The sequence below is a fragment of the Gymnoscopelus braueri genome (genome assembly GCF_963280865.1).
Source record: "Gymnoscopelus braueri genome assembly, chromosome: 21".
NCBI lineage: Eukaryota > Metazoa > Chordata > Actinopteri > Myctophiformes > Myctophidae > Gymnoscopelus > Gymnoscopelus braueri.
In genome coordinates, this window is record NC_137623.1 from 9,983,550 (window position 1) to 10,037,586 (window position 54,037).

Below are 54,037 nucleotides of genomic sequence, written 5' to 3' on the forward strand. Positions count from 1 at the left end.
TGTCGCAGATTAAACTTTTTCATAGATAGCGTCATTTACTATTATGAGTGTTGAGTAAATTAATGTTCTTTGTTTATTTCAGACAATTAACCACTTAAACTCTCAAAACTTGACCTTTGGCTCTGTACTTTGTTTGTGCTTTTTTCCCTCTACGCCAAACCTCTGCCGAAAATAGGGATGCTAATGGTTCAATGCATAAAAGAAAATCCTATTACTCAAAGATTTGGCAGCCCCCCTGTAACTCTGAGGACCCCCTAGGGACCCCTGGGCCCCCGTTGAAGACCCCTGACTTAGACCATATGTGGAGTGGAATAATGCTGTGACTATTGGATTCATATGGAGTGCTCCTTTGATACAGTATATGGAAGTGGTTGTTGTTGTAGGGTATCTTATGCCTACATGGGATTTAATGTTTTATTTTATAATTTTGTATAGGAAATTTTGCACCTCAGTCAAAATTGACTGTCCTACGTGTGCTGTGGGCAGGGTACCCAAACGTATCTAATCCGTACTCATAAGATAACAAAAAGACAAACAAACCAGACTGAGTTTGGGCACAAAACAAACAATGACAGGTGTCAAATAAGAAGTAGGTCAGATAGCAGAGAAAGTGACAGGAGAACGGGCACAGCACTGGATTGGGAGCCAGGTGACTGGTGTACTGGGAGGGGAGGAGGCTAGGAGCTATTTGGATAGATGGACCAATCACATCATGGTAGAAGAAGCAGCCAGTCATGGGAAACCAATGAGAGAACAGAGACAGAAAGACAAGAAGAGGGGAGACAAAACATACACACAAGTGCATGCAAAGACATGACACGAAAAACGTATAATAGAATATTTATTGATAAGATGAAAACCTTATGTCAGGGTCATATCATTGAATGCATTCAATACTCATTTGTTGTTGTTTTTTAAAGTGGCTCTATAGTCTAGTCTAGTGTATGTGAGAGAGTGAGACAAAACATGGGAAGAGAAAATCAATCTGTCAAGGAGTTCAACAGTTAATCAAACTAATCAATTTATACAATAATAATAGCAATAATAACTGATAATCAAAATGTTCAAAATTGTTCAATAATAGCAAAAATATATTGTGATCTTGTAGACTGGCTATCTTTGCTATTTTAAAAGAACAATATTGGATATAGTACTGACAAAGACTAAAACTGAGGGCATTTTCTCTATGATTTAAGTTAGTTTTAGTTAGTTATGTAAACACACAATACAGTTTTAGTTCATGTTTTGTAAAGCCTCGTTTAGATTTTTATTTCAGTTAGCTAAAATGTTGTTGTTGTTTTTTCAATATTTTTTTTTGTCATTTCGTTAGATTTTGTCAACTATAATAACCCTGAGCTGTATAGATGTTGTATGAACACAACATGTACATGTACTGACACCATGTACAATTATAGCCTTCAACACACACACACACACACACACACACACACACACACACACACACACACACACACACACACACACACACACACACACACACACACACACACACACACACACACACACACACAGAGAGAGAGAGAGAGTTCTTTGCTTGCGAAGATCAAATGCCAAATTTGGGTTTTCTTTGAGTATTTTCTGTAGGAAATACTTACCATTAATGTAGTTTAGTGCTGGAGCTCAGGGAATCCACTGACCAGCTGGTGAGAGCAGCGGGCACCCAGATAAGAACGGGAAGAAAGTGGAAAGCCCAGGAGGAGGTCGACTTGGCAATCGGCAGGCTGAAGCACCGCGAGGTAGTCGGCAGAGTCCAGGAGGGTCGAGCAGGCCTTGGGAGGGGTGAAACCCCCTTGTTCTGGTCAAAGGCTTCCAAAAAAGAACGAAGAGCCATGGTGGTGGAAGAAGTGGCAAGAACTGAGCAGGAACGCCTTAACATCAAAGCGGTGTCCCAGGGCCAGCAAGGTCGTTGGACATCATGGGAAGGTCTCGCAATCAGATCCATGTCATGGTCTGACGTGTGGAAGATCCCCCAAGCTAGGCTCAGCTTCCTGATCAGAGCAACGTATGACACCTTGCCTTGCCCCCGAAACCTCCATCAATGGTTTGGTGCCGAAGAGACCTGTCCCCTTTGCAACGCCGTCAATGCGAGCCTCCAGCACATCCTGTCCGGCTGCAGGATAGCGCTGTCCCAAGGCCGTTACAGATGGCGACACGACCTGGTGCTGAAAAAGCTGGCAGAGGTGACAGAGGCATGCAGACAGGAGGCAAACAGCAGACCTTCCGCCCCAGGCAGACATCCCATCCAGTTTGCCAGGGCTGGACAGAGAGTCAAACCCTCCCGTCAGAAAGATACGGCAAGACTCCTCTCACCGGGCAACGAGTGGACCATGAGGGTCGACCTGGGGAAACAGCTCCAGTTCCCCAGGGAGATTGTGGAAACATCGCTCCGACCAGATCTAGTCATGTGGTCGGAGGCTTGCAAGACAGTCCTTCTGGTTGAACTCACAGTCCCATGGGAAGGGGGCTTGGAGGCTGCTAACGAGCGGAAGCGAGCCAAGTATGCAGATCTGGCGGCGGAGTGCCGGGAGGCTGGCTGGAAAGCTGTTACGTGCCCTGTGGAAGTGGGGTGCAGGGGCTACGTAGGTTCCTCAACTGTTCGCCTACTCCGCGACATGGGATGCACAGGAGCAAGGCATCGGAAAGCCATGAAAGAGCTGGCTGAGGAGGCGGAGAAAGGCAGCTTCTGGCTGTGGCTAAGAAAGAAGCACAAGAGTTGGGGGCCGAATAACACCTAAGGCATCAGCCGGGGGCGGCAGGGAGAGATCCCTGCCGTCGCTCCGCCACCAGTGGACGTTCTGGGGTTAAAGGAGCGAAACGTTGATCACTGGTGGTCCCCAGCTGATGACCCGTTTAGGCCCATAGAGGTGTTCAGTGAGGTGTCACAGCACATCTGCTCAAAAGGCACTGTTGGAGGTGCGTCAGGCAGTAATGCCCAGCAGAAATACCATCACCTGTATCATGATATAGTGGTTGCAAAGGTATTAATTGATTGCCCGAGTCCCGTGGTCAGAGTTATGGTCCGGTTCTGATGAATATGAAGTAGTTCCGGTAGATTAGTAGATTTGGTGGGGGCCGCTCATTAAAAATAAATGAATAAAAAAAAACTAGTGTCATTTGTATGTTGACCTATTTCTACCATATAGAGCAGGTTTCGTTCAATTTCGACCCCTCTGTCACATGGTACTATTTTTTGTGTCATATATTTTGTCGCGGCGCAGTTATTCTGGACAAACATTAGTACCATGTGACAGAGGGGTCGAAATTGATCGAAACCTGCTCTATATGGTAGAAATAGGTCAACAATACAAATGACGCTAGTTTTTTAAATTAATTTATTTTTAATGAGCGGCCCCCACCAAATCTACTAATCTACCGGAACTACTTCATATTCATCAGAACCGGACCATAACTCTGACCACGGGACTCGGGCAATCAATTAATACCTTTGCAACCACTACATTAATGGTAAGTATTTCCTACAGAAAATACTCAAAAAATCTGAACTAACCCTTTAAGGCCTGACCACCGACTGTCACCAGGCTGCCCATGGACTTTTATTTGCTTTTCCTTGTGGATCTATGCCTCACCTTGACGTGTTTTTCTCTAACTGTCTGATTTCTTTTCCCTTTCTTTTTCTTTTCTTCTGTCTGCAAGTAACAAAAACAATGGAGCTTGCACAAAACACACACTTTTCTTTAAACCTGTAGACTGTGATGTGCCAATAAAGTTGATTCTGCTTAGGTCAGTGGTGAGAATAAACGCTGGAGTGGCATCAACACATTTAGATTGAGAATGTGCATGTACAGAAAACATTTGTGGTTCATGTCTATTGAAGGAATATCAATCTATATTTAAGTGATTGTTTCTTTCATCTGAACATCTCAAGGCACACTTTAAACTCAGTGAAGCACCACACCAGAAAAACAACTCTAGAACATGTTTTTTTTTATAACAACAGCTGATTACATTCAATATATTCACACTCGCTCTTTTCAGAGCCAGGACATGCAGCCTTGTCCACTCTTATCATGTACCACATGTTGGATCTCTCAGATGGTCCTTGACTTTATTTAGTATGCAGGTTGCACAGTAACTTTCCAATGGATACCATTGACGTGTCCACTGTTTGTTCAGAACGTGGTTGAGTATAAAAGGCAGCTGCACAATATCTACAGTGACTTGGTGTCAGAATGGGTTGTGGGGCTTTGCTTGTTTTACTGTTCCTTCTGTCTGAGGCTGGGGCTCAGGGAGAGGGCGGATGGGTCAAGGAGAGGGAGAGCAAGGTTGAACTAGGTACCTCCTCGCCATCTGATATATGGGCAGAATTGAAGGGTCTTAGAGACATGGTTCATAGCCTGGGAGCCACCGTGGTAGAACAGAGAGAGAGGCTGAGGAACACGGAGGCCAGGGTGGCAGTCAGTGAGGGAGAAGTCAAAGAGCAGAGGAACTTAGTGACCGATCTTCGGTTAGACCTGGGCATCACCAAAAAAGAGATGGAAGGACTGGCAAAAGAAAATGCAGGTCGGGATGATCATATAGACTATATTTGCTAGTTGTGCAAAACAGGATTTAAAAATGGAAGCTTGACGAAATTACAAATGTACAGGTTGAAATATGTCTCAAAAGTTTAACATTCTCTGTGATTCTTTCCTTTCTTTTTTCAGAAATGGCCGCCAAATTGAGTGCTAGTGAAAACCAGACGGAAGGCCTTAAAACCAGACTGGGTGCTAGTGAGAACGAGCTGCAGGACTTGAAGAAAGACAGTGAAGGTAATTTGAACAGAGGGCTGTTCAGTGAATGCAGTGTAGAAAATATGTTAATTAATTCAGTTGAGTTCAGACTAGAGTTCAGACATGATACTGTTTTGATAATTTAATTTATGTTTGATCCATTAATCCAAGGGTTACCCACAAAGATTGATGGCACTTTTAAAAGAAACTGAGTATTTATGCTGTGCTTATTTCAGCCCACCTTGCTAGGCTGTCCAGCGAAACATTTGTAATCATTGTCCATAGTTAAAAAGATGAATGAAAGCACCAACTGAGTTTTCTTAGTAGATTGGACTATTACAGTGATCTTTATACTCCTATAAGTTCTCAAAGTAGGGCCCAGGGAACCCAGGGGCCCTTGAAAGGAGGCTGTGGGCTGTGGTCCCCAGCAACATTTTGTTATTATCACAAATAGTTTAACCACTTCAACCCTATCTTAAACTTCTGATATTAAAAAATAGCAGATCTAAGCATCACGTTGTGAGCGTTGTGTAGATCATTGGTTCTCAACCTTTTCAGGTCGCGACCCCCCCAAAATAATCATATTTGAACTGGGGACCCCACACCCTGATAAGCACTACTTGGAATTGTAGGAGTTGAGGCATTACAATTTGTTTGACTCGGTTCCACAGATAAATATTGTGAAAATCGCAGATCTACAAGCTCACAACTCCTCGCAAGATTAGCTATTTTCACATATATTTCACATATATTTGACAATTCGGCCAATGTTTGACCAGTTCTCAAAGTATAGTTTGTTGATTACTTTTGATGCAGTAATGGTCTTTTTTCATTTCATTTAATTTTTATGTTGGTATTAAAGGTCCTTAAATTGTCACTTTAATGTCATATAGGGAGTTAGGAACCCCCCCCCCCCCCAAAAGAAAAAAAATCATGTTGATTACACCAGTAAGAACCACTGGAGTGGATATGCTATTTGGAGCAAATGTGGTATGTATATATATATTTATACAAGGGCTCCCTGACATGAAATATTTTCAAATGGGGGTCTGTGGCCAAATACATATGAATTTGGGAGTCCTTGACATAAGAATGTTTGAGAATTAATGCTAATGCTGTGCTTATTTCAGCCCACGTTGCTAAGCTGTCGACCGTAGAAAGTGAAGTGGAGGAACTGAAAAGACAGAATGGAGGTATTATATCTTCATGTTTATAATAACTACTGTAAACTGAACATTAATGCTGTAAAAAAATATATTCCCCACATGTGCATAGAAAACAAAACAATTCTTATACTAGTATTCTCAGTGAATTTGTAATTAGTATCCATAGTAAAAAATGTCTAAAGTGCAGTTATGTGTAAATTCAACATGGTACTGTCATGCACATAAAATGTTACATTTATCTGGTCAGAAGAAAAGTAGTGGTTTGTCTTCTTAAGCTATTACAATATCACTGATGACCGTCTGACCAATCAGGTGAATGAAAACACCAACGAACAAATTTGGTAAAATGTTTACATTTTGCAACACAAGTTTTCTCTTCTGGAGGTCCCTGACACAAAATCTTTCCAGATGGGGGTCCGGGCCAAATACATATGAATTTGGAAGTCCTTGACATGAGAATGAGAATTAATGCTCTATAATGTCAACTGAGAGATAAATACTCAGCTAGACTTAACCACTTTAACCAGGTCCCCTAGCACCAGGTGCTCTTTTCCCTCAACACCAAATCTCTTCACTGAAAATAGCTAATCTACAAGCTCACAATGTCAATGTGGCACGTTGTGACGAGTAATGAGCTTGTAGATCTATTTTCGCTATTACGCTAGGGTTCATGAGGTTAAAAAAAACAAGAAATAAAGTTCAGACCCCACTTTTAGCAAAACTACACCAACATAAAGGGTTAAAAACCTCAAACTTGAATGCAGCTTTGAATGCTCTCTAGCCCCCTCCTGTATCTCAGAATGCCTGTCCGCTGTCCCACTATTACTGAACGTAATAATATTATCAACAATTTGACGATGCTCCTGTGTTGACAGACAAACCAAAGGTGGCCTTCTCTGTTGGTTTGACTGATTCTGGAACAGTTGGACCATTTAGTTCTGAAACCACTCTAGTCTACAGTAAGGTCTTCACTAACATCGGCAACGCATACCATCCACTTACAGGTACGTGGTGATTAAGTCATGTCAATGACCTTTAAAGTATCTATCAGGCTATCAAACATTATATATATATATTTAGTTTAGTTTAGTTTATTTTGATCCACATCAACAATTACACCAAACATACCACACTATAATCCAATGGTTCATGTTGATTGATCAGAAAGGCATAGGCTGAAGCTCAAAGCTTATTTGTGCCTATCCTTCCTTCATGTTGTTTTAACTTAGATACATAATTTATAAAGTTCATATTGTATGAACACTCAAAGTATTTCGTAATTACATTCAAGATGTTACATTGATCGTAGTAATCGAACACTCGAAAATATACAATATATACACCCATGTCTTCGTTCTTATACACATATATACACCTGAATGCGTGCATATACTGATTCAAATATCCAACATATATTAATATATATATATTAATTAATTATATATATATATATATATATATATATATATATATCTACTGAAATGTAGGGAACACTTTGATCCCTTAATTATTTTGAGTTTTCATGAACTGTGTACATACTGCTAACAAAAACTGCTCAAAAGAATTAAGGGATCAAAGTGTTCCCTTAATTATTTTGAGCAGTGTATATATTTTTTTAATCTTGTTTTTTTTCCCTTTCATAGGCATCTTCACAGCACTAATGAAAGGCGTATATCTCTTCAGAGTTACCGCATCTCATTTGTTCTCATCATCGAATTTAATGATTGCCATGTATAAAAATGACCAGCAACTCTTTTTGAGCCGTGGATACAATAATCATGGTGCATATGAATCCATATCTAATGGAATCATCATAGAGCTGGAGGTAGGGGACATAGTTTACATGCGTTTACCTGGTGGGTACAAGCTGTATGACAACTCAGCTAACTTCAACATATTCAGTGGTTTTCTGGTCTATCCTATGTAACACTGCAATGGTAGCATATACTGTTGTTACTTTAAAGCAGTATTTCCCAAAATGGGTTGTGGGCCCATTTAACCTTTCCAAAAAAGAAATAAAGAATCTTTTAAAGGTTTTCAAAAATAAACCTTTTACACATTTTAAACGAAATATGAAAACATTCTAACAAAAAATTCAAACAATAAAAATAAAGTGCAATAGCAGATCTACAAGCTTGTAGATCTGCTGTTTTTGCTTTTTTTTAATAGGGCTTAAGTGGTTAATTCATACTATATTTTTTGTAACAAACAGCTCTTTTGTGTCTCGAGCTGAAAAAGTTTGGGAACCCTTGTTGAAAAGAGATGTCGGTCCCCATAATGCTCTTATCATCCTGCCAATAAAAACATATTCAACAGCTGTCGTTTGCCTATTATATGTTTTACTGATTATGTGTAGGTACATAGAAGGCCAATTATGATGTGGTTTTGTCCATATACATGCACTATATGAGAAAAAAAAACATCCATGTGTTATGTGTATCATAGAATATTCAATATGTGGATTATTGAAGAAGCATTTTGGTAATGTTGACTGCATGTCTATTGTTTGGGTAATTTTCCAAACAATAGACCCAGATGGGTCATCATGGGTAATTATAGATATCTTCAATGAGGAGATAGTGTGCAAATCTAGTGTACATGTATTTAGGCCAGGTGCTGGAAGCCAGGAATCAAGCAAAAGATTAAAAAAACATCTTCACACTGTATTATGCTCAAGCAACTGTATTAATGGGCGCAACATTTAAACCACATGTATGTCTTCATCAGGCAAATGATTATAGATATTGATAAGATATTCATACCTAGGAGAGAGCCACCATCACATTGTTGGTGTCTGTTTGAAACACAGTAGGCCTATTGCTTATCCCAGCCAAGTGGCTGTTACAATGAGCTAACCTGGCCTTAAGGTGGACTGACCTTTGGGTGAACCAGCAATTCTCATTTAGTGACAATTCCAGTCGCTCCTCATAAATAGATAGGCTAACATACATTAGCTGCTGTGCCTGTTGGCTCTCCCAAGTTCAATAAAGCAAAATTAACAAAATGTCTCTACTTTTTGGCAGTATCAAAACATTTGACAACACCATGACACCTCTGAACATGCATTGAACCACTGAATTGTATGAAGCGTTATACCCCTACTCCCCTAGTAAGTAGGCATAAAAGAAACTCAGAGGCGAAAATTGCCGATCTACTATCTGATCATTTAGCTTGTAGATACAAGGGACTCAGCTGTAGCAGAAGTTAACTGATTACAGTTTACTCACTGCAGTAACAATCAAATGAAAACACCCGACACATCTTTTCACTGTTCTTTCTCAGTAACAGAGTATTTCTATGCAGAATTGATACTTTTACTTAAGTAAAATATTTGAGTACTTTTTCCACCACTGGTCAGCTGCACTATTATTTTGAAGTCCACCAACCGGTGAAGTCACATGCTTATGTAAATAGAGAGAGACTGACTGAACAGTGATGGTGTGACTGTGTGCTGGACAGTGAGTGGACTCTCCTCAGGGCGGGGGTGCATTGGTGCACCAACCTGACTTTTTAAACATGTGTGCAAGTTCAACCAACGTTGTACGAATGATCCGTTGTCTTTGTTTAAAAAAACTACGATAAGATTTAGCCCAAACAAAGTAATAGAACAGCACCTGCTGCTGCTGTAGCTCTGGTCCATAGCGTTAGAAGCGTTCTCCTGACCTTAACGCAATGGTAGCCTACTTTCAAGCCGTTGCCCGCTAACCCGCGGTAGCCTCTCTCGTCTTTAGAAAAAAATAAAGGCACACTTTCGCTACTCACCAAAAGAAAAGACGGTTTTAAGATGTTGAAAGCCTACTTTCCTTAGTGGGAAGACTCGGAGCCCCCCACCTCACGTCTAAAATACACTTTTTGACCAGAAAAGAAAATATTTCACCGGAAGGAAAAAATGTTTTAGTTACTCTACTGCGTCCCCTACCGCAGTGGTTCTCAAACCTGTTCACGTCAAGGACCCCCAAATTGACAAGTATTAGCCCGCAGGGCGCAGGTCCTGCACGGACCGGCGGACCCCCATCAAGGACCCCCATAAGAAAAGATTTTTTATGGCTCTATGATTTTCAACCATTTTAATTTCAAGGACCCCCAGTTTGACATTCATTAGCTACGGACCCCCATTTAATGGCATTTCTATCAGGTACCCAAATTGAATTTATATTGTAAAATCAATGTTCATTTAACTCTGAGAGTGTACAAATTAACGGGTCCATTTGGTTCCATTTGTACACTCTCTGAGTTATAGTCCCATGTTAACTATCTATCATTTAACTGGGGACCCCCTGGAACTCCCTCAAGGACCCCTGGGGGTCCCCGGACCCCACTTTGAGAACCAAGGCCCTACAGATCTTGTCAACATTCCATTAACCAGACCTGTAGGGGGCGCAGTTTGCCGCTGCCGTGCACAAAGTGGAACACAGTCAGATCAGGGGTGCGGCTCCCCTCCCCATCCCTCCCCATTCTGACATGACGCAGCTGATGCTCCGGTTTCTGTTCTTGTAACGTTATCTGCTCTCCTCCTCTCTGACAGGGATCCGGACTGACTCTCCGGCTGACTCTCTCCTCCATACATCCCATCATCCTTTACGTCCAGCCATCATCATGCCCAGCGCAGAGGAGATGGCGGAGTCGACCACCATCAAAGTGATGTGCCGTTTCAGGCCCCTCAACAGCATGGAGCTGGCCAGGAAAGACAAGAACATCCCGAAGTTCAAAGGGGACGATTGTGTGCAGATAGGGGTAGGTTTATTGCGACGCCTATTTATAATTTACACAGTGTGCGCAGTGGTGTAAAGTAACTAAGTACATTTACTCAAGTTCTGTACTTAGGTACAATTTTGAGTTTTTTTTTTTTTTACTTTATTTGAGTATTTCCAAATTTCAGTACTTTTACCTTTTCTACTCCACTACATCTCAGATGCAAATATTGTATAATTGTAGTGTTTTACTCCAGTACAATTATTTGAAAACTTAGTTACTAGATACTTTGTAGATTTTGATTACAAAACATACATTAACCACTTCAGCCCTATATACATTTTGGCCATTTGAAATTAAATAGAGCTTGTAAATTTCAAGGATTGTTATACATTTGAAACTTGAACGTGAAATGGGACATTCTGCATAATGAGTAGGCCTACTTTTTGCTTGTGGTACTTTAAGTACATTTTGATACCAATACTTTTGTACTTTTACTCATTTACTTGTAACAGAGTATTTCTACATTGCAGTATTGATACTTTTACTTAAGTAAAAAATGTGAGTACTTTTTTCCGCCACTGCAGTGTGGCAACTTGAGCTTAAAGTAGGACACTTTCAATTCAAAATAGTTGTTTTGTGAGAAGGATCTAGAGTTCTATTATATGTTTAGTTAAATTAGTTTCCGTCTAGCTGTGTGTAGCCTAATTTATCTCTTATCTCGAGGTTGCACTTGCCTAATTTGCAGGCCTAATAATTTGCAACAGTAAGTAACGTTTGTGTGGCTGGAATAATGTAGTTTGGTAATATGGTACCTTTTGTACTTTTAAATACAAATGTTGCATATTGTCATCAAATCAATACGAGTACAGTATAAAGGTTAGGACGTTAATAAGTAGGCCTACATCTAATGTGGGCTATTGCTTTAGCAAAAATGCTGCAATAGCTCACCCACCCACCCACCACCACCACATGCATTTATCCATGAATCATATGCTATTTGCCATATTAAGCCTTTCTCTGCTTGTAGATTAAAATTGCCAACATACTAGGGAGGATGTACTGCTCCTCAGTGGCAGCAACTAGAGGATGTTTTTGCTCTCTTGGGAATATTTGTGAGCCTCAACCTACCTCTCAGTACAAAAGTAAAGTTTTCCTCCTCCATCCTTCCCTCAAATGAAACGAAACCATCATGTGTAGTCAATGACAGACAATTTATTGTACCGTCTATAACAGTGTTGGTCTGTATGTATGTACAGTATACATGTAGGAAACTGGGCGATATGTTGTTGACTGTTTTGGATTGTCGATGTATCTTGCCCTCCAGAAAGGCCCCACCGAGATGAGATTGATGAAGGACTTAATTTAGTTGCGTAGCATTTTGTATCTTTGCCGACATGTTCTTTATTATGTAGAGAGGCAATCAAGTGGAGTGAGCAGACCATAGCACACCTTGCAGAATAATAGCAGCCTTGTCACATCATGCCTGCACAGCATTTCAACCACTTCGTGGCCATGATATTTGGCCTGGTTTTACGAGTGATTTCCCCCTTGTTTAATTGAATCTATAACAGGCTATACATATGAAATGTAGATAGACGGCAGTAGGCTAACTGCTTCAAATCAAAACAGCCTGATTTCCACGAGGACGGCAATGGAAGGGCTGATTCTAACCGGTTTATAGGAGGGGGAAAAAGCTGCAGTGAAAATTTAAAGGAGCCTGTAGTTTTGATGTTTTTGTTTTGTATCAGCTGTTTTTTTTTAAATGGGACTGTTGTTCTGACTCAGTGATACAGAAGACACAATGTGATGACTCAGTACGTGAGTAAGATGTAGCTTAAATAGAACAGAATGAGTGAGGTAACTGGGTTCATCACTCAGCACTTTGAGTATAAGGAAATAACTTTTCACCTTAACTGATTACCGTTGTCATTTCTCTCTGGCTTATTTCTGGCATCAAGCCATTGCAGTGACTCTGAAGAATGGCTATGCAATATCATCCATTATTATGGGAGTCTTTTGAAATGTTGTATACAATGCCAAATTGCCCATTGCCTTTAGCGTGACAAACCATGTCGCCTGGTTGCACCAAGTATGTCGTTTTCCCTCAACCATATGGTAGGAGCTTTATGAATTCCGTCTCCCCCTGTTGACAAAGTTATAGTTACCTAATCTATATGGCAAGCAGGCACTATTTCATTGGCTTTTATTCTGAAGTACAATTTAGGCATTTAGCAGACTGTTTATCCACAGCGACCTACAAAGTGCACTGTCACAGTAAAGGCCTGGAACTGTTGCAACCATCAACAGGGTAAATGGTTGAGCAAAACCTAGTTTTGATCTACATGAGATACCCTGAACTGAGTCAGTTCCGTGGATTAATTGCAGATTCTGAAGATTTGTCATTATGTTTAGACTTCTTGATGTTTCATTCATTTATTTAACTTACTTTATTGTATTTTTTTGTGATTTTAGTGTATTGACATCTAATTTTAAATGACTGTTGTTATATTTTGACTGTTTTATTTGATACAGTAATTTATTTTGTGTTTTCTCTGTCTGCATGGCTTGTATTGTACCTGCACCACTGAAAATGAGGGTTTGCCCTCATTGTGTTTTACAAGGTTTTAAATAAACTAGAGGTTCGGGTTGCTACTAGGCCCTCACATCTAGATCTAGATCACATCTGTATCTGTCAGTCCTTGTTCCTTTTATGCCCATATATAGAGATCCCTGATGTCATCAGTATATTCCCATAGGCATGCCTATATACAACACACTCCATATGTGGGCGTAGCGGCATTGGGAACTCCTTATATGGTTTTGGCTGAGTCATGGTGACGTGAGTGTGACGTCAGAGGTCCGCCCGCCGGCCGGTTCTCCCTTGAGACAATTTTAATATAGCATAAATGATGATGATAATGATGATGATGATGAAATAACATAACATACTACCTACCGGTATACGTAGCTATCTACACAACATAAATAGCATCTCTCTACTAGTCTAAATAGTCAGCACAGGAAGCACTTCAAATCAAAAAGTGCAGACACAAAGATATTAGTGGTTGCTTAATCTCTCAAGAACAGATTCTGCTCTGCGTTGGAATCTGTCGTGAAGGTTCGTCATAACGTGTACGCACTGTGTGGGCGTGGGCGTGCCTTCAGATCAGGAAGCAGGCCGCGCTTTACCCAATCAAATGTAGTGGGCGGGATTTACGTGTCCGCTGATCCTTCCCTACTCGAAACAAGCCGAAACTAATTTAACAATAGCGTCAGCGGAGCAGACAAAACCACGGAAAGATATTCACATTTTAACTTGCTCTTTCATCATAGAAACAAGTGGGCTTATAACCAAAACGATCCATGTTCTCTGGGAGAAGTGGTGTTAGTGTTCCGTGTAGAAATATTGTTAGTGGGAATGAAAACATAGTCGCACCACCCGGAAGTGGAGCGTGAAGGCAGACCAAAACCCTGGTTTCCTTTGCGCGCGGGTGCTACGTCGCCATTGTCCCAGAGCCAGTGAGAGATAGTACAAACAGCAGAGGGCGCTGTTTTTCATTCTCACTGGCTCTGGGTTCCCAGATTGGTGGTTGCTAGAAGATGAGGTGGATTGTTTAGAGGTCAGTGTTCAGACTGCCAGAAGAAGTAGAGGAGATATTAAGAGGAGACACTGCTGGACTAAAACAAACTGAATTGAGTCCAAGTCTGCTTAGGAGAAACCTTTTAACACTGCTGCCCATGTTTAATAGCTGGTCTGGTCTTGTGCTGTATCCCTTTGTGCTACGAAAACAAACTTGATACAACCAAATCCCATGCCAGTTATGCACTGCTGCGTCGTTGGCACCTCTAGGAATCTCTGAGAGGCTTGTGAAGGCATAGGAAACATGGCAGTTGAGTGATATCTAGCCAGGTGGACTGGACTGACAGTCTGTCATTTCACACTGATGTGAACAGTCAGGTGAAATGGCACTGAATGAAAGTCTGATTGCAGCATGTTTCACAAGTCACACTGTAGTCTCATCTTCTGGCTCTGAATTGTCTGGCTGCCTTTTGGGCTCTAGGGTTAAATAACAGACTGCATTATGTTCTTCAAGAGGTTGATGTAACATTCTATTAATCTCCAAATATAGCCTGCTAAATGGTGGATCATGATGATGCATCTGATTAAGACAGTAGTGGTTGATATTGGGTCTTGATAAATAAGGCTTTTCTTTAGTTCTCCAAACACCGTTTTTGCTATGCCGTTATTGGCCTAGTGAGCCACATGACAGAGCACTGCCACATGACCAGGAAAATGCCCCCTGAATGGCCTGTAGTGCAACAATATTTAACGAGAAGTTAGATGACAGTTAATTTGTTGCTTGCAACATAATGTAGAAAATAAATAATTTAATAACAATGAAAAATGACGACAAATTATCATAATAATACATACACCCTCTGAATCATCTGAGGCAATTGTATACAGTAGATACAGACAGATCAGAGTTCTCGGGCCAGACTTCTAGCAGTTTCCGTATATTACAATCTCATTGTCGAAGAGTGAGACAGCACACCACCTTCCAATAGAAGCCTTAGAATCCAGTAATGGACAAACCCAATTATCCCTGCACAGTGATTTGAGCTGAGTAGGCAATAGGTGGCCTGGCAATGGGCAAGACGGTGCTTATTCTGTATTTACTAGATAATGTCACATCTTTGCACCATGTTGTGAATAGTCCACGTGACAGCTTATGTAGTTCATGTAAGCTAGCAGATAGCATGTATTGGCATAGCATGTATTATTGCCAACTCCACACTGTGACTAGGTTTTGATATAGGCCTAAAGAGAATCGTAACCATTCCTTTCCCCTCTCTTTCACAGGATAAACCGTTCTACTTTGACCGTGTCTTCCAGTCCAATACTACTCAGGAGCAGTTCTACAATGCTGTTGCACAGAAGATTGTCAAAGGTAGGCTGTATATCAAGGGTGTCAAACTGGGCCTGGGTGAACAAAAACAATGCAACGCCAACCGGAACCAACCACCGGAACAAAATTCTTTTTTTCCTTTTTTCTAAACCGGATCACATGGACCAGTTTAGAACAAATACAAGGCTTTCCTCCGCTGTGGAAAGGCTGATGACGCGAGGTTAGGGTGTCACAAACAGCCTGTGAAGGGGTCCAGTCCAACCCTTTAGTTGATTTTGGGAAGAAGAAAAAAAAAGCTTACAACCATTTATTTATCAATGTATTCCTTACACAGCAGATACATAACATGTAATTATTCATGGAAATAATTACATGGAAAGAAGAAATATTCTCACAGCTGAAAAGTGAGTTTCAAAATAATTTCCAAGAAGGAATTCTCACACTTTCACCATTTGCCATCAAGCAGGCATTCTCCATATTGACAATGACTTATAGCTGAAATGCGTTGGATCCGTGAGTGCTGGTGGTCTGTTTGTTCTGTTACACCCGATAAGAGCTGTGCACAAGAATTGTGCTGGGAGCTGTGCTTTCTCTCTTTTATCTTAATACAAAAAAATTGTATAGCCTATATTTATAATTTGTTTAGTTGGGTCTACATTTGTGTCTGCTAATATTTTGATTTCAAATTGTTTATTCGTGGAAAGGGTGGAGCGACCGGATATAAGTTAATAATTATAAAAGTAATGCTTGCGAGGCAATATTCTTCATAAGAAACTAAATTAATCAAGTTTTATATTTTGTAGTTAAAGCACAAAGACACATGAAAACAGGTGAAAAATAGCAAAAAAAAACAAAGGCATGACTATGCACAACATTTCTCTCTCCACATGTGTCTGACTTGTTTCTTGATAACTCTTATGTGCAGATGTCCTGGGCGGCTATAACGGGACAATATTTGCCTACGGGCAAACCGCCTCAGGCAAAACACACACCATGGAGGTAAGATGAGCTAGAATGTTATGTGTGAGTGACGTCTTGTACTATAGCTTGACATCCGTACTGATGTTTTGGGTTCTATGCTTCATAAAGGGGAATCTCCATGACCCAGACATGATGGGGATTATTCCCAGAATAGTTCAAGACATCTTCAACTACATCTATTCCATGGATGAAAACCTGGAGTTCCATATCAAAGTATGTCAATCATTCCATAACCTTCTTGTAACTTTCTACGTTCACGCTCAACTGTTTTGGACTGTTCATTTTAAATAAAAGTCTTAACTGTGGAGCCACTGCTTTACAGGTTTCGTATTTTGAAATCTATTTGGACAAGATCAAGGACCTATTAGATGGTATGTACAGGATACAGTGACTATTTTACGATTGTCTTTCCTGTGCTTTATATCATTCTCTGAGGTACTAGTATTTATGTTATTTCAAATACAGCATACGCCGTCGCTAACCCACACCCAGGCATCACCTATCGAATAGGACTTTCTCCTGTCAGTTGTCTAACCCGCTCTATTCTTTCACAGCTACAAAAACCAACCTGTCTGTGCATGAGGACAAAAACAGGGTGCCGTATGTCAAGGTGAGACACATGGAAACCGTAGAGAACTTAAAGACTGCTGTGGCACTGGACAACGAATAGTTCAGCACCATTCTGTTGACAGAATGGCCAACGCAGTCACAGTAAAATCTTAGTGACACTATAATATCTGTTCTATTAAAGGCCCAATCCAGTCTTGCGTTTTGTATGTTTATTTGATGTTGTTGAGCTGTGCGTCTCAGAAGAGACTTATTGTCTGCCTGTGAAGCAGTAGAAAATGTGTGATGTTTGAGATTTTATGTTATTGTAATGTTGTACTTCAAATGACTGCAGGACTTATGGATAATCACATAGTCAGTCAGAAAGAATTTGACCACAGACAGTTATGTACGTACTTACCGACAAACTGGCTTAAATATTGACAGACGCAACCACTTTCTACCTGTCGTCCCTACTTTGGGCATGGGCTAAAATGGTCAAAAATTGCAAAACATTTCTTACCTACAAGCTCAGAATGTAAATGCCTATTTTGTCATGTGACAACGTACAAAGTATAAAATAGGACTTAAGTGTTTAAGTGACCTATTTTTTAAAATTGTCCATTAGATGTAAAGTTTGACTGTAAAATAGTGCTGCACAATTTCCCTACGACTTTCAATACATGTTATCTTTCTGGATCAATGCAAAGACAGTCGAGTTAAGAGAACGCTCCCATCTTCAATGCCCCGTGGCCTTGAACGCACAAAGTAACATGGTTCACTTGAACATAGTTGTTCCTTTGTAAAGACAGCCTGCTGGTGTCTTCGTTCGAAACAGCGGTTCTCAGTAAGTGTGTGTTTGTGTGTGGTCCCCAGGGGAGTACTGAGCGTTTTGTGTGCAGCCCTGAGGAGGTCATGGACGCCGTGGATGAAGGCAAGAACAACAGACACGTGGCTTTCACAAGTAAGTTTCTTTCAACACTGAGCTCCTTCAGTCCCCGATGCCTGTCATGGGTTCAACCTGAGTGGACCTCCTGACTGTGACCAGGCTCACACCATGGAGCCCTCTGAGCTTCACAGGCCCGGTGACAAATTACCTTTTTGCCCAGGCTAAAACACCTCTCGGCAAAGGATGACTTACTCAGCAGTAATGTAAAAATAGCCGTGCGCCCATAGAGTTATAATATATCTAGAGGGCGGATTGCCCCGCCCCCAGCTATTCATTTCTATGAAAGTGCTCGGTGGCGTTTTGAAGCACCCGGAAGTCTGCCGGAAGTAGAAATATTGGTTCGATATTGAGTCGATTAGAGCGGCCATAGAGCAGCCCAGTGGCGTACCCACCATAGAGGCAAGGCAGGCGGCCGCCTGCCCAACTAAAATCTCGCCACCCCTAGAAAATAAAGTAAAAGTCTGTCGGACCATTAGCCCGCCTCCTCGTCCATTCACGCGGGCAGGCAGACAATCACTACCGTAACCATTCAGCAGAGCGACCCTCGCCTATAGTGATGCAAATGTATGCCTTTGTCTTCATGGCCATGGGGTGCCAGGAGTGGGGGTCTGGGCCATCACCTGAAGGCTATCACCTGGCATAAAAAGTACAGCAGAAGTACAATGACAACCTCTCGCCTAAATAGTCTGTGTCTCCTAGCGTTTGAGAGAGATTTAACTGAAGGTCTGAACTACGATTCAGTTATAGATATTTTCAAGTGCAGCAAGCCTGTCGTCTCATGTTTTGAGACATCACTACATGCTTGCCTTGAACACTATTTGATTTAGCTGTTATTGTTGCTGTTGTAATCGCAATGTTGAAATGAGTCAATAATTTGTGCAGGACATCATGTTCGCCTTTTCTGTAATGCTGTTTTTTTTTAAATAAAAATACATACATTGATAAATAATACATACATTGATTATACACTTATTGTTTTTATTAACGTTTTTCAGTTTTGTAGTCAGTGTAGTGTTGGTGTTAACTTGTTTCCCCCGAGATTTTCCCCCGAGTACCCCCCCCCCCCCCTTCGGAGGGGGGGGGGGGGGAATCTCGCCTGCCCTAAATGTAATTCTTGGGAACGCCACTGGAGCAGCCATAGAGTTATGAGCATGCGCACAAACGGGAGATGCACGCGCACTGTGCAGTAGCATTTTAAGTGCATTCTCAGATTTGACCACCAGGCTTGGCCGCTTCACGGTTCTACCGTGGTTCTGGGGGCTTGCGTGCGCCTTTATGACTACTGGTTAGCGGGCTGTGTCACTTCCTGTAATGAAATATTCAGAACAACCGCTGGATATTTTGTTTCCTTGGAAGTTTTACAAGGCCTTCATTTTTGTTTGACTCCTGATTAAGAAAACATAATTGCTGCTTATATTGTTTGAAATGTGTTTAAGTAGGGCTGCACAATTTTGTTTTTAAACAATTTGTTTAATTTCAATTGCTGTAATTTCCAAATCGCAAGATACTTCTGTTTCATCAAATGATGAGATATTTGAGGCAGCCGCCGAAATGATGTTCTCGGGTCTTGAGGTTTATTCAAAGTAACTAAACATGCATTATCATCTCCATACCTCCACATTTACAACTGCTGAAAAACCTTAACGTCAGCTTTATTTTAGTGCATACTGCAATCTCATGTGAATTTTATTTGTTGTGCAGTCCCAAGTTTACTACTAGAAAATGTGTCGCTGCCTCTCAGACAACAAATACGTACGTTTCAAAATATTCATTGCTAAATGTCATGAAGTAAAAAAGATAATGGAATTTAATTGATCTTGGTACAGTAGCGATGTGCAATGTTTCCTATGAGCATCCTAATTTGTGTAATTAAATTGACGGTGTGTGTGTGTGTGTGTGTGTGTGTGTGTGTGTGTGTGTGTGTGTGTGTGTGTGTGTGTGTGTGTGTGTGTGTGTGTCTCCATCTTAGACATGAACGAGCAAAGCTCCAGAAGTCACAGCATCTTCCTCATTAACATAAAGCAGGAAAACGCCCAGACGGGACAGAAACTCACTGGCAAGCTGTACCTGGTTGATCTGGCCGGGAGTGAAAAAGTACATCCCTATTCCTCCATCTGTCCTGACTCTTGACTTTGTTGTTGTAACATCAAGCTGTGCAATCACATCATTGTTGTAAAATGATAGGGTTTAAGTCCTGATTTATCACTGTAATAGGTATGTGCTTGGTTTGTTTTCATCTGGGGTGTGTGTGTGTGTGTGTGTGTGTGTGTGTGTGTGTGTGTGTGTGTGTGTGTGTGTGTGTGTGTGTGTGTGTGTGTGTGTGTGTGTGTGTGTGTGTGTGTGTGTGTGTGTGTGTGTGTGTGTGTGTGTGTGTGCGCGTGCGTGCGTGCATGTTTATAGTTGGGTAAAACCGGAGCAGAGGGCACGGTGTTGGACGAAGCCAAGATGATCAACAAGTCCCTGTCATCGTTAGGAAACGTCATCTCAGCCCTGGCTGAAGGCTCGGTGAGTGAGTGTAGGGTGTTTGTCCAACCTGAGCTGTAGGTCGGACCACCTGTTTGTTACGTTGAACATTGACAATGCAGGATATAGGATGTAAGCCCACATACTGTACTGTACGTGCTAGCAACACTGTGATTAACCCAGCGGTTTTCAACATGGAGTCCAGAGACCCCCACGGGCACCTGAACAATGTACAAACAATGTACAATTTAGGCCAGGGGTCTTCAACAGGGGGTCCGGGACCCCTAGGGGGTCCTCAGAGTTACTACAGGGGGTCCGCCAAATCTTTGTGTGATATGATTGTTTTACCTTAACCACTTGAACCCTAGCATCCCTTTTCTGAGGAGAACTCACAACGCTGCGAGGCGTTGTGAGCTTGTAGATCGGCTATTTTTGGCAAAGAGGTATAGGTGTAGAGGGGAAAAAGAACAGTAAACGTACACAAAAAAGTTGAATGCAAAACACCATTTTATACAATATAGAGAGGGTCCCTGCTTCATCTCTCTCTCAGCTAGGGTGTCCTTGGACGTTGAAAACGTTGAAGACCCCTGATTTAGTCATTTACTGTATACTCTTATACAGAGCAACTTAAAACGTGCAAGATTGGAGTAAGTGACTTGGTAGCCACGTACAAATCAGGTCTTGTCTTCTGTCAGCCCTATGTACCATACAGAGACAGCAAGATGACCCGTATCCTTCAAGACTCGCTGGGGGGGAACTGTCGGACCACCATGGTCATCTGCTGCTCACCCTCCGATAACAACGAGGCTGAGACCCGGTCCACGCTAATGTTTGGGCAAAGGTGCTGCACTCACGCTCGCTCACTCGCTCACTCACTCACCCTCTCACTCCCTCCCTCTCTCTCTCTCTCTCTCTCTCTCTCTCCGTCCGTCCCTCTCCCCCCTCCCTACTCATTCTGTTGGAGTGAATTCAACAACTCAACAGAGAACACATTAAAATTACATTAACCTTGTATACAGAGAGAGAGAGCCGCTGCAGGTGTTACATTACAGTTTCTTTTCTCTCTCTCTCTCTCTCTCTCTCTCTCTCTCTCTCTCTCTCTCTCTCTCTCTCTCTCTCTCTATCTGTGTCTCGTTCTCTCTCATCATTCAGTCAGGGTGAATTCCCTAAAGAGAGAATGGTAGAGAACACATCAGAGAACATTATCCTTGTATATCCTTGAAAGAGAGCTGCAGGACAGGTATTATGTTACAGTTTAAACTCTCTCTCTCCCTCTCCCTCTCTCTCTCTCTCTTTTCTCCTACGTCAGGGCGAAGACCATCAAGAACTCGTGTGTTCTGAACGTGGAGCTGACTGCAGAGCAGTGGAAGAAGAAGTGGGAGAAGGAGAGGGAGAAGAACAAGACGTTGAGGGGCACAGTGACCTGGCTGGAGAATGAACTGAACCGCTGGAGGAACGGTGAGTCAGACCGCCCTCCTCGCTCCTCAAACCCCTCACTGCTAGGGTTGTCACGATCAGGACATTTTACTTGACGATTAATTATCGTACAGATAATAAGCGATTAACGATTTAATTGTGTTTTTGGTGTTGCACTTTGGGACATATGAGTGAAAATCACATTTCTGTTTGGCTTTTAGGCGTTGTAAACAAAAAATGCACAGAGCAGATATGACAAATAACTTCAATATACACAGAAATTACGTTGATGAATAATGATATATATTTTTTGGTTTTTGTTCTGACGATTCTGCGAAATACGCGGCCCGAATACCTACGTCGCATCGCCGATCCGACCAATATGTCTGAGTCATAGTGTCATGCCTATATATGGCCGTATCGGGTTTGTTTATGGTTATGTCTGAGTCAGAGCAATCTGGGAACCCAGCGCCAAATGAAAAGGAAAAACAGCGCCCTCTGCTGTTTTTGACTATTTCAGTTCTCTGCTCTGAGAGGAAGAAAACGTAGCACCCGTGCGCAAGGAAACCGGGGTTTTGGTCTGCCTTCAGCGCATCACTTCCGGTGGTGAGACTATGTTTTCATTCCCACTAACAATATTTCTACACGGAACACTAACACCACTTCTCCCAGAGAACATGGATCGTTTTGGTTATAAGCCCACTTGTTTCTATGATGAAAGAGCAAGTTAAAATGTGAATATCTTTCCGTGGTTTTGTCTGCTCCGCGGACGCTATTGTTAAATGAGTGTCGGTTTGTTTCGAGTGGGGAAGGATCGACGGACACGTGAATCCCGCCCACTACATTTGATTGGGTAAAGCGCGGCCTGCTTCCTGATCTGAAGGCACGCCCACTTGTAGGCTACTGCGTACATGTTATGGCGAACCTCCCCGACAGATTCAAACGCAGAGCAGAATCTGTTCTTGAGAGATTAGAGACAGAGTGATGTCGCCGTGGTCCTGCCTATATATGGGCGTATCGGGTTTGTTTGTGGTTATGTCTGAGTCAAAGTGACGTGGCCGCTGTCTACCGGCCGGACCTCCCAGTAGCCAATTTTAATATAGAACTAGATTTGCTGGGAACTGGAGTTGTGGCTGTTTCAAGCCCAGCCAATAGGAACACAGAGGGGCCGGGGCTTAAGCAATTACAGCCTGTCCCTATTGGCCGTCTAAGAGCACCTACCAAGTTTGGGGTGTTTATCATGCTGGGAACTGTAGTTATGGCTGTTTAAACCCCAGCCAATAGGAACACAGAGAGGGCGGAGCATAGGTGTGCCTGTGTGTGCCACATGTGGTCCCTGGTGTGGCTATTCTGATGGCAGACCCCTGACCAGTGTTGGTGCCAAATTTGGTGCGGATCCGAGCAACGGTGCGCCTCACAGGTCTGCATATTACATTACGTTTGTGACGTTCACCGCCCGCCCGCCCACCGTCCGTCGGTTGGCCCACGAGGCAATTTTAATATAGGATAGGATAATTGTGATGTGGCAAATATGTTATAATATTGCATCCATAATATCTCAGTTTAACTTGGCACATTCTCCCTTTTCTCCTTATTTATCTTTGCAACCAATTGTAGATTATGCCTTCTCAGGAATTATTGAAAAGTGCAAACTAACTTTAACCACTTAAGCTCTATATTTTGATGTATTTTTGAAGATGTATTTTCTTCACTAAATGTACTAAGACCAAAAACCTTTTTAAGACTTGCCAAAGCTCAGGCTGCACAGGTAGATGAGCGGCTGGTGTTTCGAGCACATAATCACAGGTAATGTCCCCGGGTTTGATTTCAGCTGGAGACCTGTGTTTCATCTCATCCCTCCTCTCTGCTCGTGGTGTCTTCTAACAGTCCCAAACAATTACCGTGCATTAGAACTCTTGTGCACAGAAGTCCCATCTCTGATTCAAACAGGTTTTTGTGGTGTGTTTCATGGTGCATTACAGCTGCATCACACCAGTTCCAATTGAAACTTTAGTAGGATATGGTTGACTTGATGCTTGAAAGCCAGAGAAAGACCCCTTTGTTTTTAAGGTCCATGTTGGCCACGCAATAAAGAATATTGCCTTTGTTCCCTAGTTCAGACACTTAAAATGGTCACGCTTGAATGCGATTTTTAGAGTTTAGAGCCGGTCATGGGACTGTTCTCCGACATTGCGAAACATACATGGTGTTGTTGTTCCCTCATTAACCGTGAGGTGATGTAATGTTCTACCGCCAGCCAGGGGTTTTTAAAGTGTGAGGCGCAACATCCTAGGGAGGCGTCGTAGCGTTGCAGTGAAGGAACGGAGAGACATTGATGTATTAACAGAACATGGTTGTTTGGGATGATCATCAGGATGCTACTGTAGTTTGGCCCACAGATTTGTGCAGATCCGAGCTAGAAGTGTTTTTCTTCAAATCCTAATATAGGAGTGGACGGAAGGGAGGGACGTTTTTTGGGATGACAGTCACATCGTCCATTCCTTCTATCAGCGTCGAGGGATCATTCAGTCATTCAGTTGCGTTAGAGGGCCCTCTTGTGGAATTTTCAAAAAAAATGTTGGCACTGGCATGGCACTCGGGTGGTGCAGGGGACAATTCCTGCCCGCCACTACAGAGAGTATGGGTTTGAATACTCTGTGTCGCATCCGGCTTCGGACTCTCTCTTTTTCTTTGCCCAGGTGGACGTGGTTTTGAGGTTAGGTTTAGGCATAGTTTTTGTGAAGTTAAAGGTTAGGGTTTAGGCGCCACCGGCCGGGGGCGACACACCAAAGGAAGAGGGAGTCCCCATGCGGCTTGGCTGCAGGGCGCTCCAACAAACTCAACTGGCCGCGTTTGACGGAGGGAAGCTGGTAGGGGAGGGTGATCTGGGGCCAGTTGCACCACCTCACACTAAGTTCAAACTTAGCCTAGTTATAGCTTAAACGTCTTTTAAAAAAGCCATTTAACCCATTTAGCCGGGAAAGTATCTCTGGAATTTTTTGATTTCTTTGGCTATTCAAAAATAGCAGATCTACAAGCTCATAGCGCGGCACCGAGCTATGAGCTTGTAGATCTGCTATTTTTTGTTTATTATGTGAAAATCTTTGCAAATCTTTAAATATTTATATATATTTATTTAAATATATATTCAAAGATTTGCACTCACTTTCACGATTTTTCAAAAAATAGCAGATTGAATGTGTTTAAGCTATAACTAGGCTAAGTTTGAACTTAGTGTGAGGTGGTGCAACTGGCCCCCTGATCTCTTGCCGCTCCACTAGTGACTTATACAGGTTGGTCTGGTGCCTGTTCAGTGGGCTGTCCATCTCCATCTCTAAACTATCACAAACCATGCTCGTTTGCCTGAGCTCTAATCAGGGTAGCGAGAGAATATATGAGAATATTCATATGCCATGTTCCTAGAACCCAAGGAACAGTCAGAATGACTTTTATTCGTCACGTCACAGTCTTACAGGTGTGAAGCAGTGGGTGAAATCCTTTTTTTCATGCACGCTCCATCGTTTTGTGGTATTCTGTGAGTATTCCATCGTGTTACTCATCCAAAACCTACGGCAAGTAGGCCATGTGCTGGATAAAACAATTGGGCCCATGAAAAGATAAAAATAAAAATCACACCCAGTGTGAAGTGAGCGGTGCTATTTATGAGTTATTAATTTCATCATGCATCTCGGTAGCCACTCACAGCACGTCCTGCGAAGTGACGTGCTCACATTTTTTACATTATTATTAATTTCATCATGCGTCTCGCTAGCCAATCACAGCGCGTCTGCGAAGTTTGAAGTTAATTTCATCACGTGTCTCGCTAGCCAATCACGGCACGTCCTGCAGAGCTTAGCCTATGGGCGTGTTTTCCACAGCATGGCGTCACAGCGAAAGACACATTTTCACGACGGAAAGAAAGACTTTCACCACGGATGGGTCCTAAACCCTCTTATAGGAGCGGTTACACTGCTCAAAAAACATCTGCACGCTGGAATTCAAGCTTAATTTCTATTCGCGACATTCTGATCAAAACAGATCAGTAAATACAGGGAGTTTGAATTGCAGTGTGCATATAATATCAGTGGTGGAAAAAGTACTCCATTTTTTTACTTAAGTAAAAGTACCAATACTGCAATATAAAAATACTCTGTTACAAGTAAAAGTCCATAATTAAAAAAATACTTGAGTAAAAGTACAAAAGTATTGGCATAAAAATGTACTTAAAGTACCAAAAGTAAAAGTACTAAATATTTGAAAATAGCCGATCTACAAGCTCTCAACGCGTCGCATCGCGACGCGTTGAGAGCTTGTAGATCTGCTATTTTCAAATAGCCTATGTATAAAATAGGGCTAAAGTGGTTAATGTATGTTTCATTATATCATAATTTATATCTGAAAAGTAACTAGTAACTAAAGTTTTCAAATAATTGTAGTGGAGTAAAAGTACAATATTTGCCTCTGAGATGTAGTGGAGTAGAAGTAAAAGTATTGGAAATTGGAAATACTCAAGTAAAGTACAAATACCTCAAAATTGTACTTAAGTACAGTACTTAAGTAAATGTACTTAGTTACTTTCCACCACTGTATAATATTCAGGTCCTGCCTCAGTGCCTCTCTTTCTGATCTGCTCCTGTGCTCTTTGCTTCCCCCTGCAGGTGAGAAAGTGCCATTGGAGGAACAGTTTGACAAGGAGAAGGCTAAAGAGGAAGCTAAAGAGGAGGTCCAAGCTCTTGACAATGTCATCAACAATGACAAGATGGCGTCCACGCCCGCTCTCGGTGCCATCCCTGGGGTTAGGCTGACCGACGCTGAGAAGGACAAGTGTGAGGCGGAGGTGGCCAAGCTTTACAAAGAGCTGGATGACAAGGTTTTTTTACTCTGAAATTGATTGAAAACCTTTATTTATTCTCGAAAAGAGCATTGAGGTTTACCCTCATTTGCAATGCTGTCGAGATTACATACACAGAAATCAACAATTAAGGCACATACAGATATAAAATACAGAAACAACAAAAAATAAAACCATAACAGAACATTTGTAAGTTAAAAACAATTACATGGTGAGGTAGGGAGATGTAAGAGCAGGTGATTAAATTGTCCATAGGATATTGGGGCATACATTTTTAGCGTGAGCTGTAGAGTGTTCCATGAAATAGGAGCTTCAAAGCAGAAAGCAGATTTTCCCAGTTCAGACTGAACAGGTGGAACCTCAAGTGTAAGTCAGTCGCTTGAGCAGGTCTGGTAAGTGCTTTTTTCCACTCTAATAGCAATGTGAGGTATGGTGGTCACTTCCCATCAATAGCCTTAAAAATAAACTGAGATAGGTAGGGTAGGGGCAGCATTTCTATAAATTCAAGAGAAAGCATGGCAACAATTGCCAAAAAGTCAGGGTTGCGTGATTTTGTAAATGACTTCTACAATCCTACACTGATGGCACACAATTGACGTTCTGGCATTTAGATTGAACCCCAAAGGTCTTGTTTCAGCGCTTTAATTGTGATGCCTACAGTTCCCTCTCATACAAGAGGACAGATGCAGATGAATTGAAGACAGTAACAAAATTAACTTTCAGAGAGAAAGTCTTTTGAAATATAATTTGCCGGTTACATACAGAAGCTCTCTCTCTCTCTCTCTCTCTCTCTCTCTCTCTCTCTCTCTCTCTCTCTCTCTCTCTCTCTCTCTCTCTCTCTCTCTCTCTCTCTCTCTCTCATATATATCCTCCATCTCTTCCTCCAGGATGAAGAGATCAACCAACAGAGCCAGATGGTGGAGAAGCTGACTCAGCAGATGTTGGACCAGGAGGAGGTGAGCAGAGCCCCAGCTCCTCCCGCTAGCTAGCGGACTCCTAATAATCAATCATTTAGCTGTGGGGACCCCCTGGAACCCCCTCGAGGAACCCTAGGGGTCCCCGGACCTCAGTTTGAGAAGGTTAATTGAGGTTAATGACACTGAAAAGTATTACACGTATAATCTGCGATGCGTTGTGAGCTTGTAGATCGGCTATTTTCAGCATGCAACCAAGTGAAATATCAGCCATTACGACGGCATCAAGGCACCGCCAAAATACATTTTAGTCGACTAAATCAACTGTAGATTAATTAGTCGACTAAGATCTTATGATATTTAGTCGACTGAAACTAGACTAAAACCAAAACATTTCAAATGACTAAAATATGACTAAAACGAAATGGAATTTTATTCAAAAGACTACGACTAAAACTAAATAAAGATTTGCTGTCAAAATCAGCACTGGTACAAATGGAACCAAATGGACCGCTCACTACTTACAGACCTGTGAGCAGTGGTGGAAAAAGTACTCAAATTCTTTACTTAATTAAAAGTACCAATACTGCAATGTAGAAGTACTCTGTTAGTAAAAGTCCGGAATTAAAAATTTACTTGAGTAAAAGTACAAAAGTATTGGCATCAAAATGTACTTAAAGTACCAAAAGTAAAAGTACAAAAATGTTTGAAAATAGCAGATCTACAAGCTCACAACGCGTCGCGATGCGACGCGTTGTGAGCTTGTAGATCGGCTATTTTCAAATAGCCTAGGTATAAAATAGGGCTAAAGTGGTTAATGTTTTATAATACAATAATTGATATCTAAAAAGTAACTAATAACTAAAGTTTTCAAATACATGTAGTGGAGTAAAAGTACAATATTTGCCTCTGAGATGTAGTGGAGTAGAAGTAAAAGTATTGGAAATTGGAAATACTCAAGTAAAGTACAAATACCTCAAAATTGTACTTAAGTACAGTACTTAAGTAAATGTACTTAGTTACTTTCCACCACTGTCTGTGAGTGTCCATTTGGACCCTTGGTGGTCCCCAGACCACACGCTGAGAAAGGGATCATGTGGGGTAAAAACAATAATAAAAGAAAAGTCTTCCTCATCTTGGACCGCCCTCCCTCCCTGTCCGTCCGTCCTCCTCTGTCCCGTGCAGCTCCTGGCCTCGTCGCGCCGCGACCACGACAACCTGCAGACGGAGCTGAACCGGCTCCTGGGGGAGAACGAGGCGTCCAAGGAGGAGGTGAAGGAGGTGCTGCAGGCCCTGGAGGAGCTGGCCGTCAACTACGACCAGAAGAGCCAGGAGGTGGAGGACAAGACCAAGGAGTTTGAGGCTCTCAGCCAGGAGCTCAACGAGAAGTCGGTGAGCGGATTTAATAACACTAGTGCAGTACCCAGTAGTATCTTTATTAACAATTTTCATTCATGGCATTACATTACATACGTTACACACATACACTCACATACCTACATACCGTATACCTTTGCACTCACAGCAATCAAACTTAACCCATTAAGACCTGAGGCGATTCTTAATTTTTTTTTCTAAATTCTAACAGTTTTTTGAAAAAAATCTAAAAATAATGTTTTCAAGATTTCTCTAAAATAGCAGATCTACAAGCTCGTAGCGCGGCACTCGGTGCCGCGCTATGAGCGTGTATATCTGCTATTTTTGACAATCTTAAAGTGACACAGATGCGTTCCAGGTCTCAATGAGTAGTTCACCCAAAAAATCACTTATTTTCTATCGATTACACACCCCATGAAACCTTGAATTCATGGATTTTCTTTAGTTTTTGTCGCATTCCTAAGCCAATAATTTGATGACCGGCGGTCTCTCTCTTTATACATTAGCATCTTTCCACCGCTTCATGGGGTGTGTAATCGATAGAAAATAAGTAATTATTTGGGTGAATTACTACTAAAAGAAAACATAAACAAGAAAATACATTATTTTCTTTATTTTCTTTAGAATATACTGTTTACAATTTATTTTCCTTTCAGGTGAAACCAATAGTCCATGTATGGTTCCCAGGGTTTGCTTGGGTGCCTTGTATGGATTGGGGAGGCGGGGCGGGGTAACCGTGTGGTGTGCTGTGGGGGGGGGAGCGCTGTGCTTGTGGTGGTTGGTGATGGGGGGTGGTGAACTTGGCTGTGCCGGTGGGCAGGCATTGACAGCAGTGTTGATTTCGTCAACTAAAACTATGGCGAAAACTACCTTTTTTCACTGACGAAAACGAAATAAAAACGAAATAAAAACTAAGCTATGATGACTAAAACCAAGACTAAATATATTGACAATTTCGTCAACAAATAAAAACTAGACTAAAATGTTAGTGAGGGACGAGTGGAGAAGAGATCCAGACAGTAGAACTAAAAGACAAGTCATGTTATGTTTGGTTGCGCTCAGGAGTTGCGCTCTGACAATCGCAGATCTACAAGCTCACAACGCGTTGCTCTGCGACACGTTGTGAGCTTGTAGATCGGCTATTTTCAGCATGCAACCAAGTGTAAAATCAGCCATTACGACGCCATCAAGGCACCGCCAAAATACATTTTACTCGACTAAATCCAACTGTAGACAATAATAATAACTGTAGTCGACTAAAACTAGACAAAAAATAAAACATTTCAGATTACTGAAATATGACAAAAACTAAATGGAATGTTATTCAAAAGACTGTGTATGTTTATGCTGTTCCTGATATGATCTATATTGGTGATAGAACATTTTAAATAAAGTAAAAAACTAAAACATGTGTAATGAGGTTCAACCATTTCATCCACTAGAGGGCAGGATAGGGCAACATTTTCTGCTGACATACTGGATCACACTTATTTCCTCTGTCATGTAAACTGTGATGACAGGAAGGGGTGTCACAGTGCGAGAGCTTGTGAATTGCATTTCTTCGCTGTCGGGCAGAAACCTTGTATCTGTGTATTTCAATTAATTATGTAAATTAACACCCTGCTTCATTGTACAACGGTGTCACTCAAAAGTAGCGCAAATAGCCGATCTACAAGCTCACAAAATCGCGACGTGTTGTGAGCTTGTACAGCAAGCTTGTAGAGCTTGCTGTTTTTGCTATTTTCAAAAAAGGTTAAAGTGGTTAACTGTGTCAAAATATTATGAAATATGTAATGAAAAGTATTAAAGGACGACTTCACCCATTTTCAATATCAACCTATCTTCATATAATCAGTCCTCAGTAATGCTCATGATAATATGGTCAAAAAAATGTGTCTACTCACTCTGTGTCTCAGAGGAGGGCTGTGGACAGTTCAGAAACCCGACTACCAGTGACATCATCGTTAAAATGAGAACGGCCTTTTTCGACCCCACCAAATGATGTACAAATGGTCTCATGAGTCACGTGACAGTGACCATCGAACAGGGGTTTCCATGGTTTGCTATCAGCAATGTGTGGGCAGGGCATGTATCTTACTAAAGAACGCCATACCGTGTATACCATGAAGACAACATCAATCATAGCCAAACTGGAATCGCATGTTGAGGGGCCTCCATAGAGCGCGCCTCCAAATGCACTTTCACTTCTGCTCATAGGGGCTGCCGAAAAGTTGCCCCGTCTGTCATACAAACTCCGTTTCCCCCAGCAGCTTTCTTGTGTCCTGGTGGCTGCATCTCACAACGGACACTGCGCTAGGTATGCAACCCCGGCCTGGCTGAGATCTGCGCCCAGGGGAGCGCACTTCTCTTTTTTCTTAGTGGGCTCACTCTGTTATTTTTTCCTTCTTGTAGGGGGGACTCGCTGCCTCGTTTTCCCCTGTGGGCTCGTTCTTTCTTTTGCCGTTGGTAGTGATGTATGCCAATTCCCACCTGATGTTGTGTGGGAGTCCAGACTGCTCCAGACCTGTCTGAATAACGGCTATCTTGCACAACGTCTTCAGACTAGGGCTTAAGTCTAAGATGTACAGGTCGTTCACTTTAGCGCCGATCATCAAAAAAGATTGGTTATCATTTTTGACTGCGGAATTGTTGACCATGTACTGTTTCCACCCTCCAAAGAAGACGATACGATCTCCCACCATGCCACAGCACTTTATAGAAACCTGTTTCCCTAACTGTGTCGGCCAGTCAGGGAAACGTGGGCCTCTCCCCCTGAGCTCAACCTTCGTCCAGGAGAAAGTCTCTGGACTGAATCTAAACAGATCATTGTTGTCCTTATGAAATCCGCCATATATGTACAGCTCTCCGTTGTAGGCAAAGGCCGAATGATACTCGTGTCCTTTTGGACGAAGCTTTGGAGAACTCGTGCTTAGCCAGCAGTCGGTCTCCGTGTCAAACACTCTGATCTGGCTGTATTGGTGCTGTCGGCCCCAACATACAAACATCTTTGTCCCGATGATGGTCGCAGAATGAGATAGTAAAGTGTTTAGTTTACATGCAGGCGGAGTGCCTCTGGTGTTAATGAAAGTCCAGACCATCGTGGCGGTGTCCAACTTGTAGATGTCGTTAGTCCATAACATGGACATGCCGTCGTATCCTGAGAAGATATACATGACGTTCCCCAAGACACAGGCTGAGTGACTGCCCCTCGCCTCCGGAACGGTCCCGGAAACCGGAGGCGTAGACCATCTGAGAGTGTCGACATCGAATGCATAAAGTGTGTTGCAGTCCCTGTTCCCTATATGCCCGCCCCAGAGGTAGATGACCTCGCCTATCGGCACAGCTGTGTGGCGAAAGCGCCTGGAGGGGACCCACTTGCGGTCCTCGGTTGTCACTGGGGGCAACTTCGCCCAGCGCAAAGACACCATGTCGAAGTCATAGACCTCGATCTGATCGCGGCCCGAAATGGTTTTCTCTCCGTAACGGCGGCCTCCAAAGCAGTACACCTTGTGTCCCACTGCTGCGGTGGCATGGTCGTCTCTCTCTGGCCCTCCTTTCACCTGCGCCGCCCAGCTAAACATCGTGCACTACTGAACAATACTACTTAAATTGGGGATTACAGTGCCTTTATATATCGTTGGCTACAGTGCTAATGTCATCCCGGTGATGTCACTGTATGGTGACGCCCACCCGCCGGTCAGCCGGTCGTCCGTTAAGCCAATTTTAATTTAGGAAGATACGTATGGGACATTAAGTGGGACAGCTATACTGTGTTGTAATCTGCAAAATCTGTCAATATCCCAATGTTGTCTTGAATTATTGCTACAACAACCCTTGCCACTAAATTGACACTAAACAGTGGATTATTCTAAAACGGAAAAAAACTGAAAACTGCGCAAAAAGAATAAATCATGGGTATAAAAGACCAAAGGTTCGACTGGTTGTCTAAACCTGAGTCAAGACCCGCTGTGATGGTATCCAAGCAGGAATTAAACTGAGATGCCCCTTGGCAGTAGAGGGAGAGGGAGAATCAGTGGGAACAAATATGTGGGACGTGACTATCTGGGTTGTAAAGGCCAGCTACCCGGGTTTGTTCGGAGGACAACGAGTTCTCTTGTAGTTGGAGCCGAACTCGTCGATGTCTCGAAGGTCTAATCTTGCAGATAGAGTCTCAGTGGGATCTGTATTGATGCTTCGTGTCTTAGAGTAGTTGATGTCTCTGCGTATCGCCGATGGATCTGAACTAACCCGGGGATTCCTTTGCCTTTTATGTCGTTGGCTGCGCTGCTGGTGTCATTGCGGTGATGTCGCTGTGCGTCAGTCATATCCATATAAGGAGCCTTGATGTCGGTCATGCCCAAAGATAGGGTCTATGTTCGGTTTTCCCAAGCCCCCAGAACCCAGTGGTTGCATTGAAGCGAAATGGACATGCTGGCCATTCGTAGGTACTGCAGCTTAAACGGACGGGGCCACTGCACAATGTACGAGCGAAAACTGTTTCGACCAATGGGCTCGACTCACGAGCTTGCGCACAAGCTTGCGCACGGGGCCGCGCACCTCGGTGACGTAAAAGGCGTCACTTCTGTGACGCAGAACGTATCACAGTGGCCCCAAATAGGCTACGCCCATCACACTTTCCAACCCGGAAGAAGGGGTGAATTTGCTTCATGCGCTGGGTGAGCAACTCAATGCAAGTGGATGGGAGGGGATTTCGGGTGCCCTCTCTATTATTTTTAACTCTATGGGTTTTCCCCATGTATGGAGCTTCCCGGAGGGGGTCTATGATGTCAGACCTGTGTCAGACCTGGGTATGTCAGTTATCTCCATATATGGAGTTCCAGTGGCGAGTCTATGATGTCAGACTTGGCTATGTCAGTTATCTCCATATATGGGTGTCCAGGCACACTGAACACGGTCTAAATCGCTGTGGTATCCACTTAAGACTAATGCTAGCAAGTATGCTCTGAAACGTTTTTTACAGTTCTTAAAGGGATATTTCACCTTTAAAAAAAAATTGGGTCATTTTATCGTCTACTCAGGCCATTGTGAGCACCCGAGACAGTTTTTAAATTTCTCACTTCAGTATTTAGATATTATATTCATTCCATCAGACACTCCCCTTTCCTACTGTATATAAAACCCATTATAACTTCAAACTCCATTTTAACCATGATAGATTCATCAAGAACACCCGTCCTTGGTTCTGGTGACTCATACCACCCTCCTAATATGTGAGGGCACATTACATTTATTTAATTACATTTTTTTATTGTATTAATTATTTTCCATCTTCTCAAAAAAATATAAAAAATAAATTTGAAAAGTAATTGGAAAAACAGTGACCAGAACCAAGGACGGGTGTTCTTGATGAATCTATCATGGTTAAAATGGAGTTTGAAGTTACAATGGGTTTGTATAGGAAGGGGGTGTGTCTGAAAAAAATTATATCAAATATCTAATTACTGAATCAAGCAACTTAGAAACTGTCTGGGGTGCTCACAAAAGCCTGAATAGACGATGAAATGACCCAATATTTTTTAAAGTGAAATATTCCTTTAATTACCTAACTTAGCTGAACAAAGTTTGTGTTCGGTTGGAGTATGCTGCAGCCATTATTCCTGCCGTAGGTAAACATCTTCATTTCTAAACAAACTCCAATTTTTCCTCCTTACCATCTCCAACCAGAATTCACTGGCCTCCATCGACTCCGAGCTTCAGAAGCTGAAGGAGATTACGAACCATCAGAAGAAGAGGGTCATGGAGATGATGTCATCGCTGCTTAAAGACCTGGCTGAGATCGGCATCGCTGTGGGCAGCAAGGACATCAAGGTTGCAAGTCTAAAGCCTTTCCACACACGAGTATAATCAGGATGTACTAATGTCCAATCTACTTTGAACTCATGTCTCCCACTTGTATGAACAGCTTCCTTTTCTCTTGTAAATGTTTGACAAAGACTTGTTGCTTATTCATTCATTCATTCAACCTTTATTTAAACCTTAGGATTGCATTAAGGGAGAGCCCCTCATTGCAGCAAAATACAGTAGTTAATGACAGCAATTAATCCATTTTCAAAGTCTTGCAATTCATGCCAGGTATGTTGGGCACAAAAAATATGTCTGTTCTATAACAAGTACCTTCTGTTGGCTGCTTTTTCCCAAAGCCCCTTTATAGTACCAGACCTGGCCACAAGGGGGACACAAACCCCATCCCTTTTCAGGGTTCGCACTTTTAGTCCATGAGCCAGACAAGATTTCATTATCGAAAGAGTGGGCAAAACCATACCTTTTAAATTGTTTATAGGGTCAATATAAGTAAATAAATATAGGATAACCTTTCCACAGGAGCAGCTTTTTCATATTTATCACACATTTTGTTATTTTCCCCATACGTACATGACAGGTGAAAAAAAATCAATATTTAAAAAATTGTTATCATAATGAAACTTCCCCAGTTGATTACTTACATGAAGACAATGATTTATCGTATTACAAGTTTTCTGAAATTGTATATTTAAATATGCAAATTAGGCATTAGGAAAATATATGCATAACTTTCCAAAATCAACATTGGAACATTGGACAAAGCCAGAGGCAACATTCTTATTTCATTTTGTTAAGATGTTGGAGTCAAAGGTTTTTAACGAGGGGATATTCAATATCTGGCTCAATTTGGGGGTTCTGGCTCATGGACTAAATGCCAAATTTGCATATTTAAATATACAATTTCAGACAACTTGTAATACGATAAATCATTGTCTTCATGTAAGTAATCAACTGGGGAAGTTTCATTATGATAACATTTTTTTTTAATTTTGAATTTTTTTCACCTGTCATGTACGTATGGGGAAAATAACAAAATGTGTGATAAATATGAAAAAGCTGCTCCTGTGGAAAGGTTATCATATATTTATTTACTTATATTGACCCTATAAACAATTTAATATAGGTATGGTTTTGCCCACTCTTTCGATAATCAATCAATTTTGGGGCTCTGGCTCATGGACTATATGGCCTCAACATCAAATGCACATCGTCTTTGGGTCTCGTCATGCCTTCGTCTCCCCCTCTGTGTCCTCCAGCAACAGGAGAGCAGTGGCCTGATCGACGAGGAGTTCACGGTGGCCCGCCTCTACATCAGCAAGATGAAATCCGAGGTGAAGAACATGGTGAAGCGCAGCAAACAGCTGGAGAGCACGCAGACCGAGAGCGCCCAGAGGCTGGAGGAAAACGACAAGGAGCTGGCTGCTTGCCAATTGCGCATCTCCCAGGTAACCCCCCCCCCCCCCCACCACCACCGCCTGTTGTCATGACAGCTGCTGCTGCTGTCAAGGCGACCACTGTAGTGTCAGATGTGGTTATTGTTAGAGGATTTGTGTGGGCTGTTGAGTCAAAAGGCAGTTTAACCCATTCAGTCCGGGAACGTCTCTCTCTGTCATTTTAGATTTCTTTGGCTATTCAAAAATAGCAGATATACAAGCTCACAGCGCGGCACCGAGTGCCGCGCTGTGAGCTTGTAGATCTGCTATTTTTTTAAAACATCGTGAAAATGTGTGCAAATCTTTGAATATATATTTTTTAAAGCGAACATTTGTCAACCATTGTGTTACAGGGACCTCCAGAAGCAAAGATTTGAGTTACAAATGTTCGCTTTAAAAATGATATATATTCAAAGATTTGCACAAAATGTTCAACGTAAAAAAAAAAATAGCAGATCTACAAGCTCATCGCGCTATGAGCTTGCATATTTGCTATTTTTGAATAGCCCAAAGTAGCTCAAATAGCTCCCGGATTGAATGGGTTAAATAGGGCCACAGGGTGGTACTCCAGAAAGACTATGCGGATTCAAGTCCCTGCTAAAATTCGCTAAGTGTCCACGAGCAACCGAGTCTGGGTGAGACAGAGGCTCTTTGGCCTGACCCCTGCGGTCATCGTGCAAGACTAGCAAAGAAATGTGAATACCCCTCCAGGATCATTACAGTCTTATTTAAAAAAAAGAAAATCTGATAGCAACGATTACTATACAGCAGAGCTTCCCAAACTTTTTAGCTCGAGACCCAAAAGAGACATTTTATGTCTCCCTGGTACCCAAACTGGTGAAAATAGCCGATCTACAAGCTTGTAGATCTACTTCTTAAAAGTCTTTATTTATTTATGGAATGTCTTAGATTTGTTTCCATTTATTTATTGATGAAAGTCTTTTGAAACAAAGAATTCATTGATGGAAATTTTTGATGGTTCCACGACCCACCCACACATGGGTCCCAACCCACTGTTTGGGAAACAGCTCTTTAGTAAACAGAAAATACATTTTCAGGTCAGGATACCAATTTCATCCATTCAGGAGAGAGAACTCACATACAGTAGGATACAGGATAAACAAGGGGAATTGGAAGTGATGAAACACTTGAGCAGACAAAATTGGAACTGGAACACAAGCGGATAAACGATCCTTGTGGGGCTCTCCTGATTGGCAGACATTTAGAACCCACCTGAAAATGTCTTTTTTGTCTGTTAAAGTGAGATGGGGAGACCACTGTTTCTGAACAAACACAACAAACCTTTTTGTTTTAACCAAAAAAGATAACTTATTAAGCATTAAGACACCTGAGGTCGCAGTTTACAGCGTATTTTAGAAATGCTCACATATATTTATGGTCACACAACCATGATGCTGGACAAAAAGGCATATTTTCAAATGATTTGCTCTAATGACACGATTTCAACTGAAAACATTGTCGACTGACCAACACTTTGGATGGAAAATACATACTTTATGTGTGTGACCCAAGGGTGTTAAGATCCTGCCTACTCGGTCTAATCATGGAGTTTTTGTTTATCGAAATCCTACCTCCTGTCATTTTACTCCGATTACTTTTTCATAAGCGATTACTTAAATGTTTTTAATCTCTGTCCCTTGGTTCTCGGCTGTGTTTAGCATGAAGCTAAGATCAAGTCCCTGACGGAGTATCTCCACAATGTGGAGCAGAAGAAGAGGCAGTTGGAGGAGAAAATAGACTCGCTGCACGAGGAGCTGGTCCAGCTCAGTGCCCAGGGTGAGGAGAGCTGTCTGGAACACAACACAGGTCCATGTCCTAAGTCCATGTGTAACAATATGAAACCGAATATGTCAATTTTTACACCCAGAGTTAAACTAAATGGGGCAGCAATGGCCTAAAGGTTCCCGGTTAAGTAAATCAATTACTAAAGCTGATATATTTTCTGTTGGATGATAATGGATCATTTTATTAATCATTGCACCACATACAGTAAAGTGTCCCTGGTGTTAAAATGTTCCTGGTATTTCCCCCTCCAGAGAAGGTCCACACGATGGAGAAAGAGAACGAGCGACAATCTGCTAATGAAGTTAAGGTATATGCACACATCTTAAACACGTCAGCTTTGCACACACTGCATTATGTCTTGTTCCCAAACAATATACATACTGTGTGTGTGTGTGTGTGTGTGTGTGTGTGTGTGTGTGTGTGTGTGTGTGTGTGTGTGTGTGTGTGCGTGTGCGTGCCCACGACAGATAGAGAGAGCGAGAGAGGGAGAGAGAATGAGGGTGAGTGAAGCAAGTCCAGTGTGTGAGTGCAAAAGAAAAGAAAAAAGAACCCAAGGCACACACTGCATTATGTCTTGTTCCCAAACATTTGGCATGGTTATATACATACATTGTGTGTGTGTGTGTGTGTGTGTGTGTGTGTGTGTGTGCGTGTGTGTGTGTGACTGTGTGTGTGTGTGTGTGTGTGTGTGTGCGTGTGCGTGTGCGTGTGCGTGTGCGTGTGCGTGTGTGTGTGTGCATGTGCGTGCGTGCGTGCGTGCGTGCGTGCATGCGTGCGTGCGTGTGTGTGTGTGTGTGTGTGTGTGTGTGCGCTCGCGCGTATTATTGTTATTGTATATTATATTATGTTCTCTCTATATATATATTGTGTGTTTTATAATAAGTCCTATGTTTGGCTGTGGTCAGGAGGCAGTGGAGAGACAGATCCAGTCTCACAGAGAAGGTCATTTGAAACAGATCAGCAGCCTGAGAGATGAACTGGACGAGAAGGAGAAAATGATGACCGACCTGCAAGAGTTAGAAACCACTCATATATGCATATACCTACACATACACGAGCACATTCACTTCACACCTAAAACACCCATACACACAGATACAGAGCCAATGCATAGACACACTGACTGACTCTTTATCTTCTGTGTGTGTGTGTGTGTGTGTGTGTGTGTGTGTGTGTGTGTGTGTGTGTGTGTGTGTGTGTGTGTGTGTGTGTGTGTGTGTGTGTGTGTGTGTGTGTGTGTGTGTGTGTGTGTGTGTGTGTGTGTGTTCAGTGTGAACCAGGAGATCATGTTGGAGCAGGACAGACTGAAGGCGGAGCATGACAAACTCAAGACTGCCGACCAGGAGAAAAGCCGCCAGCTCCACGAGCTCACGTACGTGTTAACGCTAATTCGCTGAATGAGTTGCACCGCTGCCAAGTTTGTACTAGAGCCTGGTCGATCCTTTTGTTTGCTTATAAATTCAATGTTCTCAAATAGAAACTTTAATAAAATCTCAAGTTTTTCAAATTGATTAGACTTTGCACTTTTGAACAAAATATAAGTTAATCTGTCGCGTGGGACTCAAATAGCGGGATCAGTGTCGAACCCAACATTTTGGCATTGGTTGAGGTCTAGTTTATGCACGCACGCCATTAAGAATTAGTGACAGAGCGCACGGTTGTAAGAAAGTAAGAAACATTCCTCATTTCACTATTTGTATGCTGGTTTGGTACAAACTAATATAGAAACTGGAAGTAAGATAAATCTTTATCCCTGTGGGGAAATTCAGGTGTCATATAGCAGCCAACAGCGGTAAGAGTGAAACATTGGATAAGTGCAGGTAAACAATAGTGTCAAGAACCAAACAAAATAAAGTAAAAATTATAAACTACGGTAGAAATTGAAAGTAAGAGAAACCTTTACCCCTGTGGGGAAATGCAGGTGTCATATAGCAGCCAACAGCAGTAAGAGTGAAACACATGATAGGTGAGAATAGTGTCAAGAACCAAACCATGGTAGATAAAGTAAAATATTAATAATAAACAGAAACTGAAAGTAAGAAGTGTTTCTTACTGTGTTTCACTATTTGTATGCTGGATTTAGGCAAACTAATATAGATCATTCCAAATGTTGCAATCTTTGTTGCTTGAATCTGTAGCATAACTACTGTAACTAAATGTTGTTCATTCTGACCGGCTGTCCTTTTCACCTCACGTCTCTTCGCGCCGGTATAGATCCATAGCTGCTGTTACTTTGCATCTGTTTAATTTGATTATTGATTTGATTATTTAGAGCGCACGTTCATGCTACCACAAAGCACTTTTCAGTCCACACTTGGACAATTACGTTCAATAATGATTCCCAAGAGAGACAATGAGAAGTGCATGTATTAAGTGCATGTATTAAAGTTCTCGACTGATTTCTGTCATTTGGATTTCATAGAACACAGCATGTCTTCTATGGAAGCATGTTGCACAGCGAAAATAGCCGATCTACAAGCGGCTATTTTCGGTTATTATTTTAAGATTAGAGCATTTGAAGTGGTCAAACTCGCAATATGTTCAGAAGTGTCTTTCATAAAGTCTTATCTAGGAGATTTCATATAAAAGCAAAGGTTAATGCCTCAATCTGCAATTTCTTCACCTGGTTTGCACTGCAGTATGTAGAACTGCAGGAACAATGTTATTAAAACATCATAATTCTACATATTGCGTTAATAATTGTTTAGAAAACAGCACTAGTATGGCTCCTCTTCTCACTGTTTCACAAATCGCAAAGATTACAAACATTTTATTTTGCTTTCATCCATGTAAGTGGAGTGATTGTCTGTCTTTGTTTTTGTACCCAGGGTGATGCAGGACAGAAGAGAGCAGGCAAGACAGGACCTGAAGGGACTGGAGGAGACAGTAGTGAGTTATTAATGTGTGCATGTGGATTTGTATGCTGTTTATATATACACACACACACACACACACACACACACACACACACACACACACACACACACACACACACACACACACACACACACACACACACACACACACACACACACACACACACACACACACACACACACACACACACAGATTGGTTGGAGGGTGCGGATTATTATTTTCATATTTGCTTGTCTGCACTCTTATCACTATTCCAATATGCATGGTATACACTGTAGTTTGTTAACGGTTTATTTTATCTAGCATTGGCTACAAACTATTCTTAAAAACAACTGGGTGGACAACAATGGATTTAGATATAACTTGTAATCTTTTGGGGGAACATTTGTAAAACATATGTTGATATTATGGTAAAAGATTTGACCTGTTATCATCTGACTACAGCTTCTCCTGGAGTAGTAATTAACTAGGTTAATTTCAAGGTTGACGAACATAGTATGTGTCAACGAGTGCAATGTACAGTATTTTCTCATGTCTTCTGTGACCTGGTTCTCTCTGATGACTCATACAGGTTAGGGAGCTGCAAACCCTCCACAACCTGAGGAGGCTGTTTGTTCAGGATTTGACTCAAAGAGTCAAAAAGGTACAGCGTTTCAGTGTTTAACTGTAAAATCAACACACAAAAGTCTGGAAGCCTCTGTGATATTAGTTGCAATGCTAGCCTTTTTACAATTGACAATGAATTGTTCTTTTATTTTTCTTGTTTACTAGAACACATTAATTGTCAGAATGATTGGAAAAGAGTTGATAGTTTGCTTCATTGATAACCGCTACTCGTAGGGGTGTGCCGATATATTGTCCCGCCATATATCGCGATACGTTTTCGTGACGATATGTATCGTTTTGGAGAAAAGAAAATATCGTTTTGAAAAAAAAAAAAAAAAAAAGGTTTTTTTTTTTTTTTATAATCAGGCATGCAAACAGCCCCGAGGTGAAAAGGGTGACAACATGTTGTTTTTTTCGGGTCAGGTGTCACACTATTGCCTTATTTGGATTCAAAACGGCTATTGTAGCTTTTGCTACAAGTTTGCGTCTGAATAATGCAAAAACAGAATTATTTGTTTGCATTTTTTCTCCCCCATATATTTTCATAATAAAAAAAGTGCGTATCGTATCGTATCGAAATCGTATCGAAGTTGTGAGCCAAATATCGTATCGTATCGTTTGGTGAAAATCGGCACACCCCTAGAAGGGTTATATATTGTACCATTTTATATGGTTCTTTATGAATTCAAATGGTCCCATATGGAACCTGTTTAGATTCTATATAAAAATGTGTATAGCACCTCTCATGACATGAAATGCAGCTCAAAGTCCTTTACAGTGCTTTACAGCAAGAATAAAGCACAAGTCCTTTACAGAAAAGTACGAATAATTTAACAATAAAGCAAAAAAGAAAAGCAAAAGCATAAAACAACATGGAACTATTGGTGATGCTAAAGCTCGCTCTCTCACACACACACACACACACACGCACGCGCACTTGCGCGCGCGAGCGCCCCAGCCATGCAGCTTTAATCCTGCAGCCGCACCCCAATTAAAATTTCCCTGTGTTTAAATTTTAATGAGCCCGGGGAAGACAAAAAAGAGTGTCTGTGATAAGTAGGTCATGGGATTCTTCAAAGGTAACATGTGTAAATAAGGGATTCAGTTTCTCTACAGATCACTGACTGGGCTCCAGCCTCCAGGCTGAGGCTCATTCAGACAAGCTACAGTCAAATGTGCAGTGGTGTACATACAAGTACAGTATGCTGAAGCAAATACTCAAGCATTCAAAAGTACATATTACGAAATACATTTTCAATCAATCGATGCATTGCTGTTTTGAAATTTGGAACATTTCCCCCAAAATGTAAAGAAAACAGTGAAAATAGCAGATCAATGAGCTTGTAGATCGGCTGTTTTCATTACATTTGAAATAGGGCACAAGTGGTTAATTCACAATATATTTTTGTACGTTTTGGTCCCAACAGTCCCTTCCTAAAATGTTCTGGAATCAAAAGTACAATGTTTCCATTTGAAATGTAGCGAAGTGAAATGTGCTTGCGGAAACTGTCCACCACTGCAAACGTGCGCTGAGATTATATTGGAGTCATGCCCATTCAAATTCCCTGCCTACTGCCTCTGTCTCTTGCAACTAACAGTGTGGACAGTCAGTCCTAAAGATCATTGTAGAGAAACAAATCGGATTAGCCTGCAGTCTGAACAAAGACTGTGTGACATACAACTTTTAGAAAAGAAAAGGAATGTAAAACCTGTATAATTCTGAGTGTTGTGTCTGAACAGAGTGCAGAGATGGACTCTGAGAATACAGGAGGCAGTGCTGCCCAGAAGCAGAAGATCTCCTTCCTGGAAAACAACCTGGAGCAGCTCACCAAGGTCCACAAACAGGTAAATAATTAAAAGTCACCTTGTTGATCATTACTATACTCCTTTTTTAGAAAAAGCATTTCCTTTTTTTTTTACCATGACAGCATGGCTGGTATTCTTTTCACTGTGAGGGTCTTTGTGTTGTTGTGTTTATAAGTCTGTGGGCATATTTTGTCAATGCAATAGCATCACAAGTGTGTAAGATGTAGTCACAAAGCTTCCAGGTGTATAGTTTGGATCATTATGAAGGCCCAGTTTTAGGATGGGTGTGGTCCGAGCAAGGACGCTGGAAGTAGGGCCTCAACAGATAATGGCTAGATGATATCATTCATTTCCAATAGCATTGCTACAGTACAACATGCTAACACGCTTCCACTGGACATTTCTCAGTAACCACAGTGCAGGTTGAAATAGGGTTTTTAACTATTTGACCTGGACCATCACCAAACAAAAAAAACATATATCAGTACTATAATCAGTCATTATAGTCTTCTCCCAGAGCTCAAGGAGGTCACACCTGAAGTATCACCCCTCTAATGAACCCGCACCACATGATGATTCACCCTTGAGAATTTCTCCTGCGAAATGCAGAAGTGTACGCCCATGATGTCAAAAAGCGTTGTTTCGTGTCATCGGACACGTCGTTTTGCGTCCCTGGACGATTATGATGACACGAAACGGCACGTTTGACATCACGGGCATATACAGTACTTCTGCCTAAATACACAGAAAACATAGGGTATTTTTTCCCACACTATGTATACAGTATACAGCACAATGGATTTAGGTTCAAAATCAGCAACGTTTCCCTTTAACCACATGAACCCTAGCATGCCAATTTTGGTCAGGCAAACATTTGGTGAAAATATCACTTCTACAACTTCTGCAAGATCTGCTATTTTCAGCTTAGAGATTTGGTGTAGAGGGGGAAATGGATAGACCCCCAGTGGGACCCCGGTCAACAGAGTATATATGGTTTTTAACTCTTTCAGTGCCAAGCCCCGAGTTTTCTCTGAATACCCTCCCTGCCAGAACGAGAAATCCCGAGTTTTTACTTTTTACTGCGGTCGCGCTATTCTGTTTATTTTTCATGATCACTTTCGCTTTCTGATTCCTTCAGACTCATTGGGTTCCGGTTTCATGACGCAGATTCCGTTTCCGGTTCTCATTTTTTTTCCGCCGTCATTTTTGGCCAGAATAGGGAAAGTCACGTTTTTTCACACGGTATAAAAAACGAACGGAGAGGTCTACTTCTATTCTCTTTGGTCTGGGTGACTAACAGTCATCGTAATTTAGCCCGATCAGCGATTGTCGAAAAAGTTACATCCAGTTTATCAACGGATGTGACGTAAGCCTGTTTGGGAGGGGGCGAGCGATTCAACGAGATGATCAATGTGTCGATTTGCTGCTCTCTACTGGTAGAACTGTCGTATGGGTTTAAAAACCCAATCAGATAATTTATTTGAATGAAAAATTACAAAATTAAAAAATTAAAAAAAAAAAAAAAAAAAGCAAATTGCTGGCACTGGGGGAGTACTTTATGAAAATACTCTTGTCAGTGAAAGAGTTAAGTGGTTAATATTATATTTTCTCTCCGTCCACCTAGCTGGTGCGTGACAACGCCGACCTGCGCTGCGAGCTTCCCAAGCTGGAGAAGCGGCTGCGGGCCACAGCGGAGCGGGTCAAAGCTCTGGAGGCGGCCCTGAAGGAGGCCAAGGAGAACGCGTCCAGGGACCGCAAGCGCTACCAGCAGGAGGTGGACAGGATCAAGGAAGCCGTCCGGGCTAAAAACATGGCTCGCAGAGGACACTCTGCTCAGATCGGTCAGTAGAAAGAAGAGAAAGAAAACACACTCACACACACACTCATCCTTCAACCAAAGTCATTCCACTGAGCCAGTGGTGGAAAAAGTACTCAAATGCTTTACTTAAGTAAAAGTACCAATACTGCAATATAAAAATACTCTGTTACAAGTAAAAGTCCAGAATTAAAAAATGTACTTGAGTAAAAGTACAAAAGTATTGGCATCAAAATGTACTTAAAGTACCAAAAGTAAAAGTACTAAATATTTGAAAATAGCAGATCTACAAGCTCACAACGCGTCGCATCGCGACGCGTTGTGAGCTTGTAGATCGGCTATTTTCAAATAGCCTAGGAATAAAATAGGGCTAAAGTGGTTAATGTATGTTTAATTATATCATGATTTATATCTGAAAAGTAACTAGTAACTAAAGTTTTCAAGTAAATGTAGTGGAGTAAAAGTACAATATTTGCCTCTGAGATGTAGTGGAGTAGAAGTAAAAGTATTGGAAATTGGAAATACTCAAGTAAAGTACAAATACCTCAAAATTGTACTTAAGTACAGTACTTGAGTAAATGTACTTAGTTACTTTCCACCACTGCACTGAGCAAATCTATATATAGTCATCACTCATCATACACTTTTCACGTGAACATGTGACAATTAAGATTCGATTGTGTGTGTGTGTGTGTGTGTGTGTGTGTGTGTGTGTGTGTGTGTGTGTGTGTGTGTGTGTGTGTGTGTGTGTGTGTGTGTGTGTGTGTGTGTGTCTGTCCCCAGCCAAGCCCATCCGGCCGGGTCAGCAGCCAATGGCCTCTCCCACAAGCATCAACGTGAACCGGGTCAACAGCCTCCAGAACAACCAGCCTGCAGTCATCAGGGGAGGAGGTGTCATCAAACAGGAGTAGACTGGGTACTATTTACAGTTTCTCTAATGCAGCTGGTTGTCAAACATTTTCCTGTCAAGGACCCCCAAATTTGGCCACGGGCCCCCGTCTGAAAAGATTTCGTGCCAGAGACCCTCAGAAGAGAAGATTTGTGTTAACTTCTACACTTAAAGGAGAATTTCGGACTAGGCTTTTTCTTACCTTCATATGAGGTTGTTAACTCCCCATAAGAGTAGTCCAGGAGCTCAAATTCATAACGTCTCGCGAGATTTCCGGAAGAGCGTCTCCCCCGGCTCTTCTGGAAGTCTCGCGAGACGAGATTTCAGCAAAAGCTACTTTCACAACACTACGGTGGCTCTCGTGTGACAATAATACTGCAGTGACTTCCCTGAGCTGAGCTGAGCTGAGCCTTGAAGCAGTGTTTCAGTCTGTGTGAACCTACCTCAGGCATCTGTATTAACAAATTAAGCTGGGGGACACCCTGGAATCTCCTCAAGGGCCCCTGGGGGTCACTGCATTGAGAATCACTGGCATATAAGGTTTAAGTGGTTAACAAAATAGGTGGTAGATAAGCTCAAAAGATCAGAGAAAGGGGTTCCAATCGAAATCCTGTTATAGCATAACATTCTATGGATATTAACAAAGAGCTAATTTGTGTTTAACATGCCTGGTTTTATTGTAACAAATGTATGGTTGTATATACGCTACTGGAAATGCTCAAACACTTGTTTGTATAGTGTGATTAGATAGACTTTTCTTAGTTTGACTCCATTTCTTATCTGTTTCCCCTAACACAGCTGCTGTAGATGGAGCATGCACCTTCAAAGGAAGATCACCCAGGCGAATTGCTACATTTCACAGCAGTGAATCATAGCAGGGGACGACGGTTCCAATGTGAAGTATAAATATGAGAGGTACACATACTCCAGTATGGGTTTTCCTGTATCTTGCAGACAAAAGAAAGAAACTAATATTAACACAAATCAATGCATTGCTCTGTTTGTTTTCCACGTACAAATGTCAGTGGCAAGTTGAGGCAAGTTGAATGTCTATGTAATTGTTTCATAACAGCAAATATAAACTCGCTAAAAGGAGTGGAAATCTCGATGGAAATACCCTTGTCCAATTAATTCACAAAGTGTACTCTTCCATTCCCAGCTCACTTGACATGTTTTTACTGGTGAAAAGCATAAACATTATTACTGCTCTGTTGTACAGTTAAGAGTCTGCAATGATTTGTTTTCCCTCCTTTTCCTCCTAATTTAGTCATTATGCCACTTTCCAATTTTACCCTATGTATATAGTCCCTGTCACTGCAAACCCCTACAATTCTGTGGCAAGGTGTAGGCAACCATGTATCTCCTCTGATACACATGAAGTTGCCAGCCGCTTCTTTTTACCTGACGGTGAGGAGTTTCACCAGAAGGGTGTAACGCATGTCCTCCCCAGTTTCGTTCCCTGCTGAACAGGCACTTCAAACAAGGAGTCGCTAGTGCAGCAACAGAGATCCCCTGCCACATTCCCACCCACAAAACGCGGCCAATTGTGTTCGTTGCAGTGCCCGGCCAAGCCAGAGGCACCGTGGAGGTTTCGAACCCCAGTCGCGACGGTGGTGGGCAGGAGCTTTACTTTACCCCCGGCAACAACGGACACCCCTGTCTTTGTGTTTTAATAATCCTTTGGGGGTTCGAATGTAAAACAAACTAAAAAGGTGTTGTGTCTGTCAACACTTTTTCCAGTCGAAAATGTGTCATTTATTTTGTCCTGCGGCACTAGTCAAAAGGGTTGTGTAAGGATCTATAAATGATCCTTTACAGCACAGCTTTTGGATAGTGCTCTGTGGTTAGATTAGGTTCATTACATAAAGTACATTATTTTGGCTAAGAATTACAAAGTGAGCTGTGTAAAAATAAATGTTTTTTGGGGAGATATTCCTGTCTTGTATTAGAGCAACAATCTTGGTTGGACTGATTCATAAACTACCCATTTATACTGACTATAATATGCAAATCACACAGCTGGACTGCAACAGCCGTTACACCTTTCCCACTGGGAAGTGACACTATCTCTGCACGTCTCTCGTGAGTCGTGACAATAGACAAATGGAAATGACAAGGCTCATTTAGTTACCTGAGACCTACCTATGATGGAAGGATGATTGCGGTGATCCCTCTAAGCAGGGTTTCCATTTAGTGAGTAATAAGGGGTCCTAACCCTTTCGGCTATATTAGTGGATTTGTTGCTATCTGAAGGTTAAAAATCATCTTAAGGGATAGACTGAACTTTGTACATTGTGATGTACAGTAAGCAACATGGCTGCAATTCATTGCATTAATAATGGGAGAGATTAGATTTAGGTATGCCAAAGTGATCATGCCAAATGCCCATTGTCTATCAATAGTAATATTAATATTATATTTTATAGTAATATTTTCAGTGCTTGCTCATTGGCACACCTACATCTAACACACCCATTATTAAAGGTAAACGATGCCAATTTTCAACCTAAAACCCATTGTTCTGATATGTGGAGATGTCTTGTGTGTATTTCTCCACAAAACGGCAAACACTTCATTTCACAATATCAGGTGTACATTTTGTATGCTCAAATCCAGGGCCGTGCAGAGACCATTGGAGGGGCCTGGGCTCCCCGACATGTCAAAAATGACCTGACGAAGAGCCCAGGCTCGAAACAGCGTAGAATAAATTGAATTGGATCATATGAGTGTGCGGGTTCTATTCTTTTTCTCTATGATGATTCATTTCTAACCCAGCACCCCAAAAAGTGAGGTGCATATTTCATAAGCTTTGGTATTAATTCATAAACCTCCATCTTTCTTTAATTGTGTGGACATTCATTTTCCCCCCTTCTTTTTTCATTATTGTTAGCGACTTTTAGTTGTGAGTGATTGTATTTTTTATTTAATTAACTCTTCAGCTGCCTAAAGATTGCTGTTTTTTTACTGAGCTCTTGTCTCAGATTCTTCTAAGCAATGATCAAAAGAAGCAGGCACTACCTCCATTGGTGTTATAGCTATTATTGTTGGACTGTGGGTGGGAGCTGTACTTTAAAGTTGTTTATCTTTTAACTTAATAGATCGAGTTTTGTTTTGTTTAAAGTTTATTGTTGCTGTTCTGTTGGATGTGTTTGTATCTACTGCAATGACATTAGTGACCCTGGCTGTGTAGGTCAGGCCATGTGTACTGTAAAACCAAAAACAAAACAAGTGCAATATTGACCGCTAATGGCAAAGATTAACATAAACCATGCAGTGGAACTTACTTTTAAAACAAGTGAAGGGGAAGCATCCTGTAACTGGGAACTTTTCTTTTTTCATTATTTGTAGTTAAAGGCGATGTGTTTTTGGATTATTATTTTTTTGGTTAAAAGGTTTTAGTTCTATATTCGCATTGTAATCATTGCTATAGAATGTTTGTTCAGTAATGTGTTTCCCCGTCTCTCCACCTCTTTTGTAAACAGAAAATAAATTTTCATGTTAGGATCCCAATTTCATCCAATCAGGTGAGAGAACCCCTCAAAGCTTCAAATTAATAGTATTCCAGTACCAGTTCTCTCTCCTGATTTGATAATACTGGTATCCCAAGCTCAGAATGTATTTTCTGTTTACTAAAGAGCTGCAGACACATGGAGACCCCTGTTACTGAACAAACACTATATAGCGATATCAGAATATAGAGCTATTTAACACTTATTTTAGCAAAAATATGTACAGTAAATAACCTGCAATCCCTTTACCCTACAGCACTTTGAAATGTATGCCTTAATAACCTCTCAAATAATGATTGTGATGTCTGATAAGAGAAAAAAAGAAACGTCACTGGAATGATTTAAACTCAAATGAGATGGATTGTCTTAGCATTTATGCAGTTTTTCCAGTTGGTTTCCAGGTTGTGACAGCACTGTTCATATATATATATACAGTATTATGCTAAATAATAGCCCAGTGGACAACAATGTATTGCAGTGTATTTACTCAAATGCTTGCTGCAGCCTTGGTTCCTCAAGTTTTTATTGCACTACTATACCAATAAAGTCTCAAAGAGAAACCCCTTGCTGTGGTTCTTATTTGTCACCATTGTTCTGCCATCGGCACAATTGTTCAGTGTCATGGCCCCCTGCCGTGTTGGTAGTGCTGAGGGTGGTATTATCCTTTAGGCAATTTCCTTCTTGGGGAGAGGAAGTAGGACACGAAGGAACACATCGTGATACAGTACGAGTTCTCATGAAGACATAATATTAACCACTTAAGCCCTACATACTGTACTTTGTCGTATGGCAAATAGCGAAAATAACAGATCTACAGGCTTTTGCTAGTAAAAAAAAAGTTAAATGTTTAAAAATGTGCTCAAAATAGGGATGATATTCTGACACATGTTTGGTGGCTGGCTTGGCGTGCTGTCTAATTTATGTCTATTTAAAGTTGACACTGGAACGTGTCACCCTTCCGTACCATTGCACCTGAACAGCCTTGTTTCACATCTGCTCCAGCCTAGCTGTCATTTGCTTGCCATCTATATTTCTCTATTACTCAGCTGTTTTGGTAACCTTCAATTTCATACGCGTAAGTACATTTTCCTGTGTGGAAACGACCTGATATAATTGATTTAATGTGTGTGTGTGTGTGTGTGTGTGTGTGTGTGTGTGTGTGTGTGTGTGTGTGTGTGTGTGTGTGTGTGTGTGTGTGTGTGTGTGTGTGTGTGTGTGTGTGTGTGTGTGTGTGTGTGTGTGTGTGTGTGTGTGTGTGGAGAGAGAGAGTCCAGAGTGAATCTCGCAAACCGATGGACCAATCAGTGCCCAGATAGAGAGAGATCTCAACAAAAGTGACATAAGTCAAGGTGAACTACAGCTATACTAGGGATGCATGATTAATCGGTCATCATATCGGTATCGGCGATATCGGCCTTAAAAATGCAATATCGGTATCAACTGATATCTAAGGGTTTAGCTGATATTTTATTTTACAATATTTATGTTTGAATGTGAAGCTGAAACAGTCTTTTCTGATGATGAAGGCTGCAGATTCAATGAGTGTTTTGGAATTTGGAACATTTACATTGTTTGAACTAATATGTGCATCAGCGGGCTTTATAAATGAGGTAATAAGAATGCACTGTTTATTAGAATTCTGCATCTGCACCCAGAATCACAGTTAACTGTAGGCCATAACAGATGTAAGGTAAACCCTACTGGATATTTGTATCGCAATATCAGTATCAAGCCATAATTTCAATACTGTGCATGATCCTTAGTACGTACCATGTAACTCTGTAACCTCTGTAACAAAAAGAACGCCCTTGCCAAGCACTGAATCAAGGAAGAACACACAGTTAAAGCTGCACTATGTAACTTTCCTCTTCTACGCTGAATTTGAACCCGGTTTCCTACGCAAGTGCTGACATTTTTACCATGGAGCTAAATAGAGCGTGCCTGCTTGCTCAGTAGATAAATGTAATCTTGACCATCAGGTCAAAATTCCTGTGTCTAGGTGGGACATGACCTTTGACACGATCTAAATGTAAGTAGAAGATCAGGGAGACTAATTACAACCACCCCAAATGTATAAGTTATATTGTATTAGCATCCTCTACCATACAGCATGGGGTGGCCATAGCTGAGTGGTTAGTGAGCCCGCTTAGGGAACCAGCTGGCCCTGGTTGCCCCAGGTTCGATTCCAGGCTATCCCAGCATATGTGTCGATGATATGAAATTTGTCCCTGAGCAAGACTCTTAACCCCAATTGCTCACAGGTTCTCATTGGAAACAAGACCGCAAGGACTTTCATGAACGACCTGTTAAAAAAGGAATTATCCTTATCCTTACAGATTGGACACAATTCCATTTTATTGTTTTAAAAGCAAAGCTGGCAGAGATCTGAGCACTATGGAGTGCACCATTCCAGTTCTGATTTCCTTCGTTAAACCAACAGGTCTTTGAACAAATGCCAACACACAGAGAATTGATGTGATTAAGATAATGTCAGAGTGCAGATATACTTCTGAAATATTCTGAAGACATAGTTGTATTATTGCCTACTAAGTGAATCCAGCTCTTCTATAAATCATATCAGTTCCAAGTAGAACTAGGCAATAATGGTAGACAAAAAATGTTTACGGCTCAGAATATAAAAAAGAGAAGGTCCAGAAGGATTATTGCGTATTATTATGATTATTTAAATGCACTGACAACAGAACATTAGCTTTGTGTTTATTTAACATTAAACACTGCTTGTTAAAAAAAATAACAAAAAATCACACCCAGTGTGAAGTGGGCGGTGTGGTCACAGTGGTCATCACAGTGATGGAAGTTCACTTAAAGAAAAGTAATATTGTGGACCAACCATTGTACACCCCTAACTTAAAAAAAAAACATAAATGTGTTTTTTTAAGTGCATAGTCCTATTTATAGGGCTATGCACATGTGTCATGTTTCACTAGCCAATCACAGTCCTGAATAGACTGTGATTGGCCAATCACGGTGCAGGGTTAGGGGGGTACAATGGTGGCCAATCACAGCGCAGGGTTGGGGGGGTGCAATGGGTGGGGGGGGTACAATGGTGGCCAATCACAGTGCAGCGAATGTCGATGTCCAAACCTCACATATAGGGGTTTCACCGCCCAATAAAAAAAAATACGCCTAAATAAAAACTACAATGAAATAAATAAATGAATGAAAGAATGATTACATACATACATACATACATACATACATACATACATACATACATACATACATACATACATACATACATACATACATACATACATACATACATACATACATACATACATACCTACCTACCTACCTACCTACCTACCTACCTACCAACCTACAAACATACATACATATATATATACACATACATACATACATACATACATACATACATACATACATACATACATACATACAAACATACATACATACATACATACATACATACATACATACATACATACATACATACATACATACATACATACATACATACATACATACCTATCTACCTACCTACCTACCTACCTACCTACCTACCTACCTACCTACAAACAAACAAACAAACAAATACCACAAGGAAATAAATAAATAAAAACAACAATAAAATAAATCCATGTATTTTTATTTGTGGCTTTTTGTTTCTTTACATTTTGGCTAGTATTCCATTAGTGCAGGGGTCTTCAACAGGGGTCCGGGACCCATAGGGGGTCCTCAGAGTAACTAAGGGCCAAATCTTTGTGTGAAGGGGAACATTAGCCGATCTACAAGCTCACAACGGACAGTTAGGTGTAGAGGGAAAAAGAGCATATCAAGTACAGAACCAACATTCAAGTTGAGTAAATATTGAGGATTTAAAAGAGTACATTTCAGAAAATACACATTAACATGAATCCAACAACAGGTTGGATTCATGTCTATGAAGCTATCTATGAAATCTATGAAAAACTTTAATCTGCAACATAATGTTATACAATATGTACTCCCTGCTTCATCTCTCTCTCAGCTAAGGGGTGCTTGGCCTGAAAAACGTTGAAGACCCCTGCATTAGTGTCTCAGGAAAATAATGGGTGAGGTTTTGAACGAAACCACAAGGGGGCGTGTGCCGGGAGTGGGCTGTGCGTGGATGCAGCAGCAATCTATCTCAGTGTTGACAGTCAGACGGGCGGGGTGGGAGCCACTGTTGCCATGTCTGCTTATTATAAGCGACTTTGGGCCTGCTTTTCCTTTAAAGTTGCTTGTAAATATTGGTAGTTGTGGGTTGCGTTTTTGTAGTTGTTGCTTATTTTGGGCTTGCTTCCTAAATCCAGTGGTTCTCAAAAAAATTCATGTCAAGGACCCCCCAAATTAACATGTATTTGTCCGCAGACGGTAGACCCCCAACTGAAAATATTATATACCAGGGACCCCGATACAAGATTTCTGTTGTAAATTTATTTTTAATTC

General features: G+C 41.5%; 1 protein-coding gene across 1 annotated transcript; it reads left to right on the forward strand.

Annotated features, from left to right (window-relative positions):
* Window positions 1-10,531: 10,531 nt before the first annotated feature.
* On the forward strand, window positions 10,532-47,775 carry LOC308077152 (kinesin-1 heavy chain-like; the record flags this gene model as incomplete). Its single annotated transcript, XM_080417739.1, has 26 exons — window positions 10,532-10,651; window positions 15,477-15,564; window positions 16,448-16,521; window positions 16,612-16,716; window positions 16,826-16,874; window positions 17,058-17,113; window positions 17,926-18,013; window positions 19,968-20,092; window positions 20,399-20,503; window positions 21,157-21,302; window positions 21,771-21,919; window positions 26,536-26,747; window positions 27,617-27,685; window positions 28,829-29,035; window positions 34,706-34,849; window positions 36,100-36,288; window positions 37,956-38,073; window positions 38,334-38,389; window positions 38,988-39,097; window positions 39,353-39,454; window positions 40,911-40,971; window positions 41,531-41,602; window positions 43,306-43,410; window positions 44,996-45,212; window positions 45,971-46,103; window positions 46,875-47,775. The coding sequence occupies 25 exons, from the start codon at window positions 10,532-10,534 to the stop codon at window positions 46,096-46,098; spliced, it is 2,895 nt and encodes a 964-aa protein (XP_080273865.1). The 3' UTR covers window positions 46,099-46,103; window positions 46,875-47,775.
* Between the last annotated feature and the right edge of the window lie 6,262 nt (window positions 47,776-54,037).